The sequence below is a fragment of the Miscanthus floridulus genome, chromosome 1 (assembly GCF_019320115.1).
Source record: "Miscanthus floridulus cultivar M001 chromosome 1, ASM1932011v1, whole genome shotgun sequence".
NCBI classification, from domain to species: Eukaryota; Viridiplantae; Streptophyta; class Magnoliopsida; order Poales; family Poaceae; genus Miscanthus; species Miscanthus floridulus.
Genome location: NC_089580.1, coordinates 142,032,388 through 142,103,916, shown reverse-complemented (window position 1 = coordinate 142,103,916; position 71,529 = coordinate 142,032,388). Strand labels below are relative to the sequence as shown.

The 71,529-nt window shown below is 43.7% G+C and overlaps 3 protein-coding genes across 6 annotated transcripts; 2 read left to right on the top strand and 1 right to left on the bottom strand.

The window, feature by feature from the left end:
• The first annotated feature begins 2,165 nt into the window (after window positions 1–2,165).
• LOC136495990 (protein SEMI-ROLLED LEAF 2-like) lies at window positions 2,166–10,493 on the top strand. Of its 2 annotated transcripts, none has more exons than XM_066491752.1 (19): window positions 2,166–2,704; window positions 3,013–3,087; window positions 3,184–3,299; window positions 3,408–3,519; window positions 3,629–3,751; window positions 3,855–3,902; window positions 4,623–4,828; window positions 5,975–6,171; window positions 6,616–6,896; window positions 7,004–7,153; window positions 7,346–7,717; window positions 7,863–8,012; window positions 8,243–8,318; window positions 8,416–8,540; window positions 8,737–8,928; window positions 9,084–9,224; window positions 9,382–9,516; window positions 9,717–9,917; window positions 9,998–10,493. In XM_066491752.1, exons 1-19 carry the CDS (start codon window positions 2,570–2,572, stop codon window positions 10,112–10,114), a joined length of 2,952 nt encoding a protein of 983 aa, XP_066347849.1. In that variant the 5' UTR covers window positions 2,166–2,569; the 3' UTR covers window positions 10,115–10,493. The 2 variants fall into 2 exon arrangements, with proteins under 2 accessions (XP_066347849.1, XP_066347852.1); XM_066491755.1 differs by having other exon boundaries at window positions 2,209–2,704; window positions 3,626–3,751.
• A 14,125-nt stretch (window positions 10,494–24,618) lies between these two features.
• LOC136542717 (ATP-dependent Clp protease proteolytic subunit 5, chloroplastic-like) lies at window positions 24,619–27,632 on the top strand. The gene is made up of 9 exons (XM_066535283.1): window positions 24,619–24,804; window positions 24,879–24,971; window positions 25,072–25,195; window positions 25,302–25,394; window positions 25,702–25,747; window positions 25,824–25,896; window positions 26,714–26,748; window positions 26,845–26,933; window positions 27,226–27,632. The coding sequence occupies exons 1-9, from the start codon at window positions 24,704–24,706 to the stop codon at window positions 27,421–27,423; spliced, it is 852 nt and encodes a 283-aa protein (XP_066391380.1). The 5' UTR covers window positions 24,619–24,703; the 3' UTR covers window positions 27,424–27,632.
• Window positions 27,633–29,401: 1,769 nt separating this feature from the next.
• LOC136542704 (ubiquitin-conjugating enzyme E2 32-like) lies at window positions 29,402–32,358 on the bottom strand. 3 transcript variants are annotated; one of them, XM_066535261.1, is made up of 6 exons: window positions 32,132–32,358; window positions 31,640–31,771; window positions 31,475–31,559; window positions 30,134–30,297; window positions 29,930–30,056; window positions 29,402–29,854 (listed from the first exon to the last, which is right to left on the bottom strand). In XM_066535261.1, exons 1-6 carry the CDS (start codon window positions 32,243–32,245, stop codon window positions 29,610–29,612), a joined length of 867 nt encoding a protein of 288 aa, XP_066391358.1. In that variant the 5' UTR covers window positions 32,246–32,358; the 3' UTR covers window positions 29,402–29,609. The 3 variants fall into 3 exon arrangements, with proteins under 3 accessions (XP_066391358.1, XP_066391368.1, XP_066391350.1); XM_066535271.1 differs by having other exon boundaries at window positions 29,940–30,056; XM_066535253.1 differs by having other exon boundaries at window positions 29,402–30,056.
• Window positions 32,359–71,529: the final 39,171 nt, after the last annotated feature.

The window sequence follows — 71,529 nt, the reverse complement described above, 5'->3', positions numbered from 1 at the left end:
TACATTTCTCTAATACATCTCTATCTCTACTCCTTAATGGACATTTTAGTCTTTTGGCTTCAACGTTGGTTTCTTTTTTTCAACGCGAGGAACCTTCCCCACCCCCATTATAGTTCAGCGTTGGTTTCTACGAGAGATTCTAAAATATCATCTAATATGGGATGGAGGGAATAGTTTATACTATTTATCTAGACATAGTGTATGTATATCTAGGTGTACAACAAAAGCTAAAGTCAAAATGATTTATAATTTGAAACAGACGGAGTAGTAAAAAATCTAGTTTTGTAACATTTATAATATAAATCAATAATCTATGATTTCTCAGATTAAAGAGCGAAGAATTTTATTGTCTCTCATTCTCTTCAGCGTCATTCGTCCATCACTCACTCCTCTTCATTCCTTAGTTCGTTGCCTTAGTGTCATCCTCCCTTCACTCTCGGCCCTATCCGTTATCTCTCACTCCTCTTCCATTCCTTAGTTCATTGCCTTAGTATCATCCTCCCTTCACTCTCAACCCTATCCATCATCTCTCACTCCTCCATCGCATCGATACTCAATCTCATCTTTTTCGATCCATCGCCCTTACTCTCATCCTTCCTTCGCTGACTCTCACTCTCACCCTTTCGTTGGTCTGTTGCCTTTACTCCCATCCTTCCCTCACTCAACCTTCTCTGTCCGTCGCCCTTACTCTCATCATTCCCTCGCTAGTCCTTTTTGGTTCGTCGCTCTTTTAAAAAGATACATATACTTTCTTTTTTGTTCCAAGCTACTAGATAGTTTTAAACTAGTTAGATGCAAACGTTTCAAAAGGGTTGCGTATAACAATTTTGATTAGGTGACTAATAAGTTGACGTTTATATTGAGAGACAGTAACCTTTTTCTTTTTTTGTTTGATTTCCCTTTGAAAAATGCAAATAGACGAAATCAAGAAACAAGACCGTGACGAGAACTAAGTACTGTTTGTTTCCCTAAAGTAGTATGTGTCTTATCCTTGAACATTTCTTTGCAAAAAATAAATAAAAATAAAACTGCTGTACTGAAAGGTTCGTGTGAAATGAGACTTTTGCCGATGGTTGCATAGCCTCCGCATAGTCTGTGAACGATCTCATCTAGTCAAACAGTAGCGGATAAAACCCAAAATTTCCTGCTTATGCATATTATAGATATAATATACTATCTTTGTCCCAAATTAACTGTTGTCGTTGATTTTTGTGCTGAAAGTTTGATACTCCCTCTGTCCCGAATTAACTATCGCCGTTGGTTTTTTTGCCAAAAGTTTGACTCGATTTATACAAAATACGTGCAACATTTGTATCTCTAAATAAATTTATTAAAAACTAGATTCAATATCTAATGATATTAATTATGTACTATAAATACTAATATTTTTTATATATTTAATCAAAGTTATTTATTAGGAAGTGAAAATAACAAATATTTAGAAGAGAGTATATAATATTGCTGGAGCCGGAAAGCAGAAACAAGCGATCAACCAGCACGAACTTACCCACGGCGGTAGTAAAGAAATCCGTCGCATTACTAAAGAATCCAATGTCCTGACAAAACACTGACCTACATGATTAAACAGGCATGGCATCATCTAGGGTGCACCAAACCTGGAGCGACCGGTAAGTCCTAGGTTGCGACGTCTTGTATCAGCCATACTTATCAATTATAATATAATATTTTTATCTCTTAATAAAATAATATCAGCCAACTTATAAGCCACAGAAACAATCCAGCGAAATAATCTAATGGATGAATGAATAAAGTATGTCATTATCCAATGCCTGACAGCTGTCACGAGAAGATCTCCGAACCCCCCCCCCCCCCCGGAAGAAATTTCAACTCCAACTCTCTCAATTAATCGATATGCCCCGATATAACAGTTAGAGTAAATCTCAACTCTGCCCGTCAAAGATAGAGATGATTATGCTCCTCTTCGTTTATGTTATGATGAGATGAGATGGATGAGCTCCTTCAATTCCCAACTTTTCATGGTAGACGGTTTTGACCCTAATTTCTTTTGGTGAACAACCCTGGGCCCTGCGCCCCCTGCCGCCCCGGGGAGTGGGGACTGGGGGGGGGGGGGGGGGGGGGCGCACTCGACGTTCAAAACGCAGGAGTCCATCGCAAGTGCGTACTGGCGTGGGCATAGCACGCCACGCCCTGTTCGCACTCCACAGATCACAGTGGCGTGGCGCGTGTGGAAAACGCAGGTCACTCGGCGCGGGGAACGCAGGAAAAGGCTGCTGCAATTGGCGCTGCCACCGAGGCGTCTCTCTTTCTCGGTTTCTCTCTCTCTCACGTGGTACTGGTATCTCCTCGGCCCTCGCCTGTCCTCGCACTCCAGCGGTCCAGCCCTCTCCCTCACTCCTCCCCTCCCACCCCAAATTCCCCCTCTCCATTTTGGGTTTTGGGTCGGTCGGGCGGCGGCGGCGGCGGAGCTGGGAGGGGAGGCCTGAGATATCCTGCAAACGGGAGTTCGGGCGCTCTCTCTGTGGCCGGAGAGGCGCGGGGTGAGATCTACGAGGGCCGCTGCGGCGTTCTCGCAGGGCCCGCGGAAGACATGGGTTTCCTCTCCGCGAGGCTGCTGCCGTCGTGTGAGAGCATGTGCGTGTGCTGCCCCGCGCTGCGCCCGAGCTCGCGCCGCCCCGTCAAGCGCTACAAGAAGCTGCTCGCCGAGATATTCCCCAAGACGCCCGTGAGTATTCGGTTCTCCTCTCGCTTCGCTTCGGTCGGTGCGCGTGTCTAGTTTAGGAAGTTCGGTACCGGCATTGGCTGGCCGTTGCGGCCGCGTGACGCATTGTGCTATTTTGGATCTGCAAGTTGTTGGTAACAAGCTTCCTTATAAAATGCCTAGCGGAATATTTGTTCTGTGCCTCTGTCAAGTGTGTTCTGTCTTCTCTAACTTAATTTTGTGGATAATGTTGATTTTAGTGTTGATTGTTTGCGGCATTAGTGGTCAAGTGTATCGCTGCTTACAATGTTTACATGGTTTGCTTTTTGCAGGATGGTGCTCCAAATGAGAGGAAAATAGTGAAGTTGTGCGAGTATGCTGCGAAGAACCCACTGCGCATACCAAAGGCATGTGATGCTGCCATTTTGTGATGTATTGCACTGCTACAGGATGATGTGGTTAATCATTGCTTGTTTCTTCTTCACTGCTTGCTTGCCTGCCAGATTGCCAAGTTTCTAGAGCAGAGGAGTCACAAGGAGCTGCGCTCTGCTCATGTGAACTTCGTCAGAATCATCACTGAAGCTTACAGCAAGCTACTCTTCATTTGTAAAGAGCAGATGTGAGTTAGTTACCACTTGGGCAATATTTATTGCAATGTTAACTGTTGATGATAAGGATTTGTGGCAGCGTTCTTATGTTGTCCTACTGTGCACATGTGTTGTTGCAGGGCATATTTTGCCATCAGCCTAGTGAATGTCCTTACCGAGCTTCTGGAAAGCAAGCAGGAGAATATTCACATCCTTGGGTGTCAAACTTTAGCAAACTTTATTAACAGTCAGGTGGGGCATGACATTCAGACATGTTCTGTGCTTTAAGTTTTCATATAATTGGTCATCATGATTTTGTTGAGTATGCATTATGATTCAATTTCCCCCCGCATATTAGCAGGTAGACAACACATATGCACGCAATATTGAAAGCTTGGTACACAAAGTATGTGCGCTTTCATGTCAACAGGGAGAGGAGCACAGGCTTCTGAGGGCAGCAAGCTTGCAGTGCCTGTCAGCAATGGTAATACATAGTTCACTTCTTTCCTCCCTTTACTTTCCTGATGCTTTCTGGCAGTTTTTTTTCCTGGGGTTTAGGCTCACTGACTATCATAATGTTTCCGCAGATCTGGTTCATGAAGGAGCATTCATACATATTTGCTGATTTTGATGAGGTTGTTGTATCAGCTTTTTATAGCATTGACCTGTTGTTAATACTTCTATTTGCCTTTCCACTATTTTGCTTGTTTGTACAACTTATTTTCATGCTTAGAAATAACCAGCTTGTCTGATTAGACTTGCTTCGTGTCAGTCCTCTCTTGCTTGAGATGCCTTGTCTGGATTTCCGGACCGAGTACTATCAACTATTTGGGGCTGCAAACTATTACATTTTTTCTTCGCTTGTCCATGGATGTTAGCTTACGGTTTTTTTGTTTCTTCTATGAATCTCCGTCCTGAATGATTATAACATGATGTTTTAAACCAAACTGGTTCAGCCTTGTCTCTCCATTTCTAGGATAGATGTGCTTGATCCATCTATAAATTAGGAATTCTTTTTTTTTTGGCAAAAGCTATCATTAGTACATGCTAAACTGATTTGGTGTTGTGTGTTGAATTTAACCTGATAAATTTTGTGCCTACACTCTTCTGAGGTTTTGATTTGTGGTCTAGTTCCTTGGTCTTGTGTTGTATCAAACTCCTTTTATTTTAATAAACAGATACACAAGCCTTTTGTGCATTCTTGAAAACTATTCTGCTGCCGATTGAAGTTTTGACCTGTTCTTGCATTCTGTTTGAAACTTTTTGATTGGTTGTTGAATGCATTTGATTTCAGTATTTATTGAGTTCAGTGAAACAATGGAAATTGAAGATTTAATGTCCTGTGGATTTGGCAGATAGGGCATTCAGTGTTGGACAATTATAGGATGGAGATGGAGGAATCTAATGGCGGTGGTGATGACAGACATGCATTGCAGCATAATTGGGTTGATGAAATAGCAAGGTCTGAGGGTAGACCTGGCGTAGGTGGTGGTAATGATGTGAATATTAACACTACAACTATTAGGCTGCGACCAGCAAGAAATTCGTCAGCTCTTACCAGGTAAGGCATCTTTAGCTGGTATCTCCCTTTCATGAACTTTCTGCTGAAAATGTATGCTGTTGCGCGCCATGCGAGTTCTTGCACCATGGTATTTTGTTAGAGTCTTATATTCATCTCGAGCAATAGTGCACACCTTTCTTCTCATTTGTCGAAGGGTTCAGTGTTCAGACCGTAACCGAGATCCGACAGCATGCTTATGCCCTGATGTTATTTGACGTTTTTTCGTCCAATATAATATCTTTGGAGTGTATAGACGTGGTAGAGGTGGAGATCTGATAGCACAAAGATGTAGATCAATTCTGATTTTTGGATCTGCGTGCTGTAAGCTGTGTCCATTTGGGCATGTAACTATTGCTCAGTGAAGCTTAAGTTTTGTGTTGTTGTCTGTTGCTTGGTTCTGGGGACGAAGCGTTCTGACGTCTGTGCTGCGCATGCTGGCTCTGTGTGCTCAGATGTGTTTGGTGTGTTTTAAGTAGATTTTGGTTTCGTGATCAAACGATGAACGCTTTTGTAATTTCATTGCTGTGACGTCATGAAATTTGAGCTTCCCATCGTGGAAAAATAGATCAATTCTGATTCCTACACTATGGCTTATTTGTTTTTCTATTACATTCTTACTAGGTTACTGATATGCAAAAGATAATTTGTTAAAAAGCATGTATCACTTAAACTACTAATGTCCAAGAGTGCTGTAGAAGAATGTCCTATCAATGTAAATAATTTAGGGTCTTTTTTTGTTGATTTATGCATCTTCCGAGCTATCAATTGAAACATGCTAACATTATATAAAAGTAAAACACCTTGCCAATTATTATCCCTCCTATATATTGTGGCCTGCCGTCTTCCTTTTCTTTTTCATATTTTGTTTTTAGTGTAAGTTATATATTTTTCCAGAAAGGCCGAGGCCGAATTTCATTACGATTTGTAACGAAATTACAGAGTATCAACTGAAAATAAAGAGCTACCAACAGCGACTATTAAAAGAACGAAACCGTTGATGAGATCGATCACAGAGGGATCAATCTCAACGACAAAACCTCCGTGTAAATTATATATAAAGTTATTCATTGTACAGTTGTACTCCATTTTCACCTGCCCTAGTTCAATGTACACAATAGATCATGGTTTGTTTTAATGGAATCACAGGGATGAACGTGACTCCCCAGAAGTATGGTCGCATATTTGTGTCCAAAAGCTTGCAGAACTGGTCAAAGAGAGTACAACCATGCGTCGCATTCTAGATCCAATGCTTTCATACTTTGATATGAAGAAACAGTGGGCCCCACGACATGGATTGGCTTTGCTTGTTTTGTCTGATATGGCTTATATGGAAAAGAGTTCAGGTATTTACTCCCAAGAAGTTTTGAGTTCAGAAATTAGACTTGTATGACAATACCAAGCAACATTATGTTCTATTTGAAATTTCTTTCAAATATTTGTACATGGATTTTGTGAAGGATTTTTTCTCCTTATGGTGCTATCGAGTATGTTTTTGGTTTCCTTTGTTTCTTACATATTGCCAACATATGCAATCATCTTTCCCAGAGAGTACTTAACTCCACAATTTTAACTATTATTTGTTAGAATAGATTATCTGTTTTATTACAATCAGTCTTCATGGAATATGTGGAGCATCCACATTCTTCATCACATTATCCTCAAAACTCAGTATGGTGTGGTGTCACCCTATTATTGAAAACATTATGATATGCACCACAACATTGTTTCCCTATGTGTCCTGTTTTTCGTTGCATTATCCCACAACTCAGTTAGGTCTTGTCTTACAGGCAATGAACAGCTGATTCTAACCACCGTCGTCCGGCACTTGGATCACAAAAACGTTTCACACGATCCTCAGACAAAATCAGATATTATTCAGACAGCAACGTCCTTGGCACGGCAACTTCGATCTCGAGGATTTGCTGTTGAACTTGTAGTGGCAGGTGACTTGTGCAAACACTTAAGGAAAACACTAGAGGCTGTGGAGTCAGGCAATGTTGAAGATCAGAATTTGAATGAATCTCTTCAGAATTTCTTGGAGGACTGTCTTATGGAAGTTGTTAGAGGAGTATGCTCTGATTAATCTGCTCTATTACTTAACTGATATTGACATTTCCCATTTGCATACCTGTTCTTTGCCCCACTTAATTTGCTGTTTTCTGGAACTTCTGTTAGATCAATGATGTGCGCCCCCTCTATGATATGATGACAATCACATTGGAGAATTTGCCTTCTATGCCAACTGTTGCCAGAGCAACCCTTGGAAGTTTGCTGATCCTATCACACATAATCTCGTTGACATCAGTATCGTCTAACAGTCCTATGGTCAGTTGACAGATCTGAATTTAAGCTATCATCTTAATTTCCACATTATTTATATACTTTTTTTTAACTATGGAACAAACAATATCCCCTACCTCTCTCCCTGCGTAATTTCCACTTGTATTTGTCAAAATCCTGTCTTTTGACCACCTTTACCATCTTTGATGTTTTTTGTTTTGTTTTGCTTGTCTCTAGGTATTTCCAGAAGCACTTCTCCAGCAGATACTGAAGTCCATGATACATACTGATATCGACACTCGTGTGGGAGCACACCACATGTTTTCGGCTATTATTGTCCGAGGGCCAAGCCATCTGCGGAGTGAATCAGAGTACCTATACGAAACAAAAAAGCAGTCTCGGACTACATCTGTATTTGCTTCAGCTACTGCTCTACTGGAGAAGTTGAGGAGAGAAAAGGAGAGTTTAAGTTCAGATAAGACTCAAAATATCATGCATGATGATGTGAAGGAAATGCATGAAGAGGATAAACGGAAAAATCCAGCTTATTTCTCTAAGCTGGTTTCCTCTTTCATTGAAAGATGTGCAAAGCGAAGTAGCTCTGTAGAGGTACTCCGCACATTACCACTGAATTCCCCACCACACCCCCACCCCTGCTGAAGTTTATTTTTATCTCTCTTACAAATTTTCCTTTTGCCATCAGCTGTGTTTATTAGTGTGTAACACTAACCTCTTCCTTGTGCAAATCTTTCAGGAGGCCAATATTGCCATGCTAACTGAAGATCAAACCAACCAATTGCTGTCTTCATTCTGGATTCAGGCCAATCAAACAGATAATACTCCTTTTAATTATGAGGCTATTGGCCATTCATACAGCCTAACAGTTCTTTCTTCCCGCCTTAAGGTATGAATTTGTTTGGAAGAAAAATATCCTTCTGACGTTTTGTTAACGAGACAACAAAAAATTTCACAGAAGCACAAAGTTGTCAGTCTTCTCTCCACGTTTTGGGCAACAACTTTATTTCATAAGAGATTCAGTAGACTTGTTACTTGTCTGTGTCCAATAAGGCATCCTTGCCTTTGTTTAATAATCCTCATACTTATGACAGTCCAATAATCCTCTTGATGCTACAGGATTCAAGCAACGGCAATATCATTCAGTTTTTCCAATTGCCATTGTCCCTTCGAAGTGTCGCTTTAACCCCGAGTGGTATGATCTGCGTTGTGAAATTTTATGGTTTTCTTAGCCCTGCTTATTTATCTTTCTCATGCAAAGTCACATGCTTTCGTTTATGCAATTTTTTCAGAAGTTCTGCCGGCTTCTTGCCAACGGTCTATTTTTACATTAGCAGTGAGTGTGCTGGCTTTTGCTGGAAACGTTTGTCACATCACTGAACTGTCAGACTTGCTAAGGTGTTTTTTATGTTCCAAAGTAAGTTTTGGTGCAGAGAATAATAAGATATTATGCCCTTTTCACACAAAATACTTCATGCTCTATCTCCTTTGATGGTTTTTTTCATGTTCCCAGCTATCTTATACCAGCTTCTGCTTCTGTAATATTTAGCAAATATAAATGCATTGGTTTTTCATGTATGATTAGTGAAAATGTATTATTAAATGCTATGCAGATGGACCCTTACCTAAGAATAGGTGAAGACTTGCAACTCTATGTAAGGTTGCAATCGGATCTAGGCAGCTATGGTTCTGAAAGTGATCAGGAGGTTGCCAAATCCATGCTTTCTGACTGCAGGACAAAAGTAGGGATCAACGATCAGCGAGTGCTTGATGTTATTGCCTCTGCACTTTCTAATTTCATTGAGGTTAGTCTTTTGCACGGTCAGTGTGATTTTGCCATATGTTTTTTGTTGGCATTGCATGCTGGCATCACATGCTGTTGTGAAGCAAATGTACCATCCCCCTCCCCCCTTTCCAATTGCGATTTCCCTTGTTTTTCTAATCGAAACTGCACTAACAGATGGGCAGGGATGTACTAACAAAGGAGCTCACTGAGATGTTCACACCTGAAGAGATGCCTCTGTTTGGGTCAAATTCAGCACTTGACTGGGCCAACTTCAATGCGCAAGCATTTTCTGATGAATCCCTTTCTTTTGATGAGGTGGGTTGCTTACATTAAACACTGAACAGACCTTATGGTTCATTGGATGAGGGCACTTGTGTATGTCTGGAATGATTCAATGTTCCACCTTGTTATTTTTCTTTTCATCATGACAAAAAATGTTTCTAGATCACCTCACAAGTCCTTTGCATTGCAGGAATCTTCAAGAACCTCTTCAGTAGATTGTGGCTTGCGCGAGTCACCAATCACCAACACTGCTAGCTCCATCTCAAAGATTACTCTACCACAGTCTGTTCCACATGTTTTAGGTGTCGGTCAATTGTTGGAATCAGTAAGTACCTCAAAATTCAGTTGACTTGTTACTCATCTAGTTCACATTTGTACTAACATTGTTAAGTATCAGCAATTAGGCATCCTTGTATGTTTTATACATTGCTTTCCCTTTCAACCTCTAACTGTGGCATCATGGTAGTATATTTATTATATCACGCAACCAAGTTACCAGTTTCTGAGTATCGTCTCTGTTATCAGGCACTACATGTGGCTGGCCAGGTTTCAGGTGCATCTGTTTCAACCTCACCTCTTCCATATGGTACAATGACTAGTCAATGTGAAGCCCTTGGATTGGGCACCAGGAAGAAGCTATCAAGCTGGCTTGTCAATGGACATGAATCAACCCCGGACAATCCTATGCCGAGTCTTCCCACTGCCCATCATTCCATCATTCCCAAGGTATGGAGATGGCACATCTGAAACATGTCTCCTAGAATGCTGTTATCATGTATATTCTCACACAATCTGCATTTGTCCAGGTAAACCCTGCCATGTTCCGCACATCATCAGAACCATGTTCTGCTGTAAAGCTTCCACCTGCCAGCCCCTTCGATAACTTCCTGAAGGCTACCTATCGCACCCAGCCGGAGCTGTGATCGACTGACCTAAACACAGCCCTCTGCTGGACTGCAGTTCCAACGCATAGGGTACTAGGTTATCTAATGGAACACATTATCTATGACGTGGTTTTAGTTGTAGTAGCGTAAGTATGTGTATCTATCTACTAGATGTCTGTAGCGTATGCATATCTATCATCTTCGACTGTGCCTCTGTAGTTGTAAGTCGCGAGCTCTGTGTCGCCTGTGCTGACTGAGTTGTATGAGAATACTGAATGTGTTTGGCACTCCTGTATGCTTGCCAAAACGTTTGTTCTGAGGTCTTTCTTTTAGGTATTCTTGAGGTAGAGGGAGTTTAGAGGGAGCTTCTGTATGCTTGCGAAATCGTTTGTCGCAACTCGTAGTGTTGTGTGCATAATCACGGTATTGTCTAAAAATGTCTCGTACTCCTGTTTGGGCCACTAACGCAACGCAACTGGAATAAATTAGTAGCGGTTTTGGCAATACTCCATCGACAAGCAGCAGGGAAGTATTTCTGCTAGGGAGATTTGAAGCAGTTGTTTCATTCTATCGCCGGGAGTGTTGTTCCGCTTGGGGCACCATAAAAACTCCCGGCGTTAACGCAGGCACACTGCTTAGCCTAGTAGTATTGCCGAAGCGGAATTTTGAGGAAGATGAGATCCATCCCGACACCTTCACTATTAGTCGACTCTATAACAACTTAACGGAGGAGATAATGGACGATAATAATGCGGACCTTGATGGTGTACTTGTTAATGTGCCCAACAAGGTGGCAAAAAGTAAAAAGAAATTGAAATTCCTTAATAAGAATGCAGCCTTGAGAAAAAAAAACAAAAAATTTATTCTAATGAAAGGTGTATTCTGGAATTGCAGAGGACTGCGTGACTTAGCTAAACATACATTCTTACATGATGTGGTTGTAGACAGTAAACTTGATTTTATAGCTTTATCAGAAACCAACAAAAATACTTCTCGACTCAGTGTCTAGATTTTTTTTTTGGGGGGGGGGGGGGATTTTGTTTGGCATTGGCGATGCCCTCGGGGTATGTCCGAGGGAATGCTAATGGTAATAAATCAAGAGTTTTTTTGAAGTAGAGAGTATTGAGGAGGGTGAATTTCACATCAAGTTTATCCTAAAAAATAAAGTGGATGGTTTTCGTTGGACACTTTTGTCTGTTTATGGGGCGGCACAAGATGAATATAAAGAACAATTTTTATCTGAGTTAGTATGAACATGTTCTAACTGTGGGAATCTACCCTTCTTAGTAAAGGGAGATTTTAATATCATCAAAAACCCTTCGGAAAAAAACAATTCAAGATACAACGATAGATGGCCACTTTTGTTTAACGCTATTATTGAAACCTTGAACTTAAGAGAATTGGAGATGACGGGAAGGAAATACACGTGTGCTAACTATGCGGAGGTTCCAACATTTGAAAAGTTAGACCGTATCTTAGTAACAACAGAATGGGAGCAAAAATTTCCGCTAGTCTCTGTCCAGGCGCTGACTCGGGAGATCTTAGATCATACACCCCTATTACTAGATGGTGGCATACCGTCTCACCGTGGCAATGCTAGGAATTTTAAATTCGAGCTAGCGTGGCTAATAAGAGATGGTTTTTTTATCTGGTGAAAGGGGTTTGGGAATCTGAGAATAGGGGTCGGTCACCAATGGAACAGTGGCAAAACAAAATTAGAAGAGTGCGAGAGGTTGGGTTAGGAATTTGGTTTCTCAAAATAGAAGGGATAAATCTAATCTGTTGGCTAAGATAGATGTGTTGGATAGAAAGGCAGAGACAATTTTGTTGTCACCTCAAGAAGTGGAGCTTAGACATCATCTCAAAGGGCAATTAACTAAGTTGCTAAGAGAGGAGGAAATTTACTGGCTCCAAAGATCTAAAGCAACAAAGTTATTGTAAGGGGATGATAATACTAAGTACTTCCACATGGTGGCGAATGAAAGACACAGGAAAACAAAAATTATACAATTAGAGTAAGAAGAAGGAACTATTATTGGGGATGGTAATTTGAAAAATTATATAACTGATTACTATAAAGGACTGTTTGGACCTCGTACATAAAATTCTTTCTCAATGAACGAGACTTTGAGTTATGATATACCACAAGTATCGGAGGAGGAGAATGAGGTATTGATGGCTCCATTTAGCGAAGAGGAGGTTAAAACGGCAGTCTTTGACATGGAACATAACAAGGCACCTCGTATGGATGGTTTTCCTACTGAATTTTACCAATTCTTTTGGGAGATTATGAAGCCGAATATAATGAGTCTTTTTTATGAATACCATGCCGGGAGGCTGCCGATTCATAGCCTTAATTTTGGAGTAATCATGTTGCTACCAAAGATTGCCGATGTAGCCCAGATACAACAATACAGACCTATATGTTTATTAAATGTGAGCTTTAATTTTTTATGAAGGTGCTAAATAATAGAATTCATGAAAGGAGTTGTTATCTTGCATGAAATAATGGACCTTCGCAGACAACCTTTATTACAGGTCGTTATATCATGGAAGGAGTTGTTATCTTGCATGAAATAATTCATGAATTGCATAGGAAAAAACAGGACGAGGTGATACTAAAACTAGACTTTGAAAAGACATATGACAAATTAAAGTGGCCTTTTGTGCAATAGATTCTCAGGATAAATGGATTCTCACCAACTTGGTGTGAATGGATTTCAAAAGTCATGACTAGAGGGAGTGAAAGGTCCTAATGGCTAGAGGGGGGGTGAATAGCCTATTTAAAAATTCTACAATAACACTTAACAAATCGATTAGACAATTATGAGGTAAAGCAAGTGTTGCGCTAGCCTACTAAAATTGTAAGCCACCTACCACAATTCTAGTTTATATAGTTTCTATCCACACAGTAGCTATGTCACTATACTAAGTTAGTATGCTCTCAAGAGCTAACTAAAGAGCCACACTAACCAAACTAACAAGCTCTCACAACTAGATACTCTAAAGAGCTTGACAACTAGTGTGCGGTAATGTAAAGAGAGTGAGCAATTTGTTTATACCGCCGTGTCGAGGAGTGAACCAATCAATCACAAGAATGAATACCAATAAAGACCAATCACCTCAGAATCAAATGATGAACACAATGATTTTTTACCGAGGTTCACTTGCTTGCCGGCAAGCTACTCCTCGTTGTGGCGATTCACTCACTTGGAGGTTCACGCGCTAATTGGCATCACACGCCAAACCCTCGATAGGGTGCCACACAACCAACACAAGATAAGGATCACACAAGCCACGAGCAATCCACTAGAGTACCTTTTGGCTCTCCGCCCGGGAAATGTCAAGAACCCTCACAATCACCACGATCGGAGCCAGAGACAATCACCAACCTCCGCTCGACGATCCTCGCTGCTCCAAGCCGTCTAGGTGGTGGCAACCACCAAGAGTAACAAGTAAATCCCACAGCGAAACACGAACACCAAGTGCATGTAGATGCAAACATTCAAGCAATGCACTTGGATTCTTTCCCAATCTTACAAAGATGATAAATCAATGATGGAGATGAGTGGGAGGGCTTTGGCTAAGCTCACAAGATTGCTATGTCAATGCAAATGGCCAAGAGAGTGAGCTTGAGCCGGCCATGGGGCTTAAATAGAAGCCCCCATGAAATAGAGCCGTTGTACCCCTTCACTGGGCACAACATAGGGTGACCGGACGCTCTGGTCGTATCGACCGGACACTGGACCTCAGCGTCCGGTCACGTGATGCGTACCACGTGTCCCCTCTATTCAAATATAGATCGCCCGATCTCAACGGTCAAGTGACGACCGGATGCAGCAGCTCAAAGTGACCGGACGCTGAACCCCAGCGTCCGGTCGTTTCCGGTAAGCATCCAGAGACGATTTTTCATGACCAGACACAGCTAGCGTCCGATCTGTCACCCTCAACACTATGTGTTGCCACATCAGCCGGACCAGACGTAGCCTTCTAACGTCCGGTCAATTTGTGACCCAATGTCCGATCACTGCGTGATCAGTGACTAACTTCTTTTTACCTCTATCTTCTTCACCCTTACTCAAATGTGTCAACCACCAAGTGTATCACCTTATGCACATGTGTTAGCATATTTTCACAAATATTTTCAAGGGTATTAGCACTCCACTAGATCCTAAATGCATATGCAATGAGTTAGAGCATCTAGTGGCACTTTAATAACCGTATTTCGATATGAGTTTCACCCCTCTTAATAGTACGGCTATCGATCCTAAATGTGATCACACTCACTAAGTGTCTCGATCACCAAAACAAAATGGCTCCTACCATTTATACCTTTGTCTTGGGCATTTTGTTTTTCTCTTTCTTTTTTTTAAGTCCAAGCACTTGATCATCACCATAGCATCACCATCATCATGTCATGATCTTCATTTGCTTCACCACTTGGAATGTGCTACCTATCTCATGATCACTTGATAAACTAGGTTAGCACTAGGGTTTCATCAATTCACCAAAACCAAACTAGAGCTTTCAATCTCCCCTTTTTGATAATTGATGACAACTCTTTCACAAAGATATGAATTGAAATTCAATTGAATCCATATTGCTTGTCCAAGCATATTTACTATGTGTAAAAGGATATGGACAAGTTTCATAAACTCCATATGGTAGCAATTGCCCCCCCTACATATGTGCTAAGAGTTTGGATTGTAGCTTGCACATATGCTTAGATAGGAAATATAGGAGACAATGTCTACCAAATGATGCTAAGGTGTAAAAGATGGACCATTGAAGCGTGATACCAATCGGAGTGCACCATTATACCATCCTTAGCACTATGGTTAGCTTGATACCACTTGGAAACACTCAGAAATGAAATCACTAGATAACATATGCATGCTAGATTTTCATTTCATCATTCAAACCTATAACTAGCATACACCACACAAGCATGAATATTGAAATTTAAAACTTGTGCCATGCAAGCAAACATATGAAATGCACATTCAAATGCATCATACAAGTTCATGAGCTTGCTCCCCCTACTTGTGTGCTCAAAATTTTAATCGATCCCTTTCCTTTATCATATCTCTCCCCCTATGTCAAGTTCTCCTCCTTTGTTGTCTTTTCATTATCTTAGTACACTAATATCTTTGTTTTTCTCCCCATGTACTAATATCTTTGTTTTTCTCCTTTGTCATCAATGACCACAAAGGTTCAAAATATAGATAAGTTGAGATTATCAATGTCAATTAATGGGGTGAGGATCATTTTCTCAAATTTGGTCCAATCTAGATCATTTGCCAAAGATACTTAACTCGGTTTGATCCAAGGATAAGCTTCTTCACACCTCCAAATAAGGGTTATCTTATACCATGTTGAGTTAAACACTTAGAGTTTATTTTCTAGATTAAATACTAGGTTTACAAGCCCACAAACATGTCATATGCTATCGCTAGATCAAAATATGCATAGAAGCAATAGTGGTACCATACAATCATCAAATTCATTTGATTTTCATGAATGAGCCTATTAAATGTGAAAGATGTCTAGATGCACTAAATAAGTCCTTAGCAAGGATGCATGCCATGTCAATCAACTTTTACCTTGGATTGCTCGAAGGAGAGGCATGTCATATAAGTGGGGGATGCATCAACACATATTTGAGAAATCCAATATGTTCAACTTATTCCTTAGCTTGCAAAACCTTTTCTCATCCAATGGCTTGGTGAATATATCGGTAAGTTGATCTTCGGTGCCTACACTCTCAATGCAAATGTCTCCTTTTTGTTGGTGATCTCTTATGAAATGGCGGCGGACATCAATATGCTTTGTTCTTACATGTTTAACCGGATTATTGGTTAACTTGATTGCACTCTCATTGTCACATAGCAATGGTACTTTCTTAAACTTGATTCCAAAGTCACTCAGAGTGGCCTTCATCCAAAGTATTTGTGCACAACAACTACCGACGGATATGTATTCGGCTTCGGCGGTTGATAATGCAACACTATTTTGCTTCTTTGATGACCATGAAATAAGTGATATTCCCAACAATTGACATATGTCCGAGGTGCTATTCCTTTCAACCTTGCATCCCGCATAATCCGAGTCGGAGTAACCAACTAGCTCAAACTTTGCTCCTTTGTGATACCACAAACCAACATTTTGTGTATGCTTTAAGTACCTCAATATTCTCTTAGTAGCGTTCAAATAAATTTCTCTTAGTGAGACTTGAAATCTTGCACACATGCATACACTAAACATGACATCCGGCCTTGATGCGGTCACATAGAGTAGGCTTTCAATCATAGACCGATACAATTTTAGATCCACCATATTGCCACTTGCATCACTATCCAAGTTGCCATTTGTCCCCATTGGTGTGCTAATAGCTTTGCTATCGCTCATGCCAAACTTCTTGATCATGTCCTTGATATACTTGTCTTGACTCACAAATATACCATTCTTCAATTGTTTGATTTGAAGACCAAGGAAATAACTCAACTCTCCAATCATGGACATCTCAAACTCATTAGCCATCATTTTTCTAAACTCATTACAAAAGTCTTGATTGGTTGATCCAAATATGATATCATCTACATAGATTTGCAACATAAATAAATCTTTTCTAATCTTCTTAATAAAAAGAGTGGTGTCAACCTTGCCTATTATGAACCCTTTAGAGAGTAGGAAGTCCTTCAATCTCTCATACCATGCTCTAGGTGCTTGCTTCAAGCCATACAATGTCTTCTTTAACTTGTACACATGGTCGGGCTTCTTATCATCTTCAAAACCAAGAGGTTGCTCAACATATACTTCTTCATTGATGTAACCATTGAGAAATGCACTCTTAACATCCATTTGATAGAGCTTGATATTTTGGGCACAAGCATAGGCTAGCAAGATTCTAATTACTTCCAATCTAGCAATCGGGGCGTATATTTCTCTAAAGTCAAGACCTTCAACTTGTGTATAGCCTTGTGCTACCAATCTTGCTTTGTTCCTTACCACTATCCTATCTTGATCTTGCTTGTTTCTAAAGACCCATTTAGTTCCAATCACATTGTGTCCCTTTGGTCTCTCTACTAATTCCCATACTTGATTTCTTATGAAGTTATTCAATTCTTCATGCATAGCATTCACCCAATCAACATCCTTCAATGCTTCATCTATCTTCTTTGGTTCAATGGATGACATAAATGAGAAATACTCACAAAATGAGGCCAATCTTGATCTAGTTTGCACACCTCTTGAAATATCACCAATGATAGTGTCCAATGGATGATCCCTTGCAATATTGGTTGGTTGGAGGATTGGAACTTGATTGCTTGCACTTGTTTGATCATTAGGTTGAGATGATGTACTAGCCGCTTGATCTTGTTCATTTTCATGAGAGCCACTTGTACTAGCTTGATTTGTATCATCTTGCACATTTGAGTTAGAGAGCACTTGCACTTGATCATCTTCATCATCATTTACTTACCTAGGCCTCAATTCACTAATATCCATGTTCTTCATGGTATTTAAAAGTTGAATGTCTCTAACATCTTCCAAGTTCTCATTCTCAACTTGTGAACCCTTGGTTTCATCAAATTCAGCATCATAAACTTTCTCAAGAGTACCACTATCCAAATTTCAAACTCTATATGCTTTGCTAGTGGTTGAGTATCCAAGTAGGAATCCTTCATCACATTTTTTATCAAACTTGTCTAATCTTATGCCTTTCTTCAAGATGTAGCATTTACAACCAAAGACCCAAAAATATGCAATGTTGGGTTTTCTACCATTCAAGAGCTCATATGGTGTCTTCTCTTTCAATGGGTGACAATAGAGGTGGTTGCTACAATAGCAAGCCATGTTGATAGCTTCGTCCCAAAAAGATTGACTCACATTGTACTCACTAAGCATAGACCTTGCCATATCAATGAGTGTTATATTTTTTCTCTCAACAAGGCCATTTGATTGTGAAGTGTACTTGACCAAAAATTGATGTCTAATTCCAAATTCATCACACAACTCATCAATTCTAGTGTTCTTAAACTCACTACCATTGTCACTTGTAACTCTCTTGATGGTTGTTTCAAACTCATTGTGAATGCCCTTGACAAATGATTTGAATGTTGCAAACGCATCACTTTTATTCACTAGAAAGAATACCCATGTATATCTAGTATAATCATCTACTATCATGTAGCCATATTTGTTACCACCAATGCTAGTGTATTGTGTTGGCCCAAACAAATCCATATACAATAACTCAAATGATTTATTAGTGCTCATCATGCTTTTCTTAGGATAGGTGTTTCTAACTTGTTTGTCGGTTTGACAAGAGCTACAAAGTTTATCCTTTTCAAACACAACACCTTTCAAGCCTCTAACCAAGTCATGCTTAACCAATCTATTCAATTATTTCATTCCAACATGACCAAGCCTTCTATGCCATAACCAACCCATGCTTGACTTAGTGAACAAACATGTGGATAATTTAGCTTCACTAGCATTGAAATTAACCAAGTATAGATTCTCATATCTAAAGCCTTTGAAGATCAAATTAGATCCATCTACACTTATGATCTCTACATCATCTACCCCAAATATGTATTTGAATCCAAGATCACACAATTGAGCCACAGATAGTAAGTTGAAATTCAAGCTCTCTACTAGCAACACATTGGATATGCTCATGTCATTGGATATTGCAATCTTACCAAGCCCTTTGACCTTGCCTTTGCCATTATCATAAAATGTGATACTATCATAACCATCATTGCCATTGGTGTTGATTGAGTTAAACATTCTTACATCACTGGTCATGTGTTGAGTGCACCCACTATCAAGAACCCAATGCCTTTCTCCAGCTTTGTAATTGACCTACAAAAGAAGATCAATTCTTTTTTAGGTACCCAAACTTGTTGGGGTCCTTGAAAGTTAGTCACTAAGCTCTTTGGTGCCCAAATGACTTTCTTCTTTGAGCCCATCCATGGTTTACCAATGAACTTAGCCTTCACACCATTTATACCCTTAGTAAGTATATAGAAAGAATCAAGCTTAATAGATGATACATTAGCATTTTTGCTCTTGTTTTTGCATTCATGTTCTTTATGACCAACTTGCTTATAACTAGTGCAAAATCGACCATTGTTCTTCACAAAACTAGTCTTGTGAGGAGCAAAAGCTGCCTTGCCTTTTTTGGAGGTATAGCCCAATCCCTCTTTGTAGAGAGAAGCTCTTTGGCTACCCAAGCATATAAGCAAGCGGTCCTCACCACCATAGGCCTTAGCCAAGGTGTGAGTGAGCTTATTGACCTCCTTCTTAAGGTTCTCATTCTCAACCATTAGTGAGGCATCACAAGCGAAACCATCACTACTAGATGAGGTGGAAGTAGAAGTACTACAAGAAGGGTTAGTGGGAGAAACAATGATAGGCATAGATAATGATTCATCAATTATATCACAAGTTAAGCCTATATTGCAAGTTTCAACATGCTTCTTTTTATTTTGCTCATCAAGCAAAGAGGAATGAGCTTTTTCAAGCTTCTTGTGAGCCTTGCCAAGCTTCTCATGGGCTTACTCTAGCCTCTTATAAGATGCATTGAGCTCATCAAAGGCTTGCTTAAGGGCTTTTAGTTTCTTACGCAAGCTTTTGCATTCCCTTCTCTTGATGTCAAAGTATTCTTTAGCATCTTCTAGCATGTCAAATAGTTCTTCCTTAGTAGGTTCATCATTATCACTATCATTATCATTTTCATTTTTATTTTCATTATCATATTTCTCATCACTTCCATTATCATAAATTTATACTTTAGTGGCCTTAGCCATAAAGCATGATGGAGTGTCGAAGAGAGAAGGCTTCTCATTGATAGCAATGCTTGTAAGTGCCTTCTTCTTGGTGGTCTTGTCATCATCACTATCGTCATCATCACTTGAGGAAGCATCACTATCCCAAGTGACCACATATGAACCACCCTTCTTTTTCTTGAAGGTCATCTTATCCTTCTTATCTTTCTTTTCCGTCTTGTCCTTCTTCTTGTTCTTCTTGTTGTCATTATCATTGTCGCTATTGTATAGACATTGAGCAACAAGATGATCTTTGCTTCCATATTTGAAGCACCTTCTTGACTCTTCCTTGTTTTTGGATGAAGATTTCTTTCTTCTAGCATAATACCCTTTCTTCATTATGAACTTGCCAAATTTCTTGATAAAGAGAGCCATCTTCTCATCATCATCATCATCCCATGAGCCATCATCTTCACTTGATGTTTCTTGCTTTGCCTTGCCCTTGGATGATGTGGCCTTAAATGCCACACTCTTCTTCTTCTCATCTTTCTTCTCCTTCTTTTCTTCCTTCTCATCATCTCTTTATGTATCATCGGTCATTATATCTCCCAACACTTGGTTTGGTGTCATGGTGTCCAAACCACTCCTCACTAGAATAGTGACTAATATGCCAAATTTTGAAGGCAAACATCTCAAGAACTTATGGGAGAAGTCCTTGTCCTTCACCTCTTCTCCAAGTGCTTTGAGATCATTGATAAGCACTTGAAGCCTATGAAACATCTCCGGCACATTCTCATCCTTCTTCATCTTGAAGCTTGTAAACTTCTCTTTGAGAATGTATGCCTTTGCACCCTTTATGGCTCGAGTGCCCTCAAATGATTCTTCCAACTTCTTCCAAGCCTCATGAGCTCTCTCAATGTTCTTAATTTGCTCAAATATTCTCTCATCCAAAGCATCATGGATGGCACTAAGAGCAATGTCATTATTTTGAAGTAGTATTTCTTCAACGGCGGTGGGAGCCTCTTCATCTTCAATCTCAATCTTTGTCTCTACCACCTTCCAAACCTTCCTATTGAGCCATCAAATTGGGGTGGCTTCTTGGTGTTGTTGATTTGAGCCATTTTTACACCAAAGGTTGTTAAGCCTCAAATCACGGTGACCTCGGCTCTGATACCACTTGAAAGGTCCTAATGGCTAGAGGGGGATGAATAGCCTATTTCAAAATTCTACAACAATACTTAACAAACCAGTTAGACAATTATGAGGTGAAGCAAGTGTTGCGCTAGTCTACTAAAACTGCAAGCCACCTACTATAATTCTAGTTTATATAGTTTCTATCCATATAGTAGCTATGTCACTATACTAAGTTAGTGTGCTCTCAAAAGCTAACTAAAGAGCCACACTAACCAAACTAATAAGCTCTCACAACTAGCTACTCTAAAGAGATTGACAACTAGTTTACGGTAATATAAAGAGAGTGAGCAATTTGTTTATACCGTTGTGTCGAGGAGTGAACCAATCAATCACAAGAATGGATACCAATAAAGACCAATCACCTCGGAATCAAATGATGAACACAATGATTTTTACCGAGGTTCACTTACTTGCTGGCAAGCTACTCCTCGTTGTGGTGATTCACTCACTTGGAGGTTCACGCGCTAATTGGCATCACATGCCAAACCCTCGATAGGGTGCCGCACAACCAACACAAGATGAGGATCACACAAGCCACGAGCAATCCACTAGAGTACCTTTTGGCTCTCCACCGGGAAAAGGTCAAGAACCCCTCACAATCACCACGATCGGAGTCGGAGATAATCACCAACCTCCACTCGACGATCCTCGCTGCTCCAAGCCATCTAGGTGGTGGAAACCACCAAGAGTAATAAGCAAATCCCGCAGCGAAACACGAACACCAAGTGCATGTAGATGCAAACACTCAAGCAATGCACTTGGATTCTCTCCCAATCTCACAAAGATGATGAATCAATGATGGAGATGAGTGGGAGGGCTTTGCTAAGCTCACAAGGTTGCTATGTTAATGCAAATGGCCAAGAGAGTGAGCTTGAGCCGGCCATGGGGCTTAAATAGAAGCCCCAATGAAATAGAGCCGTTGTACCCTTTCACTGGGCACAACACGGGGTGATAGGATGCTCCGGTCATATCGACCGGACACTGGACCTCAGCGTCCGGTCACGCGATGCGTGCCATGTGTCCCCTCTCTTCAAATGTAGATCGCCCGATCTCAACGGTCAAGTGATGACCGGATGCAGCAGCTCAAAGTGACCGGACGCTGAACCCCAACGTCCGGTCGTTTCCTGTAAGCATCCAGAGATGACTTTTCACGACCGGACGCGCCTCGTCATGCTCGACCGAACACAGCCAGTGTCCGGTCAGTCACCCTCAACACTGTGTGTTGCCACATCAGCAGGACCGGACGTAGCCTTCCAGCATCCGGTCAGTTTGTGACCCAGCATCCGGTCACTGCGTGACCAGTGACTAACTCCTTTTCACATCTATCTTCTTCACCCTTGCTCAAATATGTCAACCACTAAGTGTATCACCTTGTGCACATGTGTTAGCATATTTTCACAAACATTTTCAAGGGTGTTAGCACTCCACTAGATCTTAAATGCATATGCAATGAGTTAGAGCATCTAGTAGCACTTTGATAACCGTATTTCGATACGAGTTTCACCCCTCTTAATAGTACGGCTATCGATCCTAAATGTGATCACACTCACTAAGTGTCTCGGTCATCAAAACAAAATAGCTCCTACCATTTATACCTTTGCCTTGAGCCTTTTGTTTTTCTCTTTCTTCTTTTCAAGTCCAAGCACTTGATCATCACCATGGCATCACCATCATCATGTCATGATCTTTATTTGCTTCATCACTTGGAATGTGCTACCTATCTCATGATCACTTGATAAACTAGGTTAGCACTTAGGGTTTCATCAATTTACCAAAACCAAACTAGAGCTTTTAGGGAGTGTTGCAGTAAAGATCAATGATAATATAGGACATTTCTTTCAAACTAGGAATGAGTACGACAAGGGGATCCGTTATCTTTGATTTTGTTTAATATAGTGGTTGATATGCTGGCTATCCTTATTTCACGAGCCAAAGAGACGGGACAAATCTAAGGGGTTGTTCCGTATTTGGTAGATGAGGGACTTTCGATCCTTCAGTATGCAGATGACACTGTCATCTTCAAGGATAGTGATCTAGAGAGGGCAAAAAACATGAATCTTTTTGTGCTTTTGAACAGTTATCAGGACTCAACATCAATTTTCATAAAAGTGAGATGTTTTGCTATGGAGCAGCCAGAGCTAGACAAATTGAATATACACATATTTTTTGGTGTGATTTGGGGTCGTATCCCTTTCGATATCTAGGAATTCCTATGCACCATAGAAAACTCTTGAATAAGGATTGAAACATGTCGAAGAAAGATTTCAAAAAAGGCTGGACTGTTGGAGAAGTAAGATGTTGTCGGTGGGAGGGAGGCTGGTTTTGATTAATTCTATTTTGAGTAGTCTCCCCATGTTCATGCTCTCCTTTTTTTTAAGTACCTGAGGGTTCCGAAGAAGCTCGATTACTTCATATCATGGTTTTTCTGGCAGAATGATGACAACAAGAAAAAGTATAGGTTTACTAAGTGGGAGGTAGTTTATACTCCGAAAGACCAAGGAGGGTTGGGAGTTTTAAATTTAGATGTCCACAACAAGTGTCTCCTAAGCAAATGACTTTTTAAGCTAATTAATGGAGATGGAGTACGGTAACAAATACTTAGGAATAAATATCTTAGTGACAAAACTTTGACACAGGTTCAATACATGCCCGGAGATTCTCAGTTTTGGGCTAGCCTCATAAAGGTCAAGGGGGAGTTTCTCTCGCTAGGCAAGTTTAATCTAGGTGACGGGTCTCAGGTGTGATTTTGGGAGGACTCGTGGATAAGATCGCGTCCACTAAAATCTATCTTTCCTGCACTATATAACATTGTTAGAAAAAAGTGCTTCTGTAAGAACGGTGTTATCCACGACACCATTAAATGTAGGTTTTAGGAGATCTCTAGTAGGGGTTAATTTACAAGCATGGCACGACGTGGTTGCAATGGTGCTCAATATACAATTAACAAATCAAAGGGATCACTTTGTGTAGGGGCTACACCAGAATGGATTATTTTCGGTTAAATCCATGTATAGAGCCTTATTGCTGCACCCTATAACACTTTTATTTGGAAACTGAAATTACCTGTCAAAATCAAAGTTTTTTTTGTACTTGTATAAGGGAGTAATCTTAACAAATGATAATTTAGTAAGGCGACAGTGGCAAGGAGATAGAAAGTGTTATTTCTGTTCTTCTGACGAGTCTATACAACATTTTTTCTTTGACTGTCATTTTGCTAAATTCGTGTGGCGAACTGTTCATGTTTTCTTTAATTTATTACCTCCAACTAGCGTTCACAATTTGTTTACAGGTTGGTTAGACGGAATAAATAGGAAACTGAAATATAAGATTCTTGTGGGTGCAAGTGCAATTTGTTGGACAATTTGGTTAACTCGGAACGATATATTTTTTGACAAGGAAGCACCATCCTATTTACAGGTTATCTTCAGGGAATCTACTGGACCATGTCGTTATCCCTATTTCAGAAGGAGGATCGCCAAAGCCCATATCGCTAAGCCCACGCTTTCACTTTCCCCAGTGACCCCGGGCCCCTTCTTCTCTTGTTACCAGAATACCAGTTACCACTCTTCTGGCCTCGCGGATAAGAGACGAGGGCTAACAAACAAAGCCCCTCGCCGAAAACCCCACGCGAGCTCCCACTCCCATCCGGTCCCAATCCATGGCAACCGCCACCGCCACCTCTTCCTCCTCGCTGACCACTCCTCTCCTCCGCCCGAACCCCAATACCAACCCCACTCCCAGATCTCTCCAACTCCTCAGGTTTCTGTCCGCTTCCTTCGCCTTCCTCTTCCCGCCCTCTCTGCCGGCCCTAACTTTCCATCCGCGTCTTGCAGGAGCAGGAGGTGCGCTCGTGCCGTGACTGCCGCTGTAGCCGGAGGCGCGGTGCCTTACGGGGCTGCTCCGCGGCGCGGGATTTGGTCGATCAGGTGGAATTTGTCTTGAGCCCCTTCGAGCTTCGCGCCGTCTGCCTGAAATGGGCTTCGTTAGGTGCCACGGGGTTTCTGATGTTGCTTGTGCCTGTGTTAGGGATGACTTGGTGGTGCCGAGGTCGCCGTACTTCCCAGTAGAGTCTGCGGCAGGGCAGGAGCGTGGGCCGTCGCCCATGGTGATGGAGCGGTTCCAGAGCGTCGTCAGTCAGCTTTTCCAGCACGTACGATGGCACTGTATTTTGTACGAGTGTTTGGCCTCCTTACTAGGATGTGTTTTACTGGATTGTATTGTGAGGTTTATGTGCCTATATATCTGTCTCTGTGTAGAGGATTATCCGGTGTGGTGGCCCTGTTGAGGATGATATGGCCAACATCATTGTAGCACAGCTGCTCTACCTCGACGCTATTGATCCCACTAAGGTGAAAACGAAGGGGAAAACTGTTTGCTGCTGTAATTCCCATGTGAATAGAGCATGCTTGTGCTTTCAATGAACCTTTGTTTGTTGATGCCAGACAGTGAACCACCATTGTAGTACTAAACTTTGTATAGTGCTTCTTTAACTTTCTGTGGTGCGCAATTGGGTTATACCATTGTGACCACTGAACTTGTAGGTTTAGCCAATGTTGCCATTTCATCTAGCTAGGGACTCAACTACATAACAATTATATATTCAAACATGGTTTCTTACTTCCATCTAGTGCTTGATTCTTGTCAATTTTCCTGTAGGATATCATTATGTATGTGAATTCGCCAGGAGGGTCAGTGACAGCTGGTAATAGCTCATCTAACAGAGTGTGTTTGCGTTAGCTGCTTCAGTTAAATACTAATGCATTTTCGTTTTCTGTTAGGAATGGCTATATTTGATACAATGAAGCACATCAGGCCTGATGTATCCACTGTTTGTATCGGACTAGCTGCAAGGTACTGAACACAAATTCTGCTGAATGATCATCAATTGATTCAGTGCTTTGTTCATGATCTTCATCTTCATGTTTGACTATTTCAGTCTGGATTTATTTTCCCTATGTAGTTAATTCTGTTCTCAATGTGGAAAGCACAATTCATCCTTTGTGTTTGCAGTAATTGAAATGTTCAGTTCATAGTAACCTGCTTAGTCTGGGATTTGGGATTGTAGTAACTAGAATGTTTATGGCCTTGGTTGTGCTAGTATAGTTCTTGTTCGCAGACAAGACTTGCATGGCGTGAGTTTTTTAAACTACCATAGTACCGTATCTTCAGTTAAGTAGGTGAGTTCTCAAATTACACAATTGTCAACTCCAGATGGATAAAGCAGCAATGTGCTTTTTATTTTGCATACTTGCCCTGTGTTGAGGTTATTATTCAGCAAATTCACCTTTTGTAGCAAGCATGCTCAGTGATTATCTGCACAGAAATGCCTAGTAATTTAATTTCCATTCTAATTTTGGTACATGTAATTCTGGTATGAATAAAAGGTACGAATGAAGTATGCTTTCACGAAATAAGCATTATGTATAGCTTTTAGTATTTAATATTTTAGTGTTGCCATAGATAATTAAATATAGAATGTTAGAGATCTAATTTGTGTTTCAGTTTTACGGTTTGTTGGTGTGAACATGTTTATTATTTATTACTGAGATTCTGTGACCATTTCTTATTATTGTTTAACTCCAAATTATGTCATGCCTCACGCAATGTTATCTTTTATTACCTGGAGATTCTTACACTCTTTCTGCTGTTTGATGTTTCCTTTTGGCAGTATGGGAGCTTTTCTACTTAGTGCTGGGACCAAAGGTAACAGTAGTGATTGCTAATAAAATACATGTAGGTGTAACTTACATATCCAAGCTTCATTATAGAAGTCATAAAATTGGTGAAAATATAATGCAGGAAAGCGATACAGCTTACCAAACTCGAGGATAATGATCCATCAACCTCTTGGAGGGGCCCAAGGACAGGAGACTGATCTTGAAATTCAGGTAAACTCGCAATGTGGGACTATGGAAAATGTCATGCTTTTTCTAGACCAGTACAGCATCTTAACCAAAGATATTCTCAGTTCTCATTTCTTCTCAACAAACATCCTTATTTTCTGATTTTCATACTCAGCTGGGCTTCCGGTTGTTATATATTGCATTTTTTATCGCTATATATTGCAATATTGTTATTGTTACAGGCCAATGAGCCCCGCTTTTGGCAACCGAGTAAGAATTACAATTGTTATTTACACCAGCAGTTGCTGATCCTCAAGTTTCTGATTATTTTCTTCAGGCTAATGAGATGCTGCACCACAAGGCTAACTTAAATGGATACCTTGCATACCACACTGGGCAGCCCCTGGATAAGATCAATGTAGATACTGACCGTGACTACTTTATGAGCGCGAAAGAAGCAAAGAAGTATGGCCTTATTGATGGAGTAGTCATGAATCCCCTCAAGGCCCTTCAACCACTTCCAGCTTCCAGTTAGTCATGAAGTGTGCTAGAACTCCGTCAAACATTTTTGTTTATTGTATCAACGTTTCTGTTGGAACTGAGTTTGCACTGCGGTGTTTCTATTAGCCTGGCTACATAAATATTCTACACCCAGAGGCGTCAAAAGATTGTAAAAAACAAGATCACGGTTAGGATATCCATCCTTGGCGATGGAGATTGGAATCAAATTAACAGTATTAAAGAGCCTGGCTACATACTAATATTCCACATCCAGAGGCGTCAAAGATTGTAAAAAAAAAGATCTACGGTTAGGATATCCATTCTTGGCGATGGACATTGGAATTAAATTAACAGTATTAAAGAATTGTAGCCTGTTCGTTTGAACTTATCAGCTGGAATATACATTATTTTTCTCTTATAACAAAATAGCTTTAGCTGACTTTAATAGCAGCCGAACAAGCCCTTGGTTTCCCCGCCTATGTACTCCATCAATAACAGGGATGTCTTCCGTTTGGAATTGCGAATGGCATGTTTTATTGGGCTTACTGGCGTCGGCTGTCTGGACGTCGACGTCTGCAGTTTGTTTCGCGTGTCCCCCGCATTGAACGTCACCGGCATCGAGAAGAGGGGGAGTGTGTGGTGGATGCCTAGCCGGCGCTGGCCTGGGAAGAGGAGACACCGAGGCGAGTCAATAAAAAATAGTGAGGGAGATGTAACACCCGATCTACTTTTACAACATCTAGATGCAACATTTGCAACATACATCCGAAGGCAGATGAAACACTTGAAACATGCATATGAAACACTTGCAAAAACACATGAAAACCATTGTAAAATATATGCAACATCCAAATAAGCACACTTGCAACATAGTATGAAAAAACAGATGAAACATTTGGAACAAATGCTTTCAATATATGTGTACGACCATTGCAACATATGCAACATCCCGATCTACTTTTGCAACATCCGCATGAAAGACTTGCAACATATCTCTGAAACACTTGAAACGTATGCTTGCAACATGTCAAGCGCGACACTCTAGTGGGCGGCGACCACCATGTCTGGCGAGCCTCAAGGCAGTCGCGAAGTACGGCATGACCACGACGCCCTTGCCATCTCTAACCACAGGAGGAGATGACGAGGATGCCAGTGCCGGCGCATGCGATGAGGTGACGTATGCGGGGGAGAGGGACCTTGTACCTGTACCTGAAGCGGAAGCCATCTGAGGATATGAGCAACACCATGGGTTTGGGGAGCTTGGAGAGCGCCCACGTGGCAGCGGATGTCACGGTCACGACGGTGAGGGGCGGGCGGAGCAGGACGAAGGCCGTGGCGGCGGCGAGGGCCATGTTGAGGAGGAGCAGGAGGCTAGGGTGTGGCCACAGAGGAGGAGATGAGAACGGCGGTGGACTACGGTGAGTCGCTGGGGGTCCGGACCTCGACTGAGTGGGACGGAGACGCCATCGGGGCGATGTTTTGACTGCTAGACTTGGGGAGAGTGGGAGTGGACTGGATCTGACAGAAGCATAACATGCGTACAGCTGGTGGAGTTGGAAGGCGTCGTCCGAACATATGCCCGCACCGCAGCATTAACGATATTTATCACAGGGATGTCTTCCTTTTCTAGGTCAACAGGTAACAGTGATAACTTATGTTTTAGGCCCTATTTGGAACACAGGAATTTCACCATTCCAGGAATCGATTCATTTTCATTGACGGGAAACTATTAGTTCATTTTCAAAAAAACACAAGAAATGTGAAAGTTTCCCGTGTTCCAAAGAGGCCCTATAGAAGAGAAAAACACGGATGGAACCAGCTGGGTTTGGAAAACCATGCTATTGACCATCTTTTTGTTCGGAGTGCCAACTCAGGTTCTGCAACACAAAGTGCACGCTGTAGCAAACATATACATGAAATTCTTAATCAACAAAACCCTCCAGAGGGAGATTGTGAATTGAGGATTCTGGTCTTAACGGCAGCCAAACAAAGTGCACGCTGTTGCAAACATATAATCAGATCAGATGCTTCAAAACTCAGCAATTTTCCATCAAGTGTACTACATACAAGGGGGTATTAATAGTACCGTCCCATTTTGATTTCATCTATTATAAATAAACAACAGCCATTTACAAATCTTACGGGGTTATATAGCTTATAGCATATGCTCAGTAAGAGGAATGAGTCATCTCTTACATCCAACTTATGCACAATCCCTACTCAGAACTTGCCCTCAATGAAACCGCCCAAGCCATTTATTTTTAAGAACTTCTTGATCACAAGTGCCATAATAGCAAGAGTCAGCCCAAATGCGGCCAAGGTCAATAGCCTGTCATGCTTTGGCTTCTGGATCGCAACAGCAGGATTCTGCAGAGCCGAAGGAACTCTTGGAATGTTTTCTCTACGGCTCGCTTCAGGCACATGATGGTTGGCAACCTCAACTGCTGAGCCTTCACCAGTGTTTTCTGCAACCGGCGATTCAGATTCAGGCACAGGATGGCCACTCAAAGAGCCTGACATTGACCCAGATGTGTATTCACCTTCATCTACCTTGTCTGCATGCTCATCAGAAGAGTCAGGTGCGGGTAATCGGTTAGACTCCTCGTTTGGCACATTTGGTAACACTTGGGGGACAGAAGGAGCCTTACTGAGCATTTGCTCATGGATCTGTGGTAGAAACAGTACGTCGTTAAAAGATAGAGAAATGGCACACATTTTGTGCCTGAGGTTCGACTAGGAATTACCTCATCAATTAGTTTCTGACGCTCTGGGGAGCCAAATTTTGGCGGCGCTTCACGTGATTTTATAGCGAGTGCTCGTCTATCTTCCTTTTTGTAATCCAGCGAGCCCAATGCCCCACCAGGGTTCGTTGGCATGAATGCAATCAAGGCTACCAACGCTGTGCGGACTGCAACAAGACTTGTTTAGTTTAGCACTTAAAAGTTAAAACTTCTGTTTAACACAAAATCAAACCATTTCACATTGAATAACCAAATGTATTCCATAATAGTCACCATCTGATGATTTGCAAATACAGCAACAAGCTCATTTACAAAGAAGCATGCGGAATTAACAAATATCAAATTAACTATTTCGCCTATTTCCAAATTATAGCAACTGAACAAGAAAAAACCATTCCAATTGAAATGCAAATAAACTAAAAAAACTGCTATCGACAAATTGTTGAGTTGAAAACCAAATGTCAAAAACATTGAGTGCTTTTATAGATAGGGTCATACTAATTTAGTGAATGTACAACATACTCCAACATGCATTAGGGGCTGTTTGCTTGGCTCCCAGGCAAAGCTGCCCAGTGCAGGCATCAACCCCAGGCATCCGATTTCAGGCGGGGCCAGGATTGCTGCCTAGCAGGGTGTGAAGCAAACAAGCCCTTAATAGTTCCCAACTAAAAGTAAACATAACATACATAGAAAGTATATGTTCCTCCTTTGGTCTGGCCAAACAGATAAATACTTGCCGCAGGACAATTCCTTAAGAACCAAAGAACCATTTTCTTTTGCACCATGCTCGTATAGTGTACATAACATATGTATGCGCACTATGAAAAAAATGGTGCCAATTTATGAAAGAGTATTAAATCACTGATATGTATTGCTATAGCTAGTGAATACAAAAGAAGGGAGTTCAAAGCATGCATGAGTGAAGAAAAGCAAGACAATGGAAGACTAATATGAACTGTAGTGTTGCACATATACACACCTGATGCCTCTCAAGTAACGACCTAATGGCACTGAAAACTGCCCACCAAAAAAGCATTACAAAATTCCATACTCTCAGAAGCAAACCAACCCTAGTACCAACTAGGGTACTATTCATATATTAATCTTAAGAATGAAGAAACATATTTACTTTTGGCCTAGCCATAAGGCAAGTACTTGCCTGATGGAAATCCAAAGACCAAAAGAAAAAGAAATTTATTTTGCACCATGCTCGTATAAGCCCACAAAACCACATAAAAGTGGACGATGAATAATGGTGCCTTTCAACTTATTAGAGGGGTCTTTAGCAAACCTGACGAAGCAATTCAGCAGTCATTTATAAACAAAAGACGAAAGGTTACTCACCACTCCATGAAGGCTGCCAGTGCTCCGGGTGGTAATTAGATATGCTCAAACAAATCTTCTTCTGAATCTCAAAGCGTCCACTTGGCTGCAGCACATAGTGAAGTCAGCAACAGCTCACAAACATTGTAGTGAGATAACAGTGGGCAACTAGAACACAGATACTACCGTAAGTAGCATGAAGGACGGTGGCTTGAATGGATAATCCGAGGGTAGCTGGATCCTGCCATGATAGATTCCACCCTCAAATTCGCTCTCTCTCGGGCCAAGGATAGCAAATTGCCACTCGAAGATGTCCTCCTGCTCAAATGAATGTATTGTAAAGCTTATCAGTGTCAATCGAAAATTCGCATATTGAGATATCTTGCCAAAAATATTCCCTTCCTTCGGAGATGAAATTTAAAACATACTCCACTTGATCCGCAATCAACTACTAAACGGCAAGGTCCTACTGCTAATTGATCGCATTACCAGTTGAATTAACAGATCTAGAAAAAAAAAGAAGCAAACCGGTCAACAAATTATCGAGACCCTAAAACACCAAACACCACAATACGAGGAAATACAATCAATAATCAGTCGACATTCGATTAAGGCCTGAATAGGATCAGATCGGGCAAATTTCGTTATTAAAGTGAGCGATGGGGTTGAGATTGAGACCTCGAGGGGGAGTGCCATGAAGTCGGGTGAGGGGTTGGACTGCATCTCCTTGACCTCCTGTAGGATCCGCTTCACCGCCGGGTTGCTCCGGTTGTACTTAGCCGAGGCCGCCATCACGCCTCCTCAGGTAACCCTCTATCCTCACCGCCGCCGACCGGCGCAAGGGATGGGCAGCCTTCAAATTGGGAATCGAAGAGGAGAGAGAGAGGACGAGACACGGGAGGAAGGAGGATAGCGGAAGCGCGTTGGGATATATATATTAATATTAATTAATATTAATGAATGGGGCGTGGATAGGTCTCTGGCGCGTGGGGCAGGTGAGTAAGTTGGACCCACTAGTAGGTGACGTTTCGGTGAGAGATGACGTGGTTGGGTTGACGTGACATGGCGCGTCCCTATTGGTTGGAGGGTCGTGGGCGAATTGGTTGCGGGCGCTGTTTGTGTCAGATTAAAATCGATTCTGCTTGTTTGTGTCAGATTAAAATCCGATTTTGGGTTGTCTCTTCGGAACTGTGTGACTGTGTGTGTAGTTAAAAAAAAACGATTCTCGGTTGGCCTGCCGCGAGTGGCGAAAAAATTACACGGTGGCTGAACTGTGTGTAGTTTTTTTTACGGTGGCCGGCGATCTTTAACCGCGGGCTTGCTGACCCCTATATCCAAACAGGGCTAAGGTGTTTGGCGACATTTTTTCCCCATTTTTTAATCATTACTTAATGATAGCTTATTGAAAAGGTTTTTACAATGATCTTGTGCCGAATTAGGGCTCGTTTGGCACGGCTTCTGCCGGCTCCGGCTCTGCTACTGTAGCGCTACTGTAGCATAGAGCCGGAGGAGCCCGAAATCGTGGTTTCACCGGCTCCGGCTCTTCCCAGTTCATTTTCTGCCTCGATTTCCGAAACGGCTCCTGCTACAATGTCGCTACAGTGTCACACGCGGAGGAGCCGGAGCCTCCAGGAGCTGCGCCAAAGAGGGCCTTAATTTATACCGTGACAAAACATTCGTAAGGAAGTGTAACTTGTGCAGCGTATTCATCATACTTTTTTTTAATGCCTCTCATCTGGGCATATCTGTTCGTACACACGCACGCCCACTCAACACATGCACATCACTCACACCACCTGTATACAAACAAACATATAACTATACTCAGATTTGAAGACCGCGTCCTTCTTGAGATCACCGAAATCCACTGATTTCGTAGGCGACGGGCACGTCACAATCCCATTATGGCATCACGCGCGAGAGGCAGAAATCCTAGAAAAAATCCAGACAACAGTGAGGCACGCGAGTCGATAAGGGATCGAACTCGGGTGGGCTGCTCGCACGCCGGCGCAGCTAGCCAACCGAGCCTTGCTCGGTCCTCGCATTCATCCTACTTGGTGTGATAGTTGTGCCACCCTGTTTGGCACTTTGGCGGGATAAAACTTGTCATACCACCTTACCTATTGTGACAAGGTCGGACTTAATAAAAAAGAGGACACGTAGGTCATATATTGCTTTGAAGATGCTAGTCGGTAGAGGGGGAGTGGCTCGGCGTCATCGTTCCTGTTTTTACTTTTCTGAATTATATATTTAACCTCATCTTATATCCATGTGTATAGCAGAAAAATATTATATTAAAAATGCTAAAACTTAATTTGGAAAGGAGGGACCATGCCGAAAAGCCTCACGGTGCGTAGCTTAGTGGTTGGACACCCATCGTGCAAAGCTACGGGTCAGGAGTTCGACTCCCTTGCCTGCATGTGCATTGTTAAAAGAGTTAAATGCATCAGCGGTTCTTGAACTTGTAAGGACGTGTTATTTAGGTCCACGAACTCTCAAAATATATTTTTAGGTCCCCTATCTTGATTTTTGGTTCACCACAGGTCCATACTGTTTTATCAGCAGTATTTTGCTTACGTAGCATGCCAACATGGTGATCATTTTTACATCTAACCCCTTAGATTTACTTTTCTCTAAGGAAATAGACCCTCTCTTTTCTTCTAGACTGTCGTCCTCATCTTTTCTCATACACAATCCATGAGCCACGACTGCAGTGGCGAAACCAGCAAAACGATAAAGGAGGGCTAGACAAATGTATGGAGTACCGATAATGTGAAGCCATGTGAGAACCTTTGCTGCTAATGTGAAGCTATACCATTAGTTAAAACATATGTACTGATATGACCCTGCAGCGCTTCCTCCAGCATGCACGCACCACCGGTGTCGACCTGGACGAACTCAGATTGGTCGAAAGCTTAGCTGCAACGAATTTGCCTTTCTCCCTGGCAAAGTGGCAAATCAAATTAAAACGGAACAGCAGCACCTATAAGTGGCATCGATTCATTTCATCCACAACAGAAAAGGCTAGACTGCTGCACCTACCGGTTGCTACCTCCGATGAGGATGTCGAGGTCGGGGCGGAGCCTGGAGAGTGAGGTGGCAGTGGTCCATGGATCCCCCGACGCGGCCGGTGCCACCGAGGCCCGAGGCCGAGCATGAGCACGCGACCGGTCATCCAGGGCTTGCTCCTCCGCAACTCCGCTGGGCTTGGGTGGCGTCCATGGAGCCAGAGGGTGCTGGCACGACCACGGTGGCGAGAGCGGGAGGTGTGCACGCTCTCACGGCGATGCCCACGGCGCCCATCTCGGTACGGTGCGAAACTGTGAATGCGATGCGACGCGAGTCTCCTCTCGTCCATGACGTTTCCTCTGCTTCCAATTCCGACAGAAATCACGGGATGGAGATCTGAAATCTTCCACGCTACATGCTGGGCTGTGGCCTTGGCCGCATAGGGGGATCAAAAAGATTTCAGCCACATTGGGGGGCCGCAGCCCCTGCTAGCCCCCCTAGTTCCACCTCTTCACAGCTGCCCACCCACCCATCAGAAATAGCTCCAACACTAAGCTCGAACCCAAGACCCCTCGGCTGGCACGTCCACAGCTCGTGACCCATGGATGAGAGCCACGCTGTGATTCGCGGGGACTGAGTATGGGTGTGCTCACGCAGCAGGAGCGGCGGTAGGCAAGAGAGGCGAGGAGAACGACATGCCATGGCCATGTTGTCATCATCCAGCGAGGAGAGAACGAGTAGCTCCATGTGGCAAACATGGTGCCCGCTGGCGCATGCTGTCATAAGCAAGATGTCACGTGCAAGCACGAGCTCGGCCACCGGCACTGTAGGGGCATGACATCGGCCTCCGGTGCACGCAGGCACAAGCTCGAGCCGCCACCGTAGGCGTCACCGCTCTAGCTCATGGCACGCCCCATGGTGGGGGCACCCATGGCACTTGCTGACGCACGGCCAGGTGGGAGAAGGGGAGGCGGCAGCAGTGGCAGAGGCGAAGCGGTTCATTGCGCTCCTGCCGTGTGCTGTTCACGCTAGTGTCATCGTTGACCTCAGTGCCTAGGTCATCGCACGACTGTGTCGTGTGCTTGAGCATGTTCCACGATGACATGACGAGCTCTGCCTCCTGCCCGCCTGTTCGCGCGCCTTCCACTCCCGCTGCATGGACCTATGGCTTCGTGCAAACCCAGATCCTGTCCGCTGTGTAAGCGTGAGAAAGAAGAATGATAAAAACTCAGTTTGTATTTCATCAAGACTTATGCCTATATACATGTACATCACGGTCATAGCTAGCTAGATGCAAGGAGAGCCAAGGAACGTATGCATGTACATCTCTCGGTCAGAACTAGCTAGACTCAAGGAGAGCCTAGGAACGTGCTAATGTGCGCTAACACGCTGTGCCGTGCCTCCATCGCGCTGCCCCACCCACCGCTCATAGACCTCCTCTGTGTGGAGCTCGGCAGCGTCAGTAGCAGCCGCTCCAACCCGAACGTTGCGGCAGCCGTCCTTGCGTACCCGCTCACTTGTGGCATCCCCAACTCGGCCAAGCGCAAGGACCAAGACATGGGCCCCTCCATATAGAGAGGCAAGAAGAACAAGAAGGATCGGTGTCAACCAGCCAACATCGTGTTGGTTGCCACAGCTGATCGTGCGGGCAAGCAACCCCAGCAGGGTCTACCTGACCATTTTGACAAGCTCATGGATAGCCCCTGCACCAACCACGCCTACCCCATCAAGCACCTCTATAAGGACTACGAGCTCCTCAAGTGTTTCCTGTGACAGGCCGGTGGGCTGAAAGAAGGAAAAGACAAGGAGGCAGCAACCAAGAAAGGAGGCACAACGGGCAAGGATGGGGACAGTTTCCCTAACCCTGAGGAATGCATCATGATCTTCGGGGGATCCGATGCCATCTACTCCAAGTGTTAGCACAAAGTGCGCTACCGAGAGACGTGCGTCGCCGAAATGGCCGTGAAAGGATCAAGATACCCAAGAGGGGGGGGGGGTAAATTGGGCTAATTCTAAATTTCTTTACAATAATTAAAGCCTACGGTTAGCCCAACTTCACCCCTTGTGCCTAGAAGGTGTTTCTAATATTCTACTGCACAAAAGGTCTTGCAACCTAAGTTCCATTCCTACTCTAGCATGACAATTTTATGAATGTAAAGACAAGAATTAAATTGCTCAAAGTAAATGCTCAAAGTAAAGAGAGAAGGAGAAATGCGATGATGTTTTGCTGAGGTATTAGAGAGTCGCCACTCCTCACTAGTCGTTGGAGCACCTCGCGTAAGGGTGTAGCTCCCTCTTGATCTGCGCAAGGATCAAGTGCTCTCTATGAGTTGATTCTTTGACACTCCATTGTGGTGAATCACCCACAACCGCTCACAACTTGAGTTGGGTCATCCATAAGCTCTGCCGGATGATCACCAAGCTCTTAATCACCACCAAGCCATCTAGGTGATGGTGATCACCAAGAGTAACAAGCACAAACTCTCACTTGACCACGACAAGCCTAATGAGAAGGGTGGATGCACACTTTGCTACTCTTGCTTTCACTAATGAGGGCTCTCTTTTGGATTCTCAAATATCAATCACCTCACTAGGACATTGCTCTTCTTAGCACTATCAAGGGTGTTTCTCAGCTGTTGGAATGAGCAAAAGTGCCCTCTCACACGAATGGAGAAAGTATTTATACACCCGTATTCAAAACTAACCGTTATGTGCCTCTGCAGGGTGATCGGACGCTCCGGTCAAGTTGATCGGACGCTCCGATTAGTTCTCTCCAAAACCTAGTGTTTAAGTGGTGACCGGACGCTGGACAGCATCCGGTCAGCACTGACCGGACGTGTTCAGTCATGATTTTCCCTCTCTAGAACCTTACTAGAGTCAGCGTCTGGTCGCTCATTTCTCAACGTTCGGTCGCACCAGACGATTTCACTTTGATCAAATGAATTGACCGGACTCTGCGCCAGCGTCCGGTCAACATTTGACCCTCCATTCACTTCCAGCTCTCAATCATACATGAATGAAGTTTGCTCCAATTGATCTAAGAGCTGTTTTAGAGCTACCTAGTGCTAGATTTAGTAAGTGTGCACCACACATAACCTACTAGACTCACCTAGGTCAAGCTACCTATCCATACTCCCCTTAATAGTACGGCTAAAGGAAAAACAAAGTACTAAACTACTCTAAGTGTCTCTTTAACTCCAAACAACACTTAGAACTAGCCCATCCTTAACCTTGTCGTCCATCCTTCGAAAACCAAAACGATTTTCATCGTAGGGGCATGACAACCATGATTGCCCAATCAATCTCCATTACCATGATCTGACTCAATTGCCTCTGCAAAACACACGTTAGTCATAGTAATTATATATTGTCATTAATCATCAAAACCTAACTAGGGGCCTAGATGCTTTCAATCTCCTCTTTTTTGGTGATTGATAACAATACCACCTCGAGTATGTGAAAGAGATGAAGTTTTTAACTTGCTTGGTTCATATAGGCTTTTGACAATAAGAACAAAAGAGTTAGGCAAGCTTATATGACTCAAGCCAATATGATGTACTTAAATGATATGAAATAAGCATGAGTACAAGTAATAAAGCTCATTTACATCGGAGTAAAACATGGAAGCAAAGCAAATGAGCATAACCAAGTGATATGACATATAAATAATTCAAATTGGAGAGCACACATGTCACATATTACATGAATATCTACAAGTAATAAAGCTTATTTGCATCGGAGTAAGACACGAAAGCAAAGCAAATGAGCATAACCAAGTGATATGACATATAAATAATTCAAAGTGGAGAGCACACATGTCACATATCACATGAATATCACGATCACGTAGATATCACTATCACATAAATATAGTTCGATGCATGAAAGTAAACACATGAATGCATAATAGTGTATCACACATAAAAATCCAAATATAATAGATAAGCTCCCCTAAATGTATCGCTCCCCCTATGTCTAACATGCTCGATCCCTCTCCCCCTTTGGCGTCAAACACCAAAACCTAAGGGTCGGTCGGCGGGGCTGCAGCGGATGAGTCGGGCGCTGAGGTGCGATGAGTGATTTGGAACTATATGCCATCATCATCTGATCCTGAGCTCTAAGCAGTATGACCCTCTGTGTCTAGAAGCAATGCTGAAGTGGTCTGGGTTGGATCAGGGACTGGTGCGGCCTGTGATTCTATATGTATGACTATGGCAGGCAGCTCTGATGATGCAACTGAGGAAGGAAGCGTCTCTGTAGTCCCAGTAATAGGAGCAATTGTGGAAGGACTAGGGACATGTACATATGGCGGAGTAAGCTGCCCTATCAACTCATTGAAAGTAGCACCAAGGCTCCTATATACTGAGGTATCTGGCACCAGCAGTGAGGAAGTCTGAGCCGGTGTGAAGCCCGTCTGAAGAGGTGTGAACTGTGGGGTTGGCACTAGCGAGGCAAACCACTGGGACACCTGCTCTATAGGTGAAGCAAACTGAGTAGCAGTCTGTCCCTGACTCTAAAGCCCACTGGGCTATACAACTAGAGTCATAGAAGTGGTGGCGGGCTGGCCGATCTAGGATGAAGACTGTGGTGGTGGAGCCCCAATAGCTATCACAACATGCTACATAAACCCGAGCAACTACTGCTGCATGAGAAGCTGCTGCTGATGCATGGCCTACTATTGCTGTTGTATAGCCTGCTGCTGCTGCTGTCACTGAAGCTCATCCTACCTGGTCTGAAACTGTACGAAAGTAGCAGCGGTCTCCTAGGCTTGGTGAGCCTGATTCTGCCTCATTCGCTCAAGGATAGCTAGTAGAGCAGGGTCTGTCTATGGTGAAGGTGGAGCTAAACTAGAGCTACTGGCCTCATGGCCATGTCATCGTGGAGACATCTGAGGGATATCCCGGTAGTCATCATCTGAGCTATCACTGGAGTCACTCTCGACCATGCCTTCCTATTGAGCATCAAGCTCCTCCTCTGTAGCTGCTATGCCCTTGATGGTCTCATTCTATTGGGCTACAATCTCTGGCACCTCTAGGTGATGGCGTGGCTATCTAGGTGCCCTCACTGCACTGTGGTGGAGTATCTGAGTCATATTGTATGCAGAGAACTCTGTAGTAGCACCACTGTACTCTGCTACCATCTCAGGTGGTCTCACTGTAACTGCCCTGTGTATAAGAAAAGTAATCCAATGGCCATAGGGCAACTATCGGTGACCTCTAAACTCCTCTACAATAGTATTCTCTATCTCTTATAGAAGGAGATCCCAAATATCAAATATAGTCTGCTGCCTCAGAGAGTTTAGAAGCCATAACTGTATGCGAGTCAAGCCCTTGCGATATCCTATCCTGGGAAGCAGGGTCCTCCTCATGATAGCATCAAGCACTCTAGTTGTAGGAGTGAGGTCACTAGGTGTCCTGCTTGACCCTTCGCTGAATGGCTCTGTGAAGCAATGGCGAACCAAATATGTAGGAGGCACCATACCACCATGAGGGTGTCTAGGAGGCATTGTCTGTCTATAACAAACCTCATGTAGCCGAATGGGCTGCTCCTAAAGCCTAAGAATCTCCCTAACCCTAAAGCTCATTAGCCTATAATCTCTGTTTCTGAATGCAAAGTGTATAAATCTATGCTGCGGGTCAATCCATAGTGTAGCATAGAACTCAAAAACCCAAGATGGAATATATAAGCCTGTCTATCTGAGTAAGTCTGTCAGTCCTGACAAGTAAGATAGGTAAGGATGAATGTGCTCTCTAGCTGCTGCTACAGTGGACTCAATGTTGCACACCCTCTGTGATCTGAATGCAGCCCCACTATTAAGATATGCATGATAAAAATCCTCCTGCAGTGGTATGTAGAAGCCCTCTGATGCACGCTCATCCCACCTCGGTGGAAACCACTCCTCGAGCTGAACAAACCTGAGCTGCTATACCTACTTGGCCGTGGTGGACCTCAAGTCTAGATGAGTCACTGGAGGCAGACCCTATGGTCTAGGAGGCGGACAAGAACCCCTCTGTTGTGTCTCTATCCTTGGTGTCACCTAGGTACGGGTACGACTAGAGCGACAATGCTATGGTGCTGTCTCTGTCTCCTCTACTTGCTGTCCCTCCTTAGTCTGCTCTGCTGGCTGTGGCTCCTACTGTGACCCCCCTTGAGGCTGACTCTCATCAATAGCGACACACCATCCTCTAACCATGGCTGTCCCAGCTGGACCACCATGATGATGCTCAACCTCATGGGCAGCTGCCCTCTGAGCTGGAAAAAGCTGATCTGCAATCTGTACTCCACTCCTAGCACCTCCTGCCTCTGCACGCTCGACAGCAGCTACAACTACGGCTACTCTCGTTGTGTCTGCATCTAGATACTTCCGCTTCTTTGTTGCAAGCTTCTTTATCGCCTTGCCTTTCACGTCAGTAGGCAAGTGAGGCAGACGTCTTGGATCCTCATCACCTGGACCACCACCAGCATTCTTGACATGGGCCATCTAAAACAGATTACTGCCTCTAACAAAGATCAACTGCCAACTGTCCCTTCCGAGGCTTAGCCTCGATCTATACTCATGAGCTTGGCCCCGAGTTGACTGACAACTACCAATGAGACCTCAGAAACACCGACTTGATGCATGTTAGAATAGATTGGATATATGAATAATTATAATATATCTAGAGATATGAAACCCTAAGAAAGCAAGCAATAGATACGAAATTGGAAACAATGGCTTGCTACCTAACGAACCAACAAACTGAAGAATAAGAAACGGATCACGGAGAACCATCGGGTCGGCACTATGAAGCTAGGGTTAGGGTTGCGCTGGTCGGCGTGGATCGGCGACAGGGAAGATGTAATGGGCAGTGAATGCTGTTGGCTTTGGCGTGGATAGAAGCTAGGATTTCGGCGAGGCTCTTGAGGAAGCGCTGGCATTAGGGCATGGGAGCAGCAAGCACGGTGGCAGCGTGGAACAGAAGCATGGGCACGGTGGAGCAGAGGCGTGGACACGGCTTCGTGGCTGCGGATGCTGTGCGCGGGGCGAGCGGTGGCACGCGGGTGTGGGGAGGCGCAAAGTGGTGCGTAGTGGCTATGGAGGCACGGCGAGCGGTGGAGCAAGGCTAGGGTGCGGCGGCTGCGGTGCACGATGATGGTGATGTCGGCGCATGGTACAGAAATAGGTCAAGGCACGCGGCGATTTGTAGTTATATGGGTCCCCGCGATGGAATAGAAAAGGAAAGAGATAAGAGTCCAAAATCCGCACGACATCTATTGACCGGACGCTCCAGTGGCAACAACCGGACGCTGCCACCTAGAGTCTGGTCGATTCCAAAGAGGTCCAAAACCCCTAGAAACACGACCGGACGCGTTCGATCACCACTGACCGGATGCAGCCAAAGTCCGGTCCACCTTGTCTCCTTCGTCTTCGCTCGACCAGACGCTGGAACGCCTTCTGACCAGACGCTGGATAGCAAAGTCCGGTCACTTCTTTGCAGCAAGGTTCACCTCCTATGAACTGACCGAACGCTGGGCATCAGAGTCTAGTGCAGCGTCCGGTCACTCTTTTCCAGCAAATCTTCAAAGTTCCTTTGTGCTCCTTTGTGCTGCCTATTCCCAATCAAGTCCCAACTTTAATAAGATCCAAATAAACACCAATTGGGACTGATGTGAGTGACCTCTCTCAAACCCTCAATTTTTTCAAAATATTTTGCCTTAGGCTATAATTCTTTTTAAGAAAGTAGGCAATAAGAGGGCAATTGAAGAGAAATGACAAGACAATATTCATGCATATGCAATGCAATACTTGAAAGTAAATCTAGTTGCTTGTCAAGTTTGATCCAAGGTTATGCTTCTTCACTCGCTTTTTGGCAGTTATCTTAACCATGTTAGACAAGCCCTCTATGCATTACCAAAAATTAAATATGATGTATATTACAATGCAATGCAAGGGACAACACAAGCTCATTTTCTAGTGAAGTTGCTAAAATCAAGAACATTGAGCTCATTTCGCAATCGATAAAAAGTTGCCTCATCTAGCGGGTTAGTGAAGATATTCACCAATTGATCCTCGGTCCTTACACCTTCTAATGAAATATCATTCTTTGCAACATGATCTCTAAGAAAGTAATGGCAGATATCTATGTGCTTGGTGCGAGAGTGTTGAACCAGATTATTTGCAAGTTTTACCACACTTTCATTATCGCACAAAAGAGGTACTTTTTCTAGAACTACACCATAGTCTAGCAAAGTTTGTTTCATATAAAGTATTTGTGCACAACAAGCACCCACGATAATGTATTCCGCTTCGGCAGTGGACAAAGCCACACTATTTTGTTTCTTGGAGGACCAAGACACAAGTGATCTACCAAGCAAATGGCACCCTACGGATGTGCTTTTTCTATCAACTTTGCAACCGGCATAATCCGAATCGAAATAGCCACTAATTCAAATATAGCTCCTTTAGAATACCAAAGGCCAATGCTTGGTGTGTGTGCTTAAGATACTTAAGGATTCTTTTAACGATAATCAAATGAGTTTCCTTAGGATTAGCTTGAAATCTAGCACACATACACACACTAAACATGATGTCGGGCCTAGATGCGGTTAAATATAACAAGCTACCAATCATAGAGCGGTAAAGAGTTTAATCAACCAAGTTATCTCCTTCATCTAGGTCGAGATGTCCATTAGTTGACATTGGTGTCTTGATTGGCTTATATTCATCCATCTTGAATCTCTTGAGAAGATCATTTGTATATTTCTCTTAAGAGATGAAAATCCCTTCTCTTATTTGCTTGACTTGAAAATCAAGAAAGAATGTAAGCTCTCCAATCATTGACATCTTGAACTCCTTCGACATCAATTCACCAAACTCTTTGTAAGAATCTTCATTTGATGATCCAAAGATGATATCATCAACATACACTTGATAAATGAAGATATGTCCATCAAGCTTCTTGGTGAATAGTGTGGTGTCAACCTTCCCAATGGTAAAGCTCTTCTCAATGAGGAAGTCCCAAAGACGCTCATACCAAGCTCTTGGAGCTTGCTTAAGCCCATATAACGCCTTGGACAACCTATAAACATGATTAGGATATCTAGGGTCTTCAAACCTGGGAGGTTGATCAACATAGACTAGTTCATTAATAAAGCCATTTAAAATGCACTTTTCATATCCATTTGATATAGTTTCATTTCATGATGTGATGCATATGTAAGGAGGATACAGATGGCTTCTAGTCTTGCAACCGGTGCAAAGGTCTCTCCAAAATCCAAACCTTTAACTTGAGAGAACCCCTTTGCAACTAGTCTTGTCTTATTCCTCACAACAATGCCTTAATCATCTTGCTTGTTGTGGAATACCCACTTTGTTCCAATGACTCTTACACCTTGTGGTCGCTCTTCAAGAGTCCACACTTCATTGCGGGTGAAGTTGTTCAACTCTTCATGCATGACGTTTAACCAATCTAGATCTTAAAGAGCTTCTTCTACCTTAGTAGGCTCAAAACAAGAGACAAAAGAGTGATGTTCAATAAACAAAGCAAGCTTTTGAGAGCGAGTCATTACTCCCTTTGATGGACTCCCTATGATGAGATCTTATGGATGAGCTTGTAGTAGAGGTGAATTTCTTCTATCAGCCACTTGAGGGGGAGGTTGTGGAGCATCAATATCTTGTGCTTGTGTCACCATTTGCTCATAGGAGACATGAGTATCTTCATTTTCTACTCTCTCGTCTTTTTCACCATCTTGTGGCACATTTGATGAAGAAGGTGGATTGATCACTTGTACATCATCTTCTTCATCATTAGGCTTGATGTCTCCAACTAGAATGTTCTTCATAGCCTCCCTCAATGGTTCATCACCTACATCATCTAGATTCTCATGTGCTCCTTGGGAGCCGTTAGATTCATCAAATTCCATATCATATGTTTCTTCAACCAAGTCGATAGCATGATTAAATACTCTATATGCTTTAGACTTTGATGAGTAACCAATAAGAAAACCAATATCACAATGTCTTTAAAACATTCCTAGGTGTTATCGCTTCTTGTAGATGTAGCATTTGCAACCAAACACCCTAAAGAAAGAGATGTCTGGCTTCTTTCCATTGAGCAATTCATAAGGTGTCTTGCCAAGAAACTTTTGAAGGAATAGACGGTTAGATGCATAGCATGCGGTGTTGATAGCTTCCGCCCATAGAGCTTCGGGAGTGTTGTACTCATCAAGCATTGTTCTTGCTAGTGTGATCAATGTCCGGTTCTTTCTCTTAACTACACTATTTGGTTGAGGAGTATATGTTGCAGAGACCTCATGCTTGATTCCAACTTTATAACAATATGCTTCTATGTTTGTGTTGTCAAATTCTTTACCGTTGTCACTCCTAATCTTTTTGAGCTTCACTTCAAACTCATTTTGTGCTCTCTTGGCAAACTTCTTGAAGCATGATGCAACTTCGGATTTATCATGAAGGAAGAACACCCATGTGTATCTTGAGTAGTCATCGACAATCACAAGATAATAAAGATTTCCTCCCAAACTCTTGTATGTTGTTGGTCCAAATAAGTCCATGTGAATGAGTTCTAGTACTCTTGTGGTTGACATGAAAGCTTTTGTTGGATGAGTATTTGCAACTTGCTTGCCGGCTTGACATGCACTACAAAGCTTAGCCTTCTCAAACTTCACATCCTTCAACTCTCTCACCAAATCATTCTTCATTAGCTTCTTGAGTGAGCTTATCCCAACATGAGCAAGTCTTCTATGCCATAGCCACCCAAGTATTGTTTTGGTGAATAGGCAAGTGTTCAAATTAGCATCTTCGGAGGTGAAGTCCACTAGATATAGGTTGTTGTATCTAAATCCCTTGAATATCACTTGATCATCATCTTTCTTGGATACAACCACTTCCTTCTCGGTAAATATGCATTGAAAGCCAAGATCACACAATTGTTCAACGGATAGTAAGTTGAAGCTCAATGAAGCAACATATAGCACATTTGAGATTGAATGATCATTTGATATTGCCACTTTGCCCAATCCTTTAACCTTGTCCTTTGAATTATCTCTAAATGTGATTCTTTCTTGTCCATCTACTTCTTCATCTAGTGAGGTGAACATATGAGGATCACCGGTCATATGTTGTGTGCAACCACTATCAATAACCTAATGACTTTCATCGGTCTTGTAGTTCACCTACACACAAGAGATCAAGCTTTAGGAACCCAAACTTGTTGAGGGTCCTTCACCTTGTCAACAAGTGACTTTGCTACCCAAATTTTCTTAGGCCTATTCTTGTTGGGAGGTCTTAAGAACATGACTTTTATGTTTCCACTAGAATCCTTTCTAAGCATATAATGAGCATTGAAAGCAAAAGGTCTAGCATGCTTGGGCAAGGGTTGTGGTTGTGGAGTTTGGCACTCATGGGCAAAGTGGCCTTCTTGTCCACACTCAAAACAGTTCTTTGGTTTTGGCTTTCTAAGCATGTTCTATCCATCTTTATGACAGTGTTCATTAGTAGCTCACTTTGAAGATGCTTGCCTCTTGTGAATTTGCTCAATCCAATCTTGAGATGCTCTTTCTCCAACTTGAGCTTCTTGTTCTCTTCCTTGAGTACATCATTGTTTTTCTCTTCCTTGAGTTTCTTGTTCTCTTCTTTGAGCTTCTCATTCTCAAGAATCAAGTCACCATCATGATCAAGAGTTTCTAGCACTATAGTGTTGGTTGTTTTAAGCTCTTCAAGATCTTTCTTTAGCCTTTCATTATCATTCTTGAGCTTGACATACTCATCGTAATTATCGATCTCAATCACTTGCTTGCCCTTTCTACTAGAACTTTGCTCAATGCTCTCAATGATCAAATCATCACATGATGTAGCTATATCAATCTTAACAACATTGTTAGTAGCATCATGTGGCTCATTAGATAAATATTCCTGAGCAATGACAAGATTATCATGATTAATCTTGAGAGTTGTATATTAATCTTTTAGCATATTATGGCTAGTGATGAGCTCATTGTCACAGAACCGACCAATTTATAAGAGCACAAGTACAAAAACAATCGCCGAAACGATCAAATTCTCGCACTTGAGCCCATATAAACCCAGTAGTCAACTGAAACCATGAAGGATTTCAAACCAACTTGCATACAACCAAGATCACAGTAATTCAACATAACATATCATACGTTACAACATTTCACAGATAGTTTGCAATTAGGTTACAACACCTCAGAGTCATAGTTATTACAAAACAAGTCTTGTAAAGTATGTGGAAGAAAATAGTTTAACTTACACACCCGAGTTCAAATACAAATACCAGTTTGCTGATCACAACCCGCAAAAGCATTCGGATAAAAGAAACAGAGATCATGCCCATGATCTAGTCTTTATCACCCGCCGGGTGGAGACAATACTTACAGAAGCCCTGATATAGAAGGTCATCTGCAACAAGAGGTAATAAACCCTTAGTATGAGAATGTACTCAGCTAGACTTACCCGTCGGAAACCAAAACAAATGACACCAAGGATCATGCATAGCTTAATTTAGTGGATCTGGCTGATACTTTCTTTTTATGGAAAAGCATAAGTAATAATGAGCAATTCTTAACCTGAACTAGCAGTGACTTTTAGCCATTAACCTGTCATCTATATTAGCACCTGTACTAAGCAACCATTTGATTAAGATGCAAACATTAATAACCATAGCAGGTATAAATCGTGGTAACATTATCATCATCATCCATTTAACCATATCATTAAATTAATTGAATCTACGTTGCCGCTGCTCAGTCAACTTCTCACTATCCAGGAGAGACGGTGATTTGAATCGATTTCTATCTAGCTAGAGGGGTATTCCTAAACACAAACCCTGCTTCCCCCATCAGGGTCGCAATCAAGTCACCTTTGGCATAATTAAGGAGTCGTGAGTCCAAACAGATCGACATTCTTAGAGAACCACTCTACCAAGGTTGCTCGGGACTCTAACCCGCCTTGGACTTATGCCAATGGCTCTCCGCATATCCTTACTACTTCCAGAATGCACGCCACTGCTCGCGTTCCTAGCCTAAGTCGAGCTACTAGGCTTTGTGGTCGGAACAAGTTATCCAGCCAGCTAAGTGTTAGTCTGTGTTCAATATGACATGAGGACGTACAGCGTATTGGTCCTTAAATGACACAGACGGAGTCACTATGTCCAACCCTACACAAGACTTCGCTCGGTCTTAATTCATTATTAACATGGTTCTTTTCCACGATAGCAAATATAGCTAATCGTGATCCACCTCATCCTAAAGCTCGTAGGTGACAGGGAATCACCTAACTTCTACCACACTAAGCATGGCTAAGCATTTAACCCGTTCCTGAACTTAAATAGGATTCAAGTGCGATACCTGAACAAGGATAGATATATAATGCAATAATTAGTTCCAACCAATTCCTATACTTAATGCATCATCAACAATAAGAGATACTCAAGATATTTGTAAAAACATGGGAGACTTAATATGCTCCGGGGCTTGTCTTTCAGGAAAGAGGAAGGACGGTGGTCAGGGCACTCGGGCAACTCCTCCTCGGCGGCTGCTTCGTCGATTTCCTGCACCTTGGGCTCCTCCTCTAGGCTCGCTCCCTCGAACTCTAGAAGCGTCACTCCCTCCGGCACACCTATTTCATGTATGCGCAAGATAAATATCATGGATGCACATGAACAAAGTTAGAAATGCTTGGGGAATGCACATACTTCCTGCAGTCCGCCTTTTTTTGACTTAAGCTCTATTCAAATCACTTTAACTTACCAAGTTTATACAATCTAATGTACAATTGCTCATCTTCAGTTAAGGACCTAGCACCTGCACCTAAGCATGTTCTCAAGTTAGGCTAGCACCTAAACAATCAACAAGAATATCACAACTAAGCACACACCCAATCATTCGTATTTCAGCAAAACAGGAACTTATATAGCGGTACAGTATATTGAGCAAAACTAGAGATCTACAAATCAAAATGATAGGCAACAAGAAAATTTGGAAAGCTTATGAAATTGCCTACAATTCATTTTTAGATCTCAAGGCATGATTCCAACTTTTACCAGGTCAAAATTATAGAACCACATAATCAGGTCCAACAAGATAGAGAGCAAGCAAAACTATGATCAAACTTTGAACGACTGTAGCTCCTAAACTATTAGGCCAATTGCCACCAAATTTTGATAGGAGCTATATACCTAAGTTATCTACAACTTTTGTATTCACCACATTCCCAACAAACCAAAATATCATGGGGAACTTTGTAAAGTTCCGAGAACTGTCCAGAAAAACATAATGCAAGGAAATATTTATTAACTTATGTTGCAAACAAATAATTGGACAAAACCAACTTTACTCACTTATCACACATATCACAAGAACACCAGAAAGTAAAGTGTTCACCACCAATTCATTTCTTTTAATGCCTTTCTTAATTTATTTAATTAATTAAGAGAAATGATAAACATATATGAGAACTACACCATTTAATCTACAACAATTACAGTTGGTACTACATGCTCCAAGCAGACTACTATAAAAATTTCACATCATTTGAGCAAGTATAACATCCTACACAAAAATGACAAGACATAAAGGCTTAAAATGACATAATTAGGAAACACTAGCGAAAAGTGTCAAGCAATAGATTTTATATTTTTCCTAGCATCCTTAAGGCACTAGGACATCCCCCACAAAATTTCATGGTCATTGGATTCATAGATAAATTATAAAAATTCACACAAGGATCATTCAATGATAAAAGGAAAATCTATAACTCAAAAACCATACATGCAATGACTCTCAAATTTTTACCAGAGCTTCTACTCATCAAGAAGAGCTCACCAACAAAATTTCATAATTTTTGGAGCACAAGAACTCAAGATATAATTTAAACAAGTTTGCATGCATTTAAAAACACATTTCAAGTTTCAATTTAATTCATCCAAAACTTCCACTACAAGTGTTCATGTTATATTTTTCCTAAATACTACACTTCACTATGATCCTAACAAAATTGGAACCACCCAATTTGGATTCATAAAACTAGAGATACAATTTTTACAAAACATCAATCAAATCTAGAATAATTGAGCTAGCTTTTGAATACACAGTCACTGTCAAGCGGGGTCCACATGTCAGCTGGGCCCGCATGGCAGTGAAACGAAAACAGAGCACGGCCGTTAGCTCGATGGGGACCGGCAGAGCTCGCCGACGACAGCATCTCCGATGATGATGACGGCACCAACGTGACCGCCTCGCCCTCCCATGTCGATTGGTACCCTAACCTCACTCTCTACCGACCCCTAAGCACTCCGGCCATGGAGCTCGGTGGCTCGGCCATGGCGCACGGCGGCGCGTGGCCATGTTTCGGGCTGACCGGACCGGCAGGGATGGTGACATCATCACACGAGCATCAGTGAGTGATGGAGAAGACAAGATGAAATCTAGGGAAGGAAAAGGAAAGCAGTGCAGTGCTGGCCACGGCGAGCGCCACTCCGGCGAGGTCTGGACAGTGACGGAAAGCGAAATGTGGCCACTACCTCGGTTCACCGGCCCAACGGCGTGATGGACGAGCTAGAGGAGGCGATGGCAGAGCTGTGGGCTAACTAGAGGCGGCGATTACATAGTGGCGAGTGAGCTAGGCGACGGCGCTTGCTCGACGTCGATGGCAGAGCCAGCGCGCTGCTGCTGCTACGAGCGGAGGAGGCGAAGGAGAGTGAATGAGAGCGCTGGGAGGGCAGAGGGACACGGCTTCAAGCGGAGGACATTAGGCAGTGGCACCAGGCCAGCCACGGCGTGTGGCGGCCACGCGGCGGCAGAGCTCTGCTGCCGGTCGGCACTGTAGCAGGTCAGAATTTTTGATTCAGTTACCAAATGTGCCGAGTGACAGCGCCATTTCCCTGAACCAGAACTTCCGAACCGTGAAGATCCAGGCTCTGGTACAATTAATAAAGTGGGAGATCTACACGAGGGCTACAACTTTGCCAATTGGAGCTTGAGCTGATTCGGCTTGGTTAGGGAGTTACAAGGCTCACAAGTTGGGTACAGAAAATTGAAACTCGGTTTTATGACTTAGAATATTTTAGAGTCTCCAATTGAACCACAAAACTGACTTGTGGGTCCCTTTAGAACATGTTCTACACATTTTCATGACTTGGCTCCTAAACAAAGTTTGTTCCTTATAAAATTTGCTACAACTTTGCTTTAGGTTGCTCAGACATGCAAACACTCTAAGCTATACTTTTTAAACAGTCAAACTCAGGAGCTCTAGGGGTCCACAATAGTCAAACCATGACTTGAAAACCTAATTAGGCAAAATGATCAACATAAACATTGTTTCTAATGACATTCTAAGTATAACTAAGTTGCTTAAGAGAATAATTAGCCACACCACACATTGGTCACACTAAAATCAAGCATCACATGTATTGAAACAAGGAAAAACAAGTGACTTTGTTACTTCTGGTTCAGAACCATGTTTCATGTGTTTCATGAGTTTATGGCATTGTACTAGCTAACCATGTTTCACTAAAGTGTGTTGCACATGTTGCACTTGAGTGTTACACACTATGCATTTCCTAAAACAATCACACATAGAATGTAACAATATGTTGCAATGTTTCAAAAGCATGTTTCATACAATTCTAACTCAAGAATGGATGAATGATGCTCATGTTTATGAAATGCAAGTGCAAATGTGGAAGCCAAACACCTGGGGTGTTATAGCCTTCCCCCTTATAAAAATCTCGTCCCGAGATTTGGCAAACATACCATTGTTGATAGAATTCCTTATAATCGTCCCTCAAATAATCTTCTCTTTCCCACGTTGCATCGCGTTCACTACCCTGATTACTCCACATGACCTTGTAAAACTTGACCACCCGACTCCGAGTCACTCGCTCACGAGTGTCAATTACTCGGACTGGCTTTTCTTCAAAGGTCAAATCAGATTTTAACTCGATATCCCCTAGTGGAACTCTCTCTTCAGGGACGCGAAGACATTTCTTCAATTGGGATACATTAAAGACATTGAAGATGGCACTCATCTCTGGAGGTAATTGGATCTTGTATGCTACCTTACCACTTTGTCCAATAATTTGAAACGGACTGACATATCTCGGTGCAAGCTTTCGCTTCACACCAAAGCTTTGGACACTCTTCATGGGTGAGACTTTCAGATAAACAAAGTCTCCAGCTTCTACTCATCAAGAAGAGCTCACCAACAAAATTTCATAATTTTTGGAGCACAAGAACTCAAGATATAATTTAAACAAATTTGCATGCATTTAAAAACATATTTCAAGTTTCAATTTAATTCATCCAAAACTTCCACTACAAGTGTTCATGTTATATTTTTCCTAAATACTACACTTCACTATGATCCTAACAAAATTGGAACCACCCAATTTGGATTCATAAAACTAGAGATACAATTTTTACAAAACATCAATCAAATATGGAATAATTGAGCTAGCTTTTGAATACATAGTCACTGTCAAGCGGGGTCCACATGTCAGCTGGGCCTGCATGGTAGTGAAACAGAAATAGAGCATGGCAGTTAGCAATTTGACAAGTTCATCATATGAAGGTGATTCAAATTCATCATCATCACTATCGCTATCACAATCATTATTATTAGCATGATCATCACTACTACTATCATCATCATTTGATACCTTTCGTTCACCCTTGGCCATAAGGCATAGGTGTGTAGAGGATGATAGCAGTGGTGTTGGTGAAGATGATGAAGAGTCAATCACAATGGCAGCCACCTTCTCATTATTACTATCATCATTGGATGAGCAACTTGATGAATCAATGTCCGTGAGCCAATCACCGACGATGTATGCCTTGCCATTCTTCTTTTTCTTGTGGAAGTCCTTCTTGCCATCTCTCCTCTTGTATGGCTTGTTTTTCTTCTTCTCATCTTCTTCTTCATTACTTGAGTCATCTTTCTTACAACGTCGGATGGTTGCATTTGAGTAAGTCTAAGCCCATTGACTTCCTCTACAAGAACATTCAAGCGTGAGTACATTTAATTAGTACTCTCTTTAGGAAGCATCTCAAATGAATTTAGCTTTTTCATGACAAGATGATAGCGTTCCTCATGCTCGCTCTTTGTTCCCTCATGGAGCGCACAAATATCCGACCATAGTGCATGGGTGTCTTTGTGATTCCTCATCCGATTAAACACATCTTTGGAAAGCCCTCTAAAGATGGTGTTTCTAGCCTTTGCATTCCATTTTTCATAATTGACCTCATCGCCTTATAGGTGCATGGGATCCCAAGGTTTTGGGAATCCTTGTGAGGTGGCTCTAAGTATACCAACATCTAGAGCTTCTAAATACGTCTCCATGCGGATTTTCCAATAAGGAAAATCATCCCCCTCAAAGATAGGAGGAGATCCATTCCTGTGAGACATCTTTCTCTAGACGGTTAAGTCTAATTTCATGAGCACGAGGCTCTGATACCAATTGAAAGGATCAAGATGCCCAAGAGGGGAGGGTGAATTGGGCTAATTCTAAATTTCTTTACAATAATTAAACCCTACGGTTAGCCCAACTTCACCCCTTGTGCCTAGAAGGTGTTTCTAATGTTCTACCATACAAATGGTCTTGCAACCTAAGTTCCAATCCTACTTTAGCATGGCAATTTTATGAATGTAAAGACAAGAATTGAATTACTCAAAGTAAAGAGAGAAGGAGGAACACGGTGATGTTTTGCTAAGGTATCAGAGAGTCGCCACTCCCCACTAGTCCTCGTTGGATCACCCACGCAAGGGTGTAGCTCCCCCTTGATCCGTGCAAGGATTAAGTGCTCTCTACGGGTTGATTCTTTGACACTCCGTCATGGTGAATCACCCACAACCGCTCACAACTTGAGTTGGGTCATCCACAAGCTCCGCCGGATGATCACCAAGCTCCCAATCATCACCAAGCCATCTAGGTGATGGCGATCACCAAGAGTAACAAGCACAAACTCTCACTTGACCACGACAAGCCTAATGAGAAGGGTGGATGCACACTTTGCTACTCTTGCTTTCACTAATGAGGGCTCTCTTTTGGATTCTCAAATATCAATCACCTCACTAGGACCTTGCTCTTCTTGGCACTCTCAAGGGTGTTTGTCAGCTGTTGGAATGAGCAAAAGTGCCCCTCATAGGAATGGATGAAGTATTTATACACCCGTGTTCAAAACTAATCGTTATGTGCCTCTGTGGGATGACCGGACACTTCAGTCAAGTTGATTGGATGCTTCAGTCAGTTCTCCCTGAAACCCAGTGTTTAAGTGGTGATCGGACGCTGGACAGCGTCCGGTCATGATTTTCCCTCTCTGGAACCTTACTAGAGTCGACCGGACGTTGGCACCCAGCGTCCGGTCGCTCCTCTCTCAGCGTCCGGTCGCGTCAGACGATTTCACGTTGATCAAATGAACTGACCGGACTCTGCGCCAGCGTCCGGTCACACCAGAACCAACGTCTGGTTAGCATTTGACCCTCCATTCACTTCTAACTCTCAATCATACTTGAATGAAGTTTGCTCAAATTGATCTAAGGGTTGTTTTGGAGCTACCTAGTGCTAGATTTAGCAAGTGTGCACCACACCTTACCCACTAGACTCACCTAGGTCAAGCTACCCATCCATACTCCCCTTAATAGTATGGCCAAAGGAAAAACAAAGTCCTAAACTACTCTAAGTGTCTCTTCAACTCCAAACGACACTTAGAACTAGTCCATCCTTAACCTTGTCATCCATCCTTTGAAAACCAAAACTATTTCCATCATAGGGGCATGACAACCATGATTGCCTAATCAATCTCCATTACCTTGACCTAACTCAATTGCCTCTGCAAAACACACGTTAGTCATAGTAATTGTGTATTGCCGTTAATCACCGAAACCCAACTAGGGGCCTAGATGCTTTCAGGCCATCCCCTCCTTCCTTCACTGGTCGAAATCTCTAATCACTTTTGATTAGAGGGACCATCCATCCCACGTCGCCAGACCAGGACGCTACCCGCTCATCATTGACCCCATTATCCACAAGAAGCGCCTCACCAAGGTGCTGATGGATGGGGGCAGCGGCCTCAACATCCTCTACATTGACACCCTCGACGCTATGTGCATCCCCTGGTCGAAGCTCTGACCAGTGAGCTCTCCCTTCCATGGCGTGATCCCAAGAGCGCAGGCGTAACCACTTGGGCAAATCAACCTACCTGTCACATTTGGCAACCGAGCCAACTTCTGCTCGGAGGTGCTTACCTTTGAGGTGGTGGACTTCCCAGGGTCTTAGCACGCCATCTTGGGGTGGCCATGCTACGCCAAGTTCATGGCGGTCCCCAACTATACCTACCTGAAGTTGAAGATGCCAGGACCGAACATCATCATCACTGTGGGTAGCACCTTCTCGCACGCCTTCATGTGCGACTACAAGCATTTTGAGCTCACCACTGCCATCATCAACTCATCCGAGCTCCCATGGCTTGGGGAGTCATCGACCCCAGTAGTCCTAGACTACAACAAACCAACCTCCTCGATGGCCTTCTGCCCACTTGATGAAACTAAGGCAAGGCGGTGGGGATCAACCCCACTGACCCAACCAAGATGATACGGATTAGGACCCAGCTCCTGACCAAAAAGGAATGTGAGCTCATCGACTTCCTATGCGCCAATCATGATGTCTTCGCATGGAAATCATCTGACATGCTGGGCATACCACGGGACATCACCGAGCACGCACTGCGCCTCATCCTAGGCTCAAAGCCCGCCAAGCAATGCCTGTGCCGCTTTGATGATGAGAGGCATAGGGCCATAGGTGAGGAGGTTGCCAAACTCCTAGTAGCTAGATTCATCAGAGAGGTATTCTACTCTGACTGGCTTGCCAATCCTGTTCTTGTTAAAAAGAAGACCAGGAAATAGAGAATGTGCGTCGATTATACTGGCCTCAACAAAGCATGTCCAAAGGATCATTTTCCTTTGCCGCACATAGACCAGATAGTCGACTCCATCTCAGGATGTGAGATCCTCTCCTTTCTAGATGCCTACTTAGGCTATCACCAGATTGCGATGAAAGAGTCTGATTAGCTCGCAACCTCGTTCATCACCCCATATGGTTTGTTCTGTTACGTAACCATGCCTTTTGGTATGAAGAACGCTGGCGCCACCTACCAAAGGTGCATGCAGCAATGCTTCACCGATAAAATCGACCCGCTCAATCAGCCTGATCAAATCGAGCGGCCAAGACCAACAATCATTGTCGATGTTGATGACATAGTGGTCAAAATAGCTCAAGCTTGCGACCTGATCACAAACTTGTCCACAATGTTCATGCACATCTGAAGGTTCAACATCAAATTGAATCCCGAGAAATGTGTTTTCTAGTTCTAAAGGGGAAGCTGCTTAGATACATCGTGTCCGAACGCGGCATCGAGGCCAACCCCAAAAACATCACGACCATCTCCAATATGGGACCTATACGCAATGTTAAGGGCATACAAAGTCTCACCGGCTATCTAGCCACCCTAAGCCAGTTCATCTCCTGGCTCAGTGAGCGAGGGATGCCTCTCTACAAGCTACTCAAAATGATGGACACGTTCGTATAGACTGAGGAAGCACAGTGGGCTTTGGAGAGCCTCAAAGCATCACTGACATCGGCCCTGATCCTCATCGCTCTCGAACAGGGAGAACCCCTCCTCCTCTACATCGCGGCAAGCAACCACATGGTGAGCGCTGCCCTTGTAATCAAAAGGGAGGAGCTGGGACACCACCATAAGGTCCAATGACCCATATACTTCATTGGGGAGGTACTCACCGACCCCAAGGTCTAGTACTCCCAGGTGCAAAAACTCCTATACGCCGTGCTGATGGTGACTCAGAAGCTCCTGCACTACTTCACTGACTACGAAATCATGGTCGTCACTTCATACCCGCTCGGGGACATTATCCACAACCGCGATGTTGCGGGATAGATTGTTAAGTGGGCACTCGAACTCATGAGCCACGACATCAGGTATATCCCCCATACCGCTATTAAGTCTTAGGCTCTCGCAGATTTTGTCGCCAAATGGATGGAGGTCCAGCTACTGACCCCAGATGTCACCCACGAGTACTGGACAATGTACTTCGTTGGGTCCGTCATGGTGCCCGGCTCGGGGGTTAGAGTGGTTCTGATCTCCCTAGATGGAAGTAGGCTCCGCTACACCATCTGCCTCCACTTTTCAGCCTCAAACAACACCACGGAGTATGAGTCCCTCATCAAGGGACTACACATCTCCATTGAGCTTAGCGTTATGTGACTCTACATTCGTGGTGACTAGGAGCTGGTCATTGACCAGGTCATGAAGGTGTCCTCCTGCAAAAGCCCCCTTATGGCAGCATACTACCAAGAGGTGCGCAAGCTCGAGGACAAATTCCAGGGATCAAGCTGCATCACGTCCCCCAAAAGGACAATGATGCCACTGATTTCTTGCAAAATTAGCCGCCAGGCGGGATCCATCTCTGAGCGGGGTCTTCATCAACGACCTCCACAAGCCATCCGCCCGCATCCTGGAAGGTCCGATCTAGACACACCCCGATGCTAACCCGACGCTTGGGGGCTCCGACCCCGATGCCAAACCGGCGCTCGGGGGCTCTGACCCCAGTGTCTTCATGACGATGGTGCCCACCGATGTCACTGTGTTGGCACTTGATCGAACTGACTAGCGAGCGCTGCTACTCGCCTACCTCCTCGAGGAGGTTCTCCCACCTGAAAGGACTAAAGCTTGATGGATTGCTCAATGCACCAAGACGTTCATCGCCATCAGTGATGAACTATACGAGCAAAGTCCATCGAGGGTACTCATGAAGTGCATCCCTACCAACTAAGGGAACATAGCTCCTCCTCGAGATCCATGCCAGAATCTACAGACATCACGTGGCCCCGAGGTCACTGGTCAAAAAAGCCTTTCACCAAGTTTTTTTCTAGCCCACCACACTATGAGATGCAGAGGAGGTCATCCGCAGATGCGAGGGATGCCAGTTCTATGCTCGACAAACTTATTTGTCGGCATAGAAGCTCCAAACCATCCTCAAAAAGGGCCTCGACATGGTAGGACCCCTCAAAAAGGGCCTAGGTGGCTTCACTCACCTACTTGTAGCGGTCGACAAGTTCACCAAATGGATAGAGGCGAAGCCCATCACCAACATCCGCTCGAAAGAGGTAGTCAAGTTCTTCCTCGACATCATCTATGGGTTCGGCGTTCCTAACTATATCATCACTGACCATGGAACTAACTTCACCGGGAAGAAGTTCCTGGACTTCAGTGATGGGTACGGCATCAGGATCGACTAGGCCTCAGTCATACATCCACGTACTAATGGTCATGTCAAGCATGCCAATGGCATGGTCCTCCAAGGACTTAAGCCAGGCATCTTTGACTAACTTAACAAGTACGCTAGGCAATGGGTTGCAGAGGTCCTAGCGATCCTCTGGAGCCTAAGAATGACCCCAAACCGATCCACAGGGTTCACACCCTTCTTCCTGGACTATGGAGTTGAAGCAGTGATGCCCTCTGACAATGACCATGGCGCCCCAAGAGTGAAGGCCTTCAACTACGACCGGGCCATGGAGGCTCATAAAGACGTAGTCAACCTGCTCGAGGAGGCCTACGAGACGACCATCATTTGCTCTGGTTGCTACCAGCAGACTCTCCATAGGTACCATGAGAGAAAAATTAGAGAAAGGATCCTCGAGATCGGAGACCTCGTGCTTCGAAGGACCCAGTCGACCAAGGAGAAGCACAAACTCTCTTTGCCATGGGATGGACCCAATACGGTGACCGAATTGATCCGACCAGGCACCTACTGACTAAAGGATGACAATGGTGACGTTCTCACCAACACATAGAACATCGAACAGTTACGTCATTTCTTCCCCTAAATTTCGGTCTTTACCGTTTTTTCATTCAACGTTCGCTCCTGCAAAGCACCCCGACCCGAACACTTTCGGCTTGGGTCGCTCGGGGGCTCTACGGGGGTGCGATACCAACTCTCTCTTTTTCACTATCATATGGTAAATACATTTTTACCCAAACAAAAGGGTAGTCCATTCCTTTAATTATCTTATGTAACTTTGCTTCAACATTTCGACCGATTGCATTCCGCCTCTACCTATAGTTACGAGCAGCTGAGCCTCGTAGGCCACGCCAAGGCTCTTAAGGTTGTAGCCTATGGGATGAATGGGTAGGTACAAAAAAGAAAGAATAAAAACAAGCTATGCTAAGGTAAAAATAAGTAACGGCCGGGACAAGCTTCCCCAAATGAAGTAATTCATCACAAAATGAAAATTGATGTATTCGTCAATACAACTATTCACACGGGGGCTCCCCCATGAACTAAAACTATTACATCTGCTGGCTACTTCTACTGTGGCTACCCGGTGGCATAGGCTGATGACACAACCGATGAAGATAAAGGTTGCTCGCCCTCGGACGAGGCAACGCTTGGCTCGGATGGAGCTTCTAACCTGACCTCCACTCCATCCACAGGTTGGGTGACGTCTTATTGATGCATGCCTTCAGCCACACTCACACAGTGAGCCTCCATCACCCACTATGCGGAGACTTGTTTGGCCACCAAACTATGCGTGTGGCAGCAAGCTTTCCCCGAGCACATAGATGGCGTCCACGCTCCAATCATCGACGTACCCTCTGCAGATGGTGGCAAAGTCCAGGTCTAGGTGTCTTTTGGAGGTAGGCACCAAGTACCACAACAAGTTCATAAGTTCATGGGCATCATCCAAGAGCATTTACTGCCACCACCACAAGGGCCCCACTCAGTTCCGCTCCCTCGACTTCGGTGAGCGCAACGGGTACCTCAAGGGCGTCGCACCCATAGATGCTCAGCAGAAGAGCATGGAGCTCTAGACTTTCCCATACAAGTAGAGCAACTCCTGGATGGGGACGCTGCCTGCCGAAGTATGGCCACCATAGCTAGAGGATGTCTGTGACATCTCATCAAACTTTATGAACTGGCCGACCTGAGCAGCTACAGGGGCAAAACCCTGCACCAATGCAGTCCCGAGCAGCTTCCCCTTTGACAAAGCTCGCCTGGTGAAGATCCGCTAAAAAATCCACATATGGCTCCATCCTGAGGAAGGCCTCGTAGATGGTGACGAAGCCAATGACATGCAGCACCCCAGTCAGATTGAGGTGCTACAGCTCCAGGCCCCACTCATTGAGGAGCCCATGTAGGAACCAGTGCACGGGGTATCCCAGCCCATGCTCGTGGAAGACAAGGAAGGAGACAACCTTGCTGCTCAAGGACACAGAAAATCCTCCCACATAGGAGCCCTTTAGTGCGCCACCTCCTTCAGCGGCGGCACCCCCTTCTCGGTGAAGGCGGCCAGCACCAACTCGCTCACAACGGATGACCTCCAGCTCAACATTGCGCTCCAGATTCACAAATGGATCTATGAGTTTTCTCCTCTCCGTCGCTCTCCCCTTTTTTCTCCTAGGAACCGCCATGGCACATGAATGCTCTTGGTAGGAAAGAAGAAGGAGGAAAGGCGACAGTTGGGGAATAGGCAAAGGAGCAGGACAAAATCCCTCTCCCTTCCCCCATTTAAAGAGGAGGCGCAGCAGTTGAGGAAAGGCAAAGGATTGGGGCAAAAAACCCACTCCCTTCTCCCCATTCAATGTGGATGGGATACGGTGGGGCACGTCCTAACCGATGGGATGCGCCCTGCTCGATGAGACGGTGCCTGGTCAGACGGGACATGGCCTGGGCATGGCCCACCACTACCACACGCCGGGCGCAGGAAACAAGGTGCAACTACACATAGGCGGCCTTTCGCCTTCCTAGGCAAGACTTGGATGGCCCCATGTAAGGGACCATGTGTCGATGTTTAACCACCGATAGCCTGCCATAGGGGTACCCGGGGCAGTATGTTCGAGCTTCAGCGTATGCTGAACTCGATGGTTAACGTAAGAGACAGTCGATTTATCCTAGTTCAGGCCCTCGATCGCAGATCGAGTAACAACCCTACGTCTAGTCGGTGTTAGCCTTTGCGTTGGATTGATTATGAAGTGTCGTGTCATACAATTGCTCTGTTGAACTCCCGATCCAAGGTGCCCTGCCCTCCTTTATATAGTCAGGAGGTCAGAATCCTAGTCAGTTTACAATGAGAGTTCCTAGTAGGATTATAGAGTAATACTACTACTAAGATTTTAGGAGGAGAATCCTAATTGGACTAGGTCTTCTTCCTTCCTTGTGGGGTATTCTGTGGGTCCCGTACCAACAAGCCCCCGAGCACTTCATGGTTGAGTTCTGGAAGCTTCATCTTGTTCCTTCAGGTCTTGTCGAGTAGGAACAAGCGTCGTCCGAGTGCTTTCTTGAGTGAAACCATGTAGCGCTTCTTGAGATCTTTGAGTGGTGTGTGCTTTTTGAAGAAAAAGTACATCCATCTGGGTGTAGCCTCCGAGCCTCTTGCTATTTGGAACAAGGAGCTGGAGGGTCTTGTCTTGAAGAAGTCTTCTTGGTGACGTGCACTTTTTCGAAAAAAGTGCACTCACTGAGTGTAGCCCCCGAGCCTCTTGCTATTTGGAACAAGGAGCTGGAGGGTCTTGAATCTGAGTTGTTTGATAGAACCGTATACCTCTCCTTTTGCAGCGCCCGAGCATATATCCAGGTTGTTTTGTTCAGGAAGAACTCGGAAGCAGGGTTTTGGCATATTCTCTAGTAGTCTGCTATTGTCAGATATAGTTGTATGGTGGTTGTTGAGTGTGAATGCCTTTTGTTCACGGATTGTACTGTGTCGGTATATTCTTCCGAATATGCCTGTCTTCGAGTACTATTCCCTCTCGCCTGAGTCTTCCATTTTTGAGTCATGTCTTTTCACTATGTCCTTTGTTAGGCTTATTTTGTTGGTACTCCTAGTCCATGTGCACCGCTCCTTTGATCTATAAATACCATCTCTGAGTGCTTGCTTTCATCCATTGAACATTCTGTTTGAAACCTTTGTGATCACTAATATGGTAGTTTGTGAAGTAGAGCAGCCCCTAGGCGTGTTTCGTAGTTCCTATGCATCTTGTCGTAGTTGGAGGAAGTCTTGTGATAGGGATTAGAGGTTGGCTAATCCCACGGCAGCAATGTACCAGGATGTACGTGGCGGTAGTTGGAGGAAGTCTTGTGATGTGGACTTTGTTCCTTCATCTGACAGTTCTGGGTTGATCCTCATCGCCTGTCTTGAGACTGTTCGGTGTAGATCAACACCATATCCAGCATCACATCAGTCTTGGGTAGACAGATGCCTACCGACCTTCTCTGCTCCATGTTGTCCTGCCGTGCTGCTGATTTCCACCTTGGAAGCACTGCGTCCGTCCTTTGAAGAAAACAGTGTAGCCGATGGCGGTCTATCCTTCTGAGTAGCAATTTGGGACACGTAGTCGTTCCAGAACCTAGCCATGTTTGTGTTCTTCTTTACTACTTTGCTTTTCATGGTAGCGAGTACGTTGGGTCTTGTAAGATTTGTAATCTTCTATTTTTGAAGTCGCTTGTAATGGAAAGAATCTTTGTCTTCTGAGTTGTTATTTACTTTTCTGTTGTAGTTCTGTTTGCTCTTGATATTCCCTAGTTCTTTTCATAAGAACCGAGTTCTTTTGTTCCTTGTGAAGTTGCCTTTCTTTTCTTCTTTGTTGACGGGTTGTTCTTGTAGTTATCTGATAACTCTACAGTATCGCTGGATGGATAAGTCTGAAATCTGCCCGTTGAATTGTACCGTTGTGTAGATTTGTGCCCTCCATCATTTTAGCTGTGTCGGTAAATGGACTGTTGCATTCTCACACGGTGCTTTAACGGGCCTGGTGGGCCATTTTTAACGCTGTAAAATCTATTTAAAGACCCTTCGTCTTCTTTTTCTTTACTACCTTCAAACCCTAGCTCTTAGTCATCCTCCATCGCCCTTGCCGCCGCCGTCATTAGCGCCATTGTCAAGGCTTTCTCTTCCCCTAGTCGCTTTTTTCCTTCGTTAGTATATGGGTAAGAAGAAAACCGCAAGCAAGTCCCAATCTTCCTTCATGGATGAGGAATCTTCACTCTCCGTGATTGAAAATCAGGAGTTTGTTGCCATGAGGGCCGCCCAGAAGTCTTGGCCAGCTCCAACGACCACCGAGGAGCAGCTCTGTGAGCTTGTCAGTGACGGTTTGATCTAGAGCAAGGCCATGGCTGAATGGAGAGTTCTAGGCGAGCATCGGGTCCCTGCCCTAGGTCCTGGTGTGATTGTCCTTTTTGTCTCTTTCATTTGTGCTGGACTCTGCCTTCCTGCCTCTACTTTTCTTCATCAGTTTCTCAGCTATTTTGGGATTTGCTTGAACCATCTTGCTCCTAATGCAGTCCTTCACCTTTCTGTCTTTGTTCATCTTTGTGAGGCTTTCCTTGGAATTCCCCCTTCTCTTTCTCTGTTTCATTACTTCTTTCGTCTAAAACCCCAACCCCGCCGCGAAGAAACTAGCGTTCTTGGTGGTTGTGGGATTCAATTTTGCTAGGGTCTTAAGAGCAAGTTCTTTGACTATGACCTGATTGATTCTGTAAGAGATTGGTGTGACAACTGGTTTTATGCCACTAATCTGATCCCTTCTCTAGCTGTCCACTCTAGATCTGGTCCCGTGGTTAATGACCGCTAGGATAAGAATCATGTTTCATCTACTGAGGTTCAGGTAATCCAGCCATTCCTTGATAGGATTAGTATGCTGAAACAACAGGGTTTAACTGGCTTTGGCATTGTTTCGAGTTTTCTTCATCGCCGAGTTCAGCCTTTGAAGGAGCGAGAGCACCTTGGCTTCGAGTACTCGGGGGCTGAGGATCCTTCACGCATGGTCCTAGCTCTTGAGCTTACCGATGAGGAGGTACTCGAGTGTCTCTAGAAGATGCTGAAAGGAGCAAGTGTTGTCCCGCCTACCATCTCTGAGTTCTCTACCAATAACCCGCCTCCAGCTATAAGTTGTTTTCTCCTCGTTCGGGTACTTTATGTATTCTTGCTGTATCTTTCTTTGTTTAACTTTTCCTTGTCTTGTTGTCTTATTCTTTTTGTAGGAATTTGGGCACAACTTTGTTGACCCGATCCCTTCTCTTGCTGTTCCCCCTATCGTGGCGAAAACTGGGAAGGAACTCGCTGTAGCTTCTGCAACCAGTAAGTCCCCAATCTCCACAGCGTTTCCTGGAGTTTCTTCCGGATTTGTTGATGTATATGAAGAATATGTTCCTCGTCTAGTCCCTCACGGTCCTCATAGTGTCTCGAAGAGGGGGTGAACGGATGGGTCTTCATCTAGCCTGCCTGCTTCTAAGAAGTCTCGCAAGCCAAGTACTCCTCCAGGTACTCCAGTTGTAGCTAGCATGCTCTTAGGTGAGCATATTTATACTCTTTGTCCCTTTGTTTTCTTGTTTTTGTCTTGAACCGAGTGCTTTTATTCTTTTTTTAGCGGGTGCCTTGGTGGCCTTGGTCGAGATCAAGGGGGAAGAGGATGATGAAGTACCCCTTATAATGCGGCGGTGAGTTGTTTTCATATTCCCCTTCCATTGAATTTCTCCTCTTTGTCCTGACTCTTAGTCTTGATCTTTTTGAAGTAACCGAACGTCGGGTACGAGTTCTTTTGAGGCTTCCGTGTTGGCTTCTTCTGAAGCTCCGGTGTTGAGTTCTTTGGTAGCCTTGGTGCTGAGTTCTTCTACGGCTCTAGCCCCGGCTTCTTTTGGGGCTCTGGTATCGGCTATACCGCTTCTGTCGCCAAGTTGCGGTGACGTTTTTGGCTTTGCGAGGAAGAAGGTGGCCAGGTGAGTGGATTCTGGCTTCATCCTTTTGCTTCTGTTCTCCTTTTTCCTGGTTCTCATCGGTGATTTCTTTTATCAATTTTTAGTCCTTCGTCTTGTCTCGCTTCTTTGTCGACCTCTTCCTAGCCCTCCGCCGTGCCACCGAGTACCGAGCCTCAGGACTCGCAGCGTACTATTGGTGAAGTGGCTGCGGGGGCTGCAAAGCTCTCTGGCGATGGTGCCGCTGCAGACTTGGCCACCCCGGAGGTGACCGTGGCCATTGCGTTGGGTCCTTCTAAGGGATTGGCCTTGGCTTCCCGGGAGGTCGCTCTGGTCATTCCTTCTTCACCTCGGCCGGGTTCTCCTTCTCCTTCTCTTGCCTCCGGTGGTCCTCCTTTTGCCGATGATGTGGTGCAGCAGTTTGATGCCACTCATCGGCTATCGGAATTAACTACTGCCTAGGGAGACTTGTCATCCCTTGCGACTTCTTTTGGAGAAAAGCTCCAGGTAAGCTTTTTCATCATCCTTGCTTTGGATGTTTTGCTTTTCTTTGGTCCTTATTCTTCGTTCTTCTTTGTATCTTTTTTGCTCAGTCCTTCTCTCATGATCACACTGGCTTCTTTTTCTCGTCTAAAAATGAGAAAAAGTTGTCTTCAGAAGTGAGCACTCTGAAAGCTAATCTTGATCTCCTCCGGGCTGAGCTGGAGGCTGAGCGTCGAACGCATTAGGACGAAGAAAAATCTCTTCGTGCCCGGACTGTTGAAATCAAGAAGCAGAGGGATGCCGCTCTTCAGGAGGCCCGAAAGAACTCGGCGGCCGTGAAGGACTTGGAGGCCATGAAGAAAGAGTGCAATGGTATTGAGGGTTATTTTTGTTTCTTTTTGTATTCAAACTTTTCCTTTCTGCTGACTTGTTGTTTGCTACTTCGTCCAGCTCTCCAGGTCAAAAAGCAGAAGCTCTCGGAGGGCGTTGAAGAAATGAAGACTCTTGTTCATACAAGTCACAACAAGGCTGAGGAGGTAATTACTCATGCTGAAGAGGAACTTGCGCTTGCTAAGTTGATTAGGCGTGCAGCTGATAGAGATCTTGTGCAGGCCTAGAAAACCATTGAAGACTTGTCTAGTAGGTTGGCGACGGCTACTAAAAACTAGAAGGCTTTGTGGAACTCCTTTCGTTCAGTAGCCAACATTCTTCGAACTCTAGCGGATGATAGGCAATCTTGGGCTCAATTGATTCCTCGAATTCCGACTCATTTCCAAGAGTTTGTGAAGAGGTGTGCTCAACTGTGTACCAAGAATGTTCTGGCCCAAGTTCGGGTTCTTGCTCCAGCGGTTCCTTTGTCCAAGATAGCAGAGGAATCTGATAGTCAAGAATACATCGATGCTGTTGAGAGGATGGAGCCTGAAGTTAAAGATTTAGCCAGTAGGATAGTAGATAATCTTAATATCGTCCTCCCTTCTCCTGATGATGAGGCTTGATGTATTTGACTTTTATGCCCGTGCCTTGTAGTATGACATTATACTTCTTTTTTGAATAGAAGTCCTTTTTGCTGATGTCTTCTTTGCCTGAATGCCCTGCTTGTTCCTCGGACGATTTGTTGAGTACTTTTCTGTTTAAGTAAACAACTCATGTTGACGACCTCTCTTGATCTGTCGAGTGCTTGTCTGGCCTTCTCTTGTGCCCTGTAAACAACTCGTTCTATGTAGATCTTTTGTGTTGACGATCTTTCTTGACCCATCGAGTTGTAAACAACTTGTTATATGTAGATCTTTGCGTTCTTGGTTATCTTATATGTAGATCTTTGTGTTCTTGGTTATCTCCAGTGTAGCCCCCAAGCCTCTTGGTATTTGGTACAAGTAGCTAGAGGGTCTTGCTTTTGATATTGCTCTGGTCTTATGCCTAGGCTTAGTTTCAATCTTTTTGATTTTATTTCGGGTGTTAGCTTGTTAGCTACCCTCATCGGTGGGCTCAAGTGTCTTTTCAACTATTTTACTCTCGGCCAGGATGCTCAGGCGTCTTTTCAGCCATTTTGCATTTTATTTCGGGTGTTAGCTTGTTAGCTACCCTCATCGGTGGGCTCAAGTGTTTTTTCAACTATTTTGCTCTCAGCCGGGATGCTCAGGCGTATTTTCAGCCATTTTGCATTTTATTTCGGGTGTCAGCTTGTTAGCTACCCTCATCGGCGGGCTCAAGCATTTCTTCAGCTATTTTGCTCTCGGCCGGGATGCTCAGGCGTCTTTTCAGCCATTTTGCATTTTATTTCGGGTGTTAGCTTGTTAGCTACCCTCATCAGCGGGCTCAAGTGTTTTTTCAACTATTTTGCTCTCGGCCGGGATGCTCAAGCATATTTTCAGCCATTTTGCATTTTATTTCGGGTGTTAGCTTGTTAGCTACCCTCATCGGTGGGCTCAAGCGTTTCTTCAGCTATTTTGCTCTCGGCCGGGATGCTCAGGCGTCTTTTCAGCCATTTTGCTTTTAAGAGACAACTCGGATAGGGCCATGACATATATGTTTGTCGAGAAATAATCATCTTTATTGATCATGAATATTGGTGTGTTACAATGGTACACTGCGGTATCTTTATTGATCATGAAAGTTGATCTCTTGTGTCTTGTATACATATTCTCCCTTGAGTTGTTTTTATGCATAGAATCTTCATAGCTGACTGATGTGCCATGTATTGTTGACTTCTTTTCCATCTTCAGTTATGAGCTTGGATGTGTCTGGTCCGATGACTTTTGCGATGATAAAAGGACCTTCTCATGGACTGAGTAGTTTGTGGCATCCGTCGGTTTTTTGTATTCTTCTTAGTGCTAAGTCTCCGACTTGTAATGATCGAGACTGAGTATTCTTGTTGTAGTGGCGCCTTAGTCCATGGAGGTATTTCGCTGATTGTAGGGTAGCGTTTACTCTGACTTCTTCTGTGCTGTCGAGTTCTAATCTTTGGGTGCGTTCAGCTTCTCCTTCGTCGTACTGTTCTATCCTTGGTGACGTCTAGATCAGGTCTGTAGGTAGTACGGCTTCTGATCTATATACTAGGAAGAAAGGTGAATATCCGGTGGCTCTGCTTATTTGAGTTCGTAGTCCCCATACAACTTTGGGTAATTCTTTGATCCATTTTGATCCATAGTCTACTAGTTCTTCATACAGTCTTGGTTTTAATCCGGCTAGTATGAGTCCATTGGCCCTTTCTACCTGTCCGTTGGCTTCTAGATGTGCGACTGATGCGTAACCTATACTAAAACCACAATCCTATGCCCGACTTTTGAATTCTATAGCTATAAAGGGAGAACCCAAATCTGTGATGATTCGATTGGGCATGCCAAAGCGGTGCATAATATCTTGGATGAACTCAACCGCTTTGGCTACGCTGTATTTTGCGAGTGGTTTGTATTCGATCGACTTGGTGAACTTGTCGATTGCTACAAAGATATACTCGAAACCGCCCTTTGCTTTCTTGAGAGGTCCCACTTGATCTAGCCCCCAGCAGGAGAAAGGCCAAGCGGGTGGAATGCAGATGAGGTTGTGGGCTGGCACATGAGCTTGTCTTGCGAACATCTAACAACTTTTGCATCTTCTAACAAGTTCTTCCGCGTCTTTTAAAGCGGTTGGCCAGTAAAAACCAGTGCGGAATGCTTTGCTGACTAGTGTTCTTGAAGCGGCATGATTTCCGCAGCAGCCTGAGTGTATTTCGTCTAGGATTTGTTTGCCTTCTTCAAATGAGATGCATTTTAGGAGTACTCCTGATGATGCGGCTCTTCTGTATAGCTTGTCTCCTACTAGGACGTAATTCTTGCTTCTGCGGACGACTTGTGTGGCTTGCTGTTTTTCTGCTGGCAACTTATTTTCTTTGATGTAATCAATAAAAACCTGTGTCCATGATGTGTTGATCACCAGAATCTGGTTGCCTTTTGCTGTGAGTTCTGTGGTTGTCTTACCGGGTTGTTTGATAGAAGGAGCTGATAACTCCTCTATGAATACGCCGGGTGGGACTTCTGCCCTATCGGATCCAAGCTTGACAAGAACATCTGCTACAATGTTGGAGTCCCGAAGGACATGTAGAATTTCTAGTCCTTGGAAGTGTTTTTCTAGTTTTCGGATTTCAGCACAGTAGGCACCCATGTTCTCTTTGGTGCAATCCCAATCTTTGTTGACTTGGTTGATGACTACTGCTGAATCGCCGTATACGAGTAGTCGCTTGATTCCGAGTGTAATAGCCACTCTTAGCCCATGTATGAGAGCTTCATATTCTGCTTCGTTGTTGGTGGCTTGCCATAATATCTGAAGGACATACTTTAGTTGTCTTCCGTCTGGTGAAATTAGGAGGACGCCTGCACCTGCTCTGCCTAGCTTAAGTGATCCATCAAAGTACATCTTCCAATGATCAAGGATGGTGCTTGATATGGGTTATTGAATTTCTGTCCATTCGACAACAAAATCAGCAAGGGCTTGAGATTTAATTGCTTTTCATGGGGTGAAATCGATGTTGAGAGCACCGAGTTCAACCGCCCACTTGAATATGCGTCCTATTGCGTCTTTGTTGTGTAAGATGTCTCCTAGTGGGAAATCTGTTACCACGGTAATCTTGTGGCTCTCAAAATAGTGGCGAAGCTTGTGTGAAGTGATCAGTAGGGCGTAGAGTAGTTTTTGTACATGCGGATTGTACTTTATATACGCGCCCTTCTTCTTCTCTTTCCACTACTATTGCCGTGCTGACTACAGTAGTAGTTGCTGCAATGTATAGCATCATGTCTTCGTCTTTCTTTGGAGGTGTGAGGACTGGTGAGGAGGTGAGGTATGCTTTAAGTTTCTTGAAAGCTTCATTGGCTTCTTCTGTCCACTCGAACTTGTCTGTCTTCTTTAGTAGTTTAAAGAAAGGCAACCCTTTTTCGCCGAGTCTTGATATGAAACGGTTGAGTGCCGCCATGCAGCCCATTAGTTTTTGTACTTATTTGATGTTTTGAGGAGGTCCCATCTCTGTTATTGCTCGAATTTGCTTGGTGCTTGCTTCAATTCCGCAATGACTAACCAAGAATCTGAGTAGTTGTCCTGAGGGAACTCCGAATACGCACTTGTTTGGGTTCAATTTCCACCTCCACCTCTTCAGGTTCTTGAAGGTTTGTTTTAAGTCTTCAATTAATGTATCCGGGTTCTTTGTTTTTACAACCACGTTGTCCACTGTCGCACCCAATTTTGCAAAGCAAAACCAAGTACTCATATATGTGCACCTAGGATGTCCAAACACACACATATATCACAAATTGCAGTAGTATCAAAGTAAAGTACTTATTACATCGCATATCTCATCATAAAGTTAAATACAAAGTTTGCTCAAAGGCAATATTATTACAAACACAGCGGAAAAGCTAGCCCAACTGCCACAGGGACTCCAACTGGTGAACGTCTTCCTAGTAGTCCTGGACATCCTCCGGAAACTCTTCATATCCATTATCTGTTACCCATCCGGGATTTTCATTGGATGTAAAGCAAGTGTAAGCTCACCATGCTTAGCAAGTATAACAAAGGGATCTATGAGGCTCAAAAAGGCTTGACACTGTTTGACTGCGGTTCGCAATTTTAGTTAATCAAATTTTAGCATCCTGAATCACTACTTTAATGAACAATCCCAATTCCCAAATGATATTAAAGTATAGTCAAGTTTATCTCAATTCCCAACCATCCACCATCCACAGTAACCACTAATCTCGAAGGATCTAGACCGCTCATATCCGTGAGCATGGCTGTTATAACAGGTTAATTATTTCTACAGAAATTGTACATCTTTACCCACCGAGCCGTGATTCCCAATGCCGGAGTTCGCGAGACCCACTACACCTCTTCCCAGGAAGTGTGGCAGAGTTTCACTATGAAACCCTTAGCTAGTTGCACTAACAGATCGTAGCTACAAAGGAATGGCACATGTGGGCATCGCAGCACGGTGCACACCCTAACAGAAAAAGGAAAGATACCCTCTTACCCCTTACTGGAGCTACAGACGAGCTAGTACAAACTAGATAATAGGTTAAAGTCAGAGCCATTTGACACTCGGGGTTGTACGGTCCCTCCTAGGTTGCCGCTTCAGGATAAAGTCCTTATGGAGAGGCACTAGAGTACTCAACCCCGTACTCCAGCCCCCTATCTGTAGCTAAAAAGTTCCATTTTATCACATTGCATATAGTCTTTAAATATGTTTAACAATTACTTCATGTTAAGCGCTGCAGCATCTATCCAAAATGCCTACCCAATAAACCCAGGTATCAAGGATATGTGGTACAAAGAATCATCTAGGTAAAGTCCTTAAAGGCAATTCAAATTAAACTCATGCATGAATGTAAGTGGTAGTAGTTCATAGGTAACAAGGGGCCTTTGGTATACTTGCCTTCCTCAAAGTCATACTGGGAATACTGCTGATCCTGCTGGGGGTCCTCAGTCACCTCGAATGGCTCACCCTCTAATCGTGATCCAATCATCAATCAAGCATCATTCCAATCATTACATGCATACAAGATAGAACTCTATTAGAACAGTACACCAAACAATGAAAACATATGTTGAAAAGCTTACAGATCTGTTCTACGCATTTCTACGAACACATGAGCGAAAGAATCACTCAAATCGGACTTAAAACGTGAAAGTTATGCATGAAATAAGATGTAATGGCAATTCTATAAATAAACTAACCTATTTTTGAATTAAAATAATTAAAAATATGAATTTAAATGAAATCTGGACCGGGCTTACTATTTCTGGAAACTTCAGGGACTCAAATGAATAAAAATAGGACTAAATAAAAATTAATTTGAACTGGACTGAACCGCGGGTTGATTACTGGAAAAAGCAGGGGCTTTTCTGCAAAACGTGCTCGGTTGACTGGGGTTTGACCCAACGACTGACCGGGGCTACTGACTCATCGACACGCGGCGGCTGTTCATTGGGCGCGGTGCACCATGCGGGCATGGGCGCGCTGACGCGGCATGGTGCGCCGGGTCCACGAGTCTACGGTGGACCGGGCACTTAAACCCAACCGGTACCTAATCCTAGCCATCCACGCTAGATCCAACGGCGCAGGGCGAAAACCGGGCGGTGGCTCACCGGGGAAGAAAGAGAGGCCAGCGGCGCCATGGCCGGTGCGCCTGGACCTTGGGCTACGGCTTCCTAGGGCGCCAAAGCAAGATCTGAGGGCACGGGAAGGTGGAGGGGCTCACCGTGAGTCGCCTGAAGGGGAACGCGGCGTCCGGGAAGGCTCCAAGGCTGGTCGTCGATGGCGGCCATGAGCTGGAGAGAGAAG

Coding starts and splice junctions, on each gene's coding strand:
- LOC136495990 (XM_066491755.1), top strand. CDS start 2,570: ATGGGTTTCCTCTCCGCGAGGCTGCTGCCGTCGTGTGAGAGCATGTGC. Junction 7,154..7,345: donor TATCGTCTAACAGTCCTATG/GTCAGTTGACAG, acceptor GCTTGTCTCTAG/GTATTTCCAGAAGCACTTCT. Junction 7,718..7,862: donor AGCGAAGTAGCTCTGTAGAG/GTACTCCGCACA, acceptor CAAATCTTTCAG/GAGGCCAATATTGCCATGCT.
- LOC136542717 (XM_066535283.1), top strand. CDS start 24,704: ATGGCAACCGCCACCGCCACCTCTTCCTCCTCGCTGACCACTCCTCTC. Junction 25,196..25,301: donor TCAGTCAGCTTTTCCAGCAC/GTACGATGGCAC, acceptor GTCTCTGTGTAG/AGGATTATCCGGTGTGGTGG. Junction 25,748..25,823: donor AGGAGGGTCAGTGACAGCTG/GTAATAGCTCAT, acceptor GTTTTCTGTTAG/GAATGGCTATATTTGATACA.
- LOC136542704 (XM_066535253.1), bottom strand. CDS start 32,245: ATGGCGGCCTCGGCTAAGTACAACCGGAGCAACCCGGCGGTGAAGCGG. Junction 31,560..31,639: donor CGTCCTTCATGCTACTTACG/GTAGTATCTGTG, acceptor TATGTGCTGCAG/CCAAGTGGACGCTTTGAGAT. Junction 30,057..30,133: donor GTCAGAAACTAATTGATGAG/GTAATTCCTAGT, acceptor TTTCTACCACAG/ATCCATGAGCAAATGCTCAG.